The sequence below is a fragment of the Haemorhous mexicanus genome, chromosome 4 (genome assembly GCF_027477595.1).
Source record: "Haemorhous mexicanus isolate bHaeMex1 chromosome 4, bHaeMex1.pri, whole genome shotgun sequence".
Taxonomy (NCBI): domain Eukaryota; kingdom Metazoa; phylum Chordata; class Aves; order Passeriformes; family Fringillidae; genus Haemorhous; species Haemorhous mexicanus.
This window is the reverse complement of record NC_082344.1, coordinates 74,554,798-74,615,745: the sequence shown is the minus strand read 5'-3', so window position 1 is coordinate 74,615,745 and position 60,948 is coordinate 74,554,798. Positions and strand designations below refer to the sequence as shown.

At 47.5% G+C, this 60,948-nt stretch overlaps 1 protein-coding gene across 1 annotated transcript; it reads right to left on the bottom strand.

Annotated features, from left to right (window-relative positions):
• Positions 1–341: 341 nt before the first annotated feature.
• ADRA1D (adrenoceptor alpha 1D) lies at positions 342–44,619 on the bottom strand. Its single transcript, XM_059845433.1, has 2 exons — positions 43,453–44,619; positions 342–4,652 (listed from the first exon to the last, which is right to left on the bottom strand). Exons 1-2 carry the CDS (start codon positions 44,417–44,419, stop codon positions 4,084–4,086), a joined length of 1,536 nt encoding a protein of 511 aa, XP_059701416.1. The 5' UTR covers positions 44,420–44,619; the 3' UTR covers positions 342–4,083.
• Positions 44,620–60,948: the final 16,329 nt, after the last annotated feature.

Genomic DNA, 60,948 nt, shown 5'->3' with positions numbered 1-60,948 from the left:
AGGGATCCAGGGGCAGCCACAGCTTCTCTGGGCACCCTGTGCCAGGGCCTCACCAGAATGGCTGTGAAGAATTTTTTCCTAATATCTCACCTAAACCTGCTCTCTAGATGTGGCTGGTGCATTCCCTTCCTGCCTGTGTGTCAAGAAACTGAGAGTGTTCTCTCCTGACTTGCTTTTATCATTAATTCTTTCAAGTGGGAAAGATTATCCCTGTGAAATTGCAAAAAAATGTCTTAGAGAAATAAGCAAGAGTGGATAATTTTCTGGCTTTTCTTCCTCCCTCCTCCATCCCCTATAACCCTTGTTTTAAAAATCAGACACAGCAACAATTTACAGCAACGTTTTAGACAGGTTTGTGCATGTATTTGGTACAAACAAACAAAAATATGTGCATTCTGTTTCATAGAGCTTACATCAATCTGGCAGAACCTGAAACACAAAACAGAAATACTCTGGCTAATAAATACATCTGGGGATGAAAAATAAAAATCTATACATAAAAAATTCCAACGTTCTGCTAAAGAAAATGTACACTTATATACACACTGTAAACAATAGTAAAGCAACCCAGCTGCAGCCCAGCTCAGGCTGGCAGGGACCTTCCTTCCCTCACGGACTTGGGAGAGTCCAGTGACACAAAATCTCATTTTCTAGCCCCAGCTCTTGGTTCCTTGGAGCAGCAAGGTCTGAGAATGCAACTGTGACACGGAGCCAGTGCAATGAGGTGGGATCTGATGGATAACTCAGGTGCAGGTGCTTTGGGAGATGGCCTGCCTGGAAAACTTGCTGGAACAGGGCCATTCCCTCAGCTGGTCACACCCTTGTGGATCCAGGGAAATCTGTGGGTTTGGACTGAATTTACCTCCTGAAAGTCTGAGCCCGTTTTCCAAGCTTGGGAGATCTTGGAAATTAGGGGATTCAAGGAGAAATGCTCAATTCCAGACACTCAGTTTGTATTTCATACAAGTTTTTCCTTCCTCCCTGCCAGCAAAGACAGCCCTGTCTCCTCTAAATGAAGCTCTGCATGAGCAGCCTCAGAGTCCAGTCCTGGCACTGCTTCTGGTGCAAGATGCCAAATGAAAGCAGGGGGAAAACCAAGAATTTTGCCTGAATGCAGCACAGCAGAGCTCAAGGCTTTCCTACAGCTCCTTCCAGGGCATCTCTTGGGGCCAGATCAAACACAGTGAGTAACTGAGCCAGAATTTGGGCATTCATGTGTGTGTGTGTCATGTGTGTGCTTAAACTGACTTGATTTTCTCCCTTGTAGGTCTGTAAAGACTTGGGATGGACAGGCAGCAAACCTCCAGACTAATCCTTTTATCCTTCTCAAAAACCTTTCAACGAGCTGGAGGCTGTAAATATAAATATTTCAATACTGGGGAAAAAAAAGAAAGATTATATTGAAAAGAGCAGGGAGAAGTGTAAGCAGTAATACCAGCTCATTTATGGGAGTGCACTGCTTGCCAGCATTTGCTAAATGTTCATTTATGGAGGGAGGTTTGCCCATTTGTAGGAGAATGCCTGGTATTTTGGGAATTACACATTTATATAAACACAGTGAAGTGTCTATGTCTGTCTGTCTGTCTGTCTGGTCATGGGTGTCCTCTCCCTAGTCCTTTCTCTGCCACATCCCAGTGCTTCCCATCAGGATCCCAAAAACTCCCAGGAAACCAGTGGCAGCTGCAGTCCTCACACCACAAAGTGACTTTTTGTGCCATCCCATCATCACTGTAAGGTCTCACTTCCCTTCAAAGCCAAATAAATGGGGGAAAAAAAATTATTTCCCCACCGAAGTTCCCGTGGGGTGTTGGGAAGTCCCCTGCTTTGGTAGAGCAGAGCTGGAAACCTCAGGCTGGTTTTGCAGAGCTGGGGAACATGCAGGTGGTTGTGAGTCTGAGTTCAGTCTAAGTGCTGGGATTTGCTGCTGGGAGGAAAATATCTGGACAAAATCTGCTGGTATTTTTGCAATGATTGGTCCAGTTTGTCCTGCATCAAGTAAAGGGTGTTGAGACAGGGCCAACTCCAGATATCTTGTCCCAATATGCACTGCACAAAAGAGTAAAAAATTAAAAATTTCCAACTTCCCTCCTGCTCTGTTTTCCTTTAAAGCAAATCAGAACATCAGAAAGAAAGGTGACATTCTCCTTGCTGTGCCTGGCAGCCTTTAATCTTCCTTTGGCAGCAACCCTTAGTGGGATGAGCCAGATGTGCTGCAGGCACTTCCATGAAAGGCTTCCATGAAAGGGTTTGAGGGGCAGTGCTGATGTGGAGCAGTTTCCACCCAGAACATGTTCAGTGCCATGTTTCCACCCCTCAGGACTTCCCACTCCTGTTCTTTAGTTCCCTGCCTTGGGGCACTTCACCTCAGATCCCTCCTCTGCCTCCATCACCTACGTGTCTCCTGCTCATGGCTGAACCTGATGGTCGCTCCTTGGGGCTCATTATCTGGAACTGGATTAAACCACTCTGAATTTTGGAACCAGTGCCTGCAATCCACGGCCAAGTAGAGTTTGGGTGACCATTTCCTGAGCTGCCTGGTCAAGGTGGGCTTGCCATGGCTTCAGCTCCTGGAGTCTGCTGGGGGAGGCTGTGGTGCCCTCTTGAGGGGTGTTCACACTCTGGGACTGTGAGCAGGGACAAACCCACTTTAATTGTCATTACTTTTGCCACAACCAAGGCAATTGTTGGCAGCCACCAGAAGTTTGGTGCATGAAGCATGTGGGAAGTCCCTTGGGAGAAGGATCATGAGTATGACCCTGACTGGGGAGATCCCTCTACTTGAGGGAGCTCCAAGTGCACCTCAGCTCCAGCTTGGACTCTACAGGCAGTAGAAATGCAAATTTCCAACTCAGCCATCCCACCTTTCCTGAGCCACAGCACAGGCTGGCTGAGGACCCTCATTACAGAATCATAGAATCATTATGGTTGGAAAAAACCTCTTGGATCATGGGATCCAACCATCCACCCAGCACCACCCATTCACCATTAAACCACCTCCTCCAGGGCCACATTCGCAGTCTTTTGAACACTTCCAGGGATGGTGACTGCACCACTGCCTTCGGAAGCCTGGACCAGTGCCTGACCACCCTTTGAGTGAAGAAATTCTTCCTAATATCCAGCCTAAATCTTCCCTGGCACAACTTGAGGCCGTTTCCTGTTGTCCTGAGTGAAACCCCTGGGATGCATTTTTATCCTGCCTTTTTTGAGAAAAACAGCGAGAGCAAAGAAGGGGACAGGAAGGTCTGGGGGTGGCTGACACCAAAAGGAGCTGGTTTCTCTGTGTGTCACAGATGGATGTTCACCAAAGCGAGGTGGGTTGCAAGTGTTTCACTGGAAAGTGAAATGCAAAATGCTTCACAGGATGGAATTAGAAGAGAGAGACCTGCACACCCCCTGGCAACAGTGCACACATCTGGAATACTCCTCTGGCCTAAAACCAGGTGATGTGGAAGGGCCAAAACTGTGGCCACTGCAGAGATGATGACTGAGAGCTGGGATCCCTCCACCTTGTTTGGGAATACCCCAGTCTGCTCTCCCTCCAAAGCCAAGGCCTCCTCCGGATGTCCTGTCCAGGACTTCTGAGCTCTCAGCCCACCCACATAAAGGATCAGCTGCCAGCTCCTCCTTGTCCGTGTCCTTCCTGACTGCTGCCTCTGGATGGAGACATGACCACATGTACTAAGGCAAGGTTGGCAACTTTTGGGATTCAACCTTTCCATTAGATTTCGCTGTGGTGTTTTTAAGGCAAAGGAGACATCCTGGTTTCCCTTATCTGCACAGTTCTTCAAAAGCCAAAGACAACCATCCACCAGAGGAGACAGCTCTTGCCCTAAGGTCATATCCACACCTTCTCCTCCTGCTGTGGCTTGTTAGAATGGGATATGCCACTGGCTCTAATCTGAGGAACCCATAACCCCACAGAAGGGGCTGAGCTCCACGTGGGGGACGCTTGGACAACCTTTGGGCAACTGCATTTAATACCTGATCGCTGCTTCCAGCCTGCCTGACAGACCCACAGGTGGTATCCCTCCATGTTTCTTCTGGATACCTCTAAAGAAACCATCAACAGCTGCCCCAGAGGCTTCAAATATCTGTTTCTCTCAGCCCACAGCAGTCTGTTAAGTCATGGGTTTGGTAGTCGATGGTTTCTGTGAAATCATGAGGGATCCCAATCGAGACAGACTCCACCTCTGTCTTGTAGGTAGCTGTGGCCCCCCCTTTGCTGGAGCCCCCCCGGATTTTGTTAGAAAGGCTGTTCATCTTCTCCTTCAGCTGGGTGGACGCCGGCTTCTGGAAAGGCGTCAGCATCTTCCAGCCCTTGAAGCTGAGCGTTCGCCTCTTACCGCCTCTCTCCTGGAAGGAGGAGTTAAATATGAAGGAGCTGTTCAGGGTGTTAATCCTGGGCCGTAGGTCTGTCTCTGAGTCCTGCACCGAGCTGTTGATGGAGGCTCCTCTCCAGTGGTGGTCGTAGACCCTCCAGAGGGGCCGGCGCCGCCGGCGGCACTGGCACTTGAGCAGCCGGATGAACGCGCGCTTGAACTCCTTGCTGGAGCACGGGTAGATGATGGGGTTCACGCAGCTGTTGAAGTATCCCAGCCAGAAGATGATCTTGAAGACGATTTCCGAGGGCTTCAGGGATGGGAAGAAGGAACCTTGGGAGAGATTGAAAGGGACATGGTTAGAGGAAGTGGAAGGATGTGGCGGAGTAAGGCGATAACGTGTCGTGGGCTGACAAGGAGGTGAGTTTTCTTGGGAAGTTATAGCCAAGATTTGCTGGAACCAGTTCTCTCAGCTTCCTGGAGGATGGTTTTCCTCCAGCAAACAGCCCAGGGAGCTTTTATGTAGTGTCAGTCACAAAGCTGGTGGTCAATCCAGCCTGGAAGAGGGGAGATGTGTAGAAAAGGCTGATGGTGTGGTGGTGGTGAGACCCTGGAATGTGTTTCCCAGAGAAATTGTGTCTCCAAGGCTAGGTTGGACAGTTCCAACCTAGCCTTGGAACTGTCCAAGGCTAGGTTGGGTGGGGTTTGGAGCTACCTGGCCTAGTGGGATGTGACTTTCAGGTAATTTACTGCCTCCAGACTTATAGACTTCAGCATAAAAGTACGGCCACAGCCCTGTCACCTGCACTGAGAGAAGAGCAACACCCCTTCACCTCCTCCTCTCGTGTATTTTGGCCCATCAGTGTCACACACCCTCTGTTCAGATTCTGTGGTGATGCTCAGATAATATCCACTGCCCCAAAGCTTGTCCTGGATACTTAAAAACACGTTTGTCCACCCAGTCCCTCCTTAGGTTTTTGCAGCATTTCCCAGTGGTTTTCTCAGTGAAAAAGCTGGAGACATTTTTTTTTTTGAGCCAGAAGATGTCAGTGTTGCTCCCACATGGCCTCAGAACAGCATTCCCCACTTGGATCTGAAATAACTTTCTGACTCAGCCTTAATTTCTTTTAATTTTAGCTCCAGATGACAAATCATGCCACCATGTGACTGAGCGTTAATTTGTATTTTAGTAAATAACATTAACTCCAGATATCATTATTATTTTCCCCCACGCTCCTAAGCCTGGTGTCAAAACAGTAAATCAGGTGCCAGGAGCCAGAAATTCATGACTGACACTACATAAAAGCTCCCCAGGCTGTTTCCTGGAGGAAAACCATCCTCCAGGAAGCTGAGAGAACTGGTTCCAGCAAAGCTTTTGTACACCCATCTCTAAAAAGTGGAGAAATTTCAGCCAGACTCAACATCAGGTACGTGGGCAGCTCCACCACGGCAATGTGGGAGAACACAGACACATCCCAGCATTTTATGGTGGCTGGGCAGGCAAAGCAGATTAAATACCTGCTGAAGGCACACCCAAGGCAGGCAGGAGCTCAGGCTGGCTGTCGGTGCATGCTGAAGGGGACATGGAATAAGGACAGTGAGCAGGACTGACATCTCTGTGCTGGAAAGACTCAGGGCCTTCCTGGAAATGAAGGCAGTTGCAGCTGAATGAGCAGCTGCTGGTGGTGGCTTTGAATGGAGCAATGATCATGGAATGATCATTGGGCTGGATGGGATCTGAAAGATTTTCTTGTCCCAAAGCCCCTGCCATGGGCAGGAACACCTTCCACCAGCCCAGGGTGCTCCAAGCTCCATCCAACCTGGCCTTGGACACTTCCAGGGATCCAGGGGCAGCCACAGCTTCTCTGGGCACCCTGTGCCAGGGCTCCTCACCCTCACAGGGAACAATTCCTTCCCAATATCCCATCCAACCCTGTCCTCTGTCAGTCTGAAGCCATTACCCCTTGTCCTGTCACTCCATGGCCCCATGAATAGTCTGTCAACTCCCTTAACACAGGGCTCAGTTCTGCAGAGGCAGTGACCCCACCTTGGTTGTTTCAGATAAAAAGAATTTATTCTTTTGGGGACAGTGCTGAGATTTTCAGGTTGCCTCTGGGCTGCTGGGATCACCAGTTTTGATTTTAACCCCACCAGAAACACCTCCCTGAGTGACAGCCAGGGGCTTTGAACCACCCCAGGGGTGCAGGGGCCATACCCCTTTGCCTTCCACACAGCATCTCCAGTCTTCATCCCACCAGGGCTTTGACCATCCCCCCTTTTTCACTGTGCCCCCAGCCCACCCCCTGGACCTACAGGAACCATGGATGTGCCAGGAAATGAGACCTAGGAAAATGAAGGGCTTCACTGAACATACAACCCTGCTTACTCCCTTGTCAGGGAGAGGTTTCCTGCCTCAGTTTCCCCACTGAGAAAGGGTTAATTACCAGGAACTCCCCACAGTGTTGCTGTGAACCCTGTTTGCAGCGTGCTCTGGGTTCTCAGAGGAGCTGCAGCACTGTGGAGCATTTTTTTTTTAGCTTCAAGAGAGAGGAAAAGAAAACAAAAAACTATGGTAACAAAGCAAATAAAAGAAGGGTCTCTTTTTAAATTCAGCTGGTAATTACTGCTTGAGCCAGGCTACTTAAGAGATTGGTGCTTGCCTAAACAGCCTGATGGTTGCTAAAATAATAATTTCTATCTGGTGTTTAGCAGTAAAGGGCACAATGCAGTTTCTGTACTGTGTGCTTTGTCTTTTGCATCCAGATAGAAAACACAAATTGAAAAGGAAAAGAAGCTATGAATTCTCTGAATTTCAACTCTGGCTGGTTTTCACCCAGCAAGAACCTTGTGTACATATGAAGACAAGGGGCCCATTAGCATCCTCATTACTATGCAAATTAGCGTGCCCCTTGGAAGGGACGAGTCCTGAGTGCAGCCACAGTTTCCTCATTTCCTCACCCTGGGATGAACAGAACTGGGCAGGGAATCCCCAGAACAGCTTCTCTGCACATGCTGGAGCATCAGAATCTTCTGATGGGCACTGGGAGGCTGCACATATGAGCACTTGAGGAGTTTTTTTAGGGAATGAGTAAAAAAATCTAAGAAATCAGCTCTTGCTTTCATGCCCTTGAATATGCAACAACACTTTGAGGGGTTTTGGGCTGGGCTCTGTGACGTTTTCTATATAAATAAGTGAAAGTCAGTACTGAGGGATGGACACTTGAAGAGCTCAGGAAACACAGAGTGATGTGTCCAAGGTTCAGAAATGTGAGTAAAAGATGAGTAATAGCAACACAGAGTAATACACCAGCACTTCAGTCTGTTATCTTGGTGTAAGAGCAATTTTTGGTGATCTAGCCCCAAAAGCATCAAGGTCACTACAGGGCAACATCAAAGAACAGGAAACTTGATTTCTGTAGGATCTGTATCACAATCCAACAGGAAACTTGGTCTTGTTTAAAGAGGAGCTTTTGCTGAGCACTCAAAATCAGCCCTCTGGGCTCCTCTCCTGGGCATCCAGCTCAGCACCTCGTGGGGTGAGGGAGGGAGGAGGAGATGGTGACACCCACCTTAGGGACATCCATCAGGATTTATAATAATAATGCTGGGGTCCTAACAGTCCATTTGGGGATTTTATTCCTTCCATCATTTTATTAAAAGATTATCCTACATCTTGCAAGGTCTGAATCTGACAGAGCTGGGTCAGGGCAAGGGCTGTATGTCCTGTTGTAACCCTAAACAATTCCTGTTGAACCCTAATAATCCTCAGGACCATTCAGAAATTAAGAAGGCTGCAGGTGAGCTCAGGAAAAGCCTGCTTGCACCTTGCAAAATGACTGAAGTTACAGACTAAACATGATCTGAAGATTGAGCTTCAGTTTTTTGGTGATGCAGAAGTTGAGCCAATAAAGTATGTGCTCATATCTTTTTTAAAAGCTATTATTACTTGTTAATGTCACCATGCTCATATTTGGGGAAAACCAGGCAGGTAAAAATCCCTGGAGCCATGGGCATACTTCCCAAAACTGTGATTCTCTGTGGTGGGTGGCAGTGGATGCAATCTGCCCTCCTTGAATGCAAACACATATCCCATTTTTTTTAGGTTGTTTGAGCTAACACAATCTCATGATCTCTCCTCGCCTGCCCTTCTCCACCCTGCCCTCCCCATGACTCACTGGAAGGTGATATCACTTGGATTGTTCAGAGCTGCTGGTCCAAGTGTTCAGCACTCAAAAAAATAAAGCAAAACAAGAAAAAAAAAAAAAGAAAAAAAAGCCAAATGCACCAATGCAAATGGAGCCAGTCCAATCTAAATTCTGGCCCTGGCTCCCAGTGTACAGCCAGAATTCATGAGCAGGCTTAGTTGGCAAGGGCATCTTTGTTGTGAAAGGTGCCTGCTTTGCAGCATGTCCTGAACAGTCCATGGAGCAGGAATGATGCAGACATGGGAGCAGGTGAGAAGAACAAAGGGACAAAGTCATGTCCCAGTGCTGCCCCAGCTTGGAAATGCAAGGACCAGCAGGACTGCTCAGCACTGATAAAGGTGATGCTGTTGCTTGGTGTGGGCTTTGTATCAGGAATGGGCTTGCAAAAAAAAACAACTTTTGGAGTGCTGGGCTTTACAGGTGTCTTCATGGGAGAGGGAAGGTGAAACCTTCCACAGGAGGTGGCAGGTGAACAGCTAAGAAAAGGACATGGTTCATCTCACTGCAGGTTGCTCAGCTGTGGACGTCCCTGCAAGCAGGAGGTAAAAATGGATTGGCCAAAATAATGGAAAAATAAAAATAAAAAATTAAATTAAATTACCAATGTGTGAACCACTCTGTTTCTGAGCTAGGAAGCTCCAGAAATTCATCTGTAGGATTAAGACTGGTGGGGACAGGTGTGTCATCACCTGAGCTTCTCCTGGACGTGCCTCAAAGGTTCAGGAGGGGATGGAGACCTGCCTTGGGAGGTATCAGAGCAGCTGGTCAGAAGAATTGCAGCTGGATAGAGAAAAAGCCCTGGCATAGGAGGTACCACAGCTGCTCACTGTGGGTCCTCCTGGCCAAAGGAAGTCAGAGAATCAGGGAAGGGTTGGGAGGGATCATAAAGCCCATTTCATTCCACACCTTCCACTAGCCCAGGGTGCTCCAAGCCCTGTCCAGCCTGGCCTTGGACACTTCCAGGGATCCTGGGGCAGCCACAGCTTCTCTGGGCACCCTGTGCCAGGGCCTCACCAACCTCATATTCAAAATCCTTTCCCTTGTATCCAACCTAAATTGACCTTCCCTCTCTTCCGTCTTTTTTTTCCCTGACTCTTGCGAAGTAAATTAATTAAATCTGCTCCAAAGGAATAATGAACTGCCCCTTTCTGCTCAATACCCAGCTTGCATCTCTCCTTGCCAGCTCCTTCCTGGGCCCCCATGATGGACAACCTCCCTGGTGCAGCTGCCAAGCTGTGGGAGAAGGGGCTGATTTCAGCAAGGACTTCTCCCAGTGGTGGGACTCAGATTCTGACTGGTCCTTCCTGACCTTCTCCTCTGCTCTCTATTAGCCACCTCCACTGGGTATTTGTGGGCATGTCAGGGTCCCTAGAGGGTTAACACCTCCTTGGTGTGTCTTGGAGTGATCAGGGAGGTCACTGCCCTGCTAGGATGGATCCAAGAGCTGCTTGGCCTGGGGAGGAGGACAGCATGTTCACAGCCACTCAAGCATTTTCCCTGGAGGACGATGGCATTGGGATATCGGGTGGAATTCCTCAGGCCTGTCAGCCCTCCAGCCAACCCCATAAACAATGTCACAGATAAGCAGCAGCTTCCCCATGAAAGCCCCAATGAGCTGCCTGCTTGTCTCTCTGCTGCCTGTGAGTCCAACTTCTGCATCCTGGTCTGGCCCAAGGAGAAGCAGGGAGGAGCCACCACTCCCCTGACCACTGCTGATCTTCTAGGCAGTGTTTTGTCCCAGGTCATATTTGGAGAAGTGCTCCAGGAGAGCCCCTGGCCGTGCCAAACCTGGTGTGTGGGTCCTGGTGGGGAGGGAGAGAAGCTTTAGGTGTGATGGAGATCAACGAAACTTTTGTCTGGCAGATTGCAAAGGGAGGAGAAACCAGTCAAGGGCTCTGAAAAACACCAACACTCTCAAGCAGGATCTCAAATTTGAGGTCTGAGTGTGGTTTGTGTGTCAGCAAGAAGAGGATAAGGAGTCAGAGCCTTGCTCTGGTCATTCACTGTCAAATTCATGGCCCCCAAACCTGTCTTCCAACATTTAGCAGTATGGTCCCAGTGACATCCCCAAAACATTTCTCTAAGGTGCTGCACATCAGGAGGACTTGGACCAAAGTTGCCCTTTATTCCCCTCAAATATTGGAGATGATCTCAGAGTAATCCTGGGAATTTGGACCACTGGTGGGAGTAATTGATGTGAGGATGTTTATGAGGCATCGAATTTCCTGAAAATTGTGGCTCTTGTGTGAATCACCTGCCTGAGTTCAGGCATGTGAGCAGGTCCTGGGGCTCCTCTTACAGTCACTGGCTTAGAGGGCAAATTTTGTGATGAGAGTGGAGGGATCCATCCCATCCTGAGTGTAAGCCACCGGGCAGATGGATCACAGCAGGTTTCAGATGATTGGACTCAGACTCCTGGCTCATCACAGGCATCCAAACTTACTCCTGGTGGGTTTCACCCTCAATGTCATGACCATCTGCTGGTCTGGTGCTCTCTGAGAAGTTGCCAAAGCTTCCCATGCACCAGTTTCTCCCCTGTGTGGGACAGGACTTTGATCACAGGGAGAAATTCACCAGTGGAAGATGAAGTGAAAAGCCACACAGGTTCCTCTACACTGTTCCCTGACAGAAATTTCACAATTAATTTCAAGAATTGTGAATAGTGCTAATTTCCTTAGCGTGGTCCAGCCAGACCCCTCCAGATGAATTTGGTCCAGGGAACAATTTACTCCAGAGCCCATCTCAAAAAACTAAAAGGAATTGACTTTGCAGCCCCCCAGCATTGCCCCAGCAGACTCTGCTCCCTTAACCACCTCCAGATGCCCTGGTGCCACATCACAGGGCAGGGAATGCAAAGCTTCTGCTCCTGGATCCTGCAGATCCAGGCTGGTGGGCTGCCACACAGCCCCCCTGCTCTGCCAGAGATCCTGGACTTCACAAGGCAGGAATTTGGCTGCAGGACCATGGGAGCACTGCATGGGGCACAAGACAGGCTTTGGGCAAGATCCTGGGAAGAATTTACTCTGCTCTGCTCTACAGATCTTGCTCCAGGGGCTTGAGATCATAAACTGGCTTTTTTCCTTTATTTTTTCCTTTATTTTTTCATTTTTTTTTTTTTTTTTGGACAGTATAGCTGCTCTTAGTTTGATTCCTGAGCAAGTTGTAGCTAAACTTTGTAATTTGCTGAATATTATTAGGAATGTGATTTTTTGAAATGAGGTGAGGGGGACTTAGAGTTTAAAAATATAGTAATATATATGAAACAAAATAGAAGTTTTAGAGCAGAAACCAGTTATTCTTCATTACCTTCTTCTTCCTCCTTCTTCATAAATTTAAGTAATATTTTGTAATTAGACAAAAAAGTCCACATTGCAGACTTTAGGTAATTAGTTATTAAGTTAGAAGTAAAAATAATTTATGTGTAATTTCTTAATTAAATAGTTTAACCTTAAAAGACCTTATAACAAAAACTAGTTAACCGTTTTGTACCTTGTTATTAAAAGACTACAGAACTCACTGCTGTGAAACTATAACATAGATAAGAAATAATGAACACCTAAGTCTAAACACAAACTATCATCTCGAGTACCTTCAATCCCAACCTCAACAAAAGTAATAAAAAGAAAGCAAAAACCAACAAGGGTGTACAAGGAAGGTTCAATCACACAATCAAGGAATGGTTTGGGTTGGAAAGGACTGGAAAGATCATTTAAGTTCCACCTCTCACTATCCCAGGTGGCTCTAAGCCCCAATGTCCAGCCTGGCCACTTCCAGGGATCCAGGGGCAGCCACAGCTTCTCTGGGCACCCTGTGCCAGGGCCTGCCCACCCTCACAGGGAAGAATTTCTTTTAATATCCAATTTAAACCTGCTCTCTTTCAATGGAATCCATCTCCCTTTTCCTGTCACTCCATGATTTTGCAAATAGCCTCTCCCTCTTTCTTGTATCCTTTCTCTTTCTCGTATCCAAATCCTCTTATATACCATCTTTCTTGGGAGGGCACTGACCCTTCACCTGGGGACTCACAGCTGAAATCATCATCTGCAACTCCCCAGAATCTCATTTCATCCATTGCATTCTCCTTCCAAAGACCTGGATATCCCATGCACAGAACCTTCTTGCCCTGCAAGGAATACACCACATTCCATCTTTCACGAGGGTTCTCTGAAGAAGAAAGTCATGTTTTAAACAAAGGAATAACTCAGGAATTGTGGCCTGGTTCTGCAGAGGGGTTGATACCAAGGTCTGTAAGGAGAAAGTGTACCTGCAGCATAGAGTGGATGCCACCAAAAGAAGCCCTGAGTGGTGCATCTTGTCTGACTGGATTTCTCCAAGGGATTCCATATGGTTTTGCACATGGAAAGTGGAAAGTCTCCTGGAGGAACTGATGCACTTTGGTCTGGAAAAATGGTCAGTGCAGTGGGTGGGGAACTGGCTGAGAGGGCACACCCAGGGAGAGGTGGTAAAAGCTTCTTCCCAAAGAGGCAACCTGTCAGCAGTGGGATTGATATCGCTCCCAGAGCTGTTTAACATCTCCTAAGTGAGCTGGATGATGGGATCAGCTGTAGCCTGGTGAATTTTCCTGATGATACTGATGCCTTGTGAAGGCTGACCTAGAATGGAGACTAGACTGAGTTAAAGAATAAAGCAAGGATTTATTAGGAAGCCTCAATGCATGCACCTTGGGCAGCACAGGAGCCCAGCCAGGGCAACACCCAAGATGAACCAAAATGAGCACAAAATGAACCCAAGATGAACCAAAATGGTCACAAAATGCATGACAGCTCACGGGGTCTCTCACTGTGATCAGTTCTGCTCCATTTGCACCTTGCAGTTCATTGTCCCATCCCAGCTTTAGCCCAGGCAGTCCCACCCTGCTTGTTTTTCTCTCTCCAGCCCACGGGGTTTGTGCTCTTGGGCTGAGATTTGGCTCATTTGTCCTCGGTCCCCAGCTAGAGCAGGAATTGTTTTGTTTCCCTCTCTGTGCAGAGACCTCACCATCCCCTCATATAAAGCCCAGACCCACACACTAAAGCAGCACGGAATCTGAAAAACATAAAGGCCAAAACCTGAGGCATCAATGCCAGAGAGAATGAGGAAGTGGACACTTCAGGAGCGGGGGCCACCCTGCAGGAAGACCTGCATCAACATGAGCATCACCAGCAGAGATGGAGAAGGAATTGTCCCACTCTACTCAGCGTGTTCAGTTTTGGTCCCCACCAGGTAAAAAAGATGTGGGCAGGCTGGAGAGGGTCCAGAGGGTGCCCAGGATGATGATCCAAGCACTGGGAAGCTGCCATGTGAGGAAAAGCTGAGAGAACTGAGCTTGCTAAGTTCTTGAGAAAAGAAGGCTGAGGGGGAGGTTTTATCACTGTGTGGCTACACAGAAACTGTGGCTCCCTTTTTACAAGGAGTCACCTGGAAAAGATGAGGGGTCATGGGTACAAGTTATTCCTGGGGATATTTCTATTGCACACAATTTTTCACCATGACAACCATCAGCCATCAGAATAATTTACCCAGGGAAGTGGTGGATTCCACTTTTAAGATTCAGCTGGCCATGATGCTGGATCATCTTGTGCAGATTGTGCTTTTGCCAGGAGAAGTTGGACCAGATGTTCCTTCTAAGCTGAAATTTTGTGATTCCATGAGTTTTTCCTGCTTCTTGATTTTTAACAGGAGCTCTGTGGACTCCACCCAGGCAGGACTAAGCAGAAGGAAGGGAGAGAATTTCTGATACCAGTCCTGGGCTTGGATACTGCAAACCAAACTCTGTAAGAAATCTTTTAAATGGTTAAGGCAATGCTTTCATGGCAGAATCACAGAATGGTCTGGGTTGGAAGGGACCTTGAGGACCATCCAATTCCAACCCATACCCTCAAATCATTCTGCTCCATCCAACTCACTTCAACACTGCCCTGAAATTGCCTTTTTGGCTGTTTGTTTCATCCTCCAAGAAGAAGGCCTGGGCAGCAGATTCAGGACACAGATAGTGCTGAATAAAGCGTGGTCAACAGGAAGATGGACTTTGAAATTAATCACAAAATTTAAAGGAAGACGAAGATGTAGGCGTTTGACATCTGACTTTTAGTACAGACTCCCTTAAAGGTAATATTTTTGCAGTGTTCCTTATGCTTGGGAAAGATGCATGTGTGTCCAACTCCCTGCGCCTTGATTCACAAATAATAGCCTGACTCCAGCCCCAGAGGGGAGCTTAAAACAAATCTTAGAATCTTGAGACTCAGCAAAAGGACATAAATAAAATTAATGAAAAAAAAAAAAATAAAGACAAGACTGACCAGTCTAGCAAATCCAAAGGGAGATATCAGGAAGGTTCTTATTTACCAGATGTTAATGAGGGGAAAAAAAAAAAAAAAGAGTCTCCTGAGAGAAGGAAAAAGTCAGGGCAACCGAGCTGCGTGTCAAGAGCTCTTGTCCTGCTGTCTGAGCAGGAAGGAGACTGGGATCCATGTGCTGATGTTGGATTGAGCTGAGATCCGTGCTGGGATGGCTCACAGAGGAAACACGCTCCGGGCAGCCTTTAAAAAGAAAATTTCCATCTGGCTCGGGATCTGAACGAGCACAATGGCCTTGTGGGGTTGCTAAGCTCCCTCCAGGGCAGTGCAGAGCTTGCTCAGAGAGGAGCATTCCTGGGGCTCTCTGTGCTCCAAACTGGAGCATCCTGAGCTCGTGCTGTGCCCGAGCCTGGGAATCTCTTCCCTGAGCACACCGTGGGGAAGCACAGCCAGGATCACCAGCTTGGGGAAGGGAAACATTTACAGACAAGCTGACTTGCTGCCATCTCAGCAGGAATAAGCCAGAGGTAGAACGTCTCGTGGGCAAAAATCCAACAAAAGGCATTGATTTTACAGGAGCAGTGATAAGATGAGGGGAAATGTTCTTGAACTGAAAGAAGAGGGATTTAGATGAGTTACCAGGAAGAAATTCTTTGCTCAGAAAGTAGGGAGGCTCTGGAACTACTTGCTTAGAGAAGCTGTGGCTGTTCCTTCTCTGGAAGTGTCCAAGGCCAGGTTGGACAGGACTTGGAGCAACCTGGGGTCGTGGAAGGTGTCCCTGCCCATGGCCAGGACTAGAATGAGATCTTTAAGGTCCCTTCCAACCCAACCCATTCCATGATTCCATAACAAACTGTTAATCCTCAAATTTTCTTGCTGGCTGGCTCCGCTATACTCTAGTTTTCCATGAACCATTTACCAGGCCTTTGTGGACTGTCAAGATCTGGAGAGCACAGTTTGGGAATTACAGTTCCAGACTACTCCTTGCATTTATTGACAGTGGTACTTTGTGGTGAGAGCTCCAGTTCCTTCTGCTGTTCAACTCCTTTTAGCACCTTCCTTTAACTTCCCTTTGCAAGGAGCTGTTGTTCTTTGGTGGCTCCTGCAAACACAAGTCTGGCTTCCACTCACCTCCAAGATAAAATGTCCCTTTTCTATCAAGCTGCCTCCTCCACTCTGCTCAGAAACATTGGGAACGTGTAATTTTTTTTCCCAAATGAAAAGGTAAGCTTGGGAAATCCTCTGGAAAAGGAATGGAGGGGAATGATTCTCAAGCAAGCCATCCAAGTCTTGGAAAAACCACTGTGTTTGCTGGGCTGGGCCCAAGACCACTCTTTGTTTTTCCAACTCAGAAGTTCTTTTCTCTGCACTTGGTTTTCTAAGAATGTGAACTCACCCGCCCCGTCCTGTTTACAAGCTCGTAAATATGTAGATCAGATTTGGCTGCAGGGTAGGCCTTGGAAGGGCTGAATCCTGCTGGGAACACATGGCATTTTATGTACAGCAAGGCCAGATCTGTGCTGCACAGAGGAAAAAGCCAATTTTTCATTGGGACCAACCCAGCTCTGGGAAAAAAAATTGAACCCAGGGCAAAACGCGCAAATCACGACTTCAATTTGAAGCTCAGGGTGAGCAGAACTCACTGGGGTGGGTGAGTGTGGCCAGCACCCCAACTGAGGTGACACCACTGGTCTGGAAGGACCCTACAGTGAGCCACGGTGGTGGCTGATGGCTGGGAATGCTGGGGAGAACGTTGGGATGTCGGCGTTGGGAAAACGCGGTATCGAGAGGAAGTGTGGGAGCTTCCTCGGCACATTTCCACCATGCCAGCCCCCAGGGCTTTTCTGTTTGTACCAGAACTGGGCAGACAGGACGTCACTGGAGCCTGTGTCCCCTCCCAACACTGCCAGCTCTGATGGATGCTGGACAGCATCCTCCAGAGAGCCGCACCGTGGCGTCACGGAGGAAAGGGTGGGGGGAAAAGAAAGGATGGGGGAGGTGGGTATTTTCAGCTCTGACAAAAAACTGTGGCTGGTTTCGCAGGCTCAGGAGGGGTTATTCAAGATCAGCCAGCCAGCTTCTTATTTCTTTGCAGGCTTGGAGGGGAAAATCCTCCAACGCCTGCCCTGTTTCCGCACTCGGCTCCAAGGCACAGCCCTTTTGGCTTTACTTTGCATGGAAAAATCCAGGGTTTCTCATCGCTCACTTTCTCTTTCTTCATGTTTTTTCCTGTGATAAGAAGGGAAACTTAAAACCCCAAACCATATTTCCGTCTTTTGCCCCAACCTGGAAATATTCAGGGGAGATAGCAAAGAGTTGGTCTGTCTCTCCCCAGCCCTGAAAGACATTTTTCAGCTGATATGGAGCTCCAAACACATTGCACTTCAAAAAGAGACATTTTCCCCCCTCTCTCAGAAAACAATGGGTCAGTGGAACTGAGCTCCAAAAATATATCAGGAGTGGTGAGATAACAACATCCTCATCACTCCCAACAGTTCCTGAAGCCCTTAACTTGAAGGGATAAATTCTCCTGTGAAATGCTGCACTGATTGCCTGTGAAGGACCCCTCTGACTTGGTCCTTTCCCTCACCTCCACAGGGAAGGTCACATCTGTCTGATGTGACCACAGAATTGTGGAATGGTTTGGGTTTGAAGGGACCTTAAAGATCATCTCATTCCCACCCCTTGCTGTGGGCAGGGATGGCACCACTAGAGCAGGTTGCTCTTCTCTGGTTATTCAGCAGTGATGCACTTAAGCCACGTATTTTGACACAAGAGGCAAAAATTGGCTGCCTGGTTGTCTTTTCCATGGAGCTGAGCCTGGGACAAGCAGAGAGATGATGCTGGGAAGGACCAAGAAAGGTGGGAGCAGATGAACCATTACCTCACAGTGGTTTTGTACAAGCTTTAGAGCCGCAGGGAGTTTTAAGGAGGTATTTCAGGAGAGGGAATGCAAAAACCATGCTGCATTTGCCTGGTTTAAATGCCTGCACAGGGCAATGGGATCTCTGCTGTGGAGAGAAGAGTGTCTCAAAGTGTCTCATTATGATAATGAGGCTCTCTCTCCACTGACATGCTTCCTGCTCCATCTCAGCCCTGCCCCTATTTATTTTTTAATTTCTGAAGCTGGAGGGAAAGGATGAAGATTTGCATTCCCTTTTCGCGCCACTTTGAGTACTGCCCATGAGATTCTGTCCGCCTCTCTTCCACCTTTTCCTTGGATAAACAAGTCTCTTTGCTCCCATGCTCTTCACTCCCTGCTCAGAAATATCAGACATGGCACATGGGGTACTCTCCCTGCCTTGATATGGCCTTGATTCCTAATTAGCTCTTGGATATTCAAATTTTACATGTTTACTTCTCATTCCAGGGAAGTGACTCTAGGTAAGCTTTCAAACTCTCCTTGAGAAAGTGCTGCTTTTGTGGACAGCCCTTATCAAGAAAGGAATCATCCCAGGAAATTATTATCCTCTTTTTTTTCCATCATCACCAACTAGTTCCTGACTTGCCACCTCCCTCTTTTGGTCACTTTGATGTGTTCTTACTTCAAGGGAACAAAAAACCCCATGCCATATATGACTGGCTGTGCTTGTGCACTTCCACCAGCAGTGCTGTCTAAAATCTGGGGGGACACTGGGGAGGTCCCTGTTGGTCCCCAGGGTGTCTTGGTCACAAGATCTTAGAGCAGAGCTGTTCAGTCCTCTCTCTGTGTGATGAATTTAAGGCTGGGTTAGGAGACTCTGCTCTTGCTGTGAGGCAGGACTGAGCTTGCCTTCAATGCAGATCCTCTACAAATTTCCTTCAGATATCCAAAAAGTGCAAATTCCCTGGCAACTGAAGCCATCTGGCCCAGACAACACCACTGACCTGCTTCTTTGGTATCATCAACCTGTTCATAATTAAATATTCTGTACTACTCTGTGAAGCTGAGCCATGTGATGATCCCTAAAATAAAGGTTGTGGCACAGATTTTAGAGGTTGTTACACACTGAACTCTGACAAAACTCACGGGCATTAAGCATAAAAATATCTTCTGAACATGAGAGTTCCCAGAATTAACCCCAGTACTGAATCTATTAGCAATAATGTCAGTTCTGGGTCAGTGTTTGTGCTCACCCTGAGCAGTAGCACGTGTGAAAATTTTGGTTAAATGATTGATTGGAGGAATGTTTTTTCCTTCCAGGAACAAGTGGATGACTTGCTCTTACAGTCACCTCCCTCACAGAATGGCTGTCAGTGCTGTTGGCAAAGAGACAGGTGTGATTCACCTAGGAGCAACATGTCACAGAGAATTTATAAAAATAACTCATGCTCAGATCATAAAATGCCAAGAACGGGAGCAGGTGAACCAGACCAAGAAAGACTGAAAAATGGAGGTTACTCACATGGAAAATCACATCCCTTTTCTGTGCCCACAGAGCAGAAAAGGAGCCAAGGGGACAGAAAATGCTCTGAGGAGATCTACAAGGCACTCAAAGGTCTGGAAAACTTGACTTAAACCATGAGATTAAAGGGTTTGATGTATTTGCATTACCCAGGAGAAACTGAAGTGATTTGCTCACACTTCATGGTGAAATACAGGAGAAGCTGTTCCTGACAGCAAACATATCTTTAATCTAGCCAAGAGTGGTAGAAAAATTTAATGGCTTGAAGTTACAGCTAGATAAATTTACTCTGGGAAGAAAGCAGCCATTTGTAATAGCAAGGATATAAAACAATTGGGAAAAACATAATTGGAGGCAGGGATTCTCCATTATTGGCAGTCCTGAGTTAATGCTGAGTGTCTCTTCAGGGAGAAAACTTGTCTTTGAGTTATGGGGGACTAGAAAAAATTATTGAATGAAGTGCTGAGGGTGATTCTGTCTGTGAATCACTGCAGACAGTCGGAGCAGTCCCTCCAAACCTTGGAACTCCATCCCAAAACGTGGTGGTTTTGAATATAAAAGAGTTGTAAAAATTATCCTGACACAGAGAACTTCAGAGATGATAAGGGCAAGGACTGTTTAAGAAACTGCTTGTCTGCTCCAGAAACTGCTTTAATTAGGAGTAGCAGGGACCTTTATTCCCTGCTGTAAGATCTTTCCCTGTGTTCCACACGTGTGCTGTGATGTCTGCATTTCCATGCATTCCATTGCACTTGGAGGCACTGACAGTGAGTCAAGCATCTGTGTCATGGGGTTTAATTTGAGCATAATGAAGGTTTTGCTTGTTGGGGGATCATGTCAGCATTTAATTAATTACCATGAACTACACTGTTGATATTTGAGAGCAGCGCTCTCATGTCCAGACTTAATATCCTTGGGTGCACCAATAATTACCCAGAGCAAACAAAGCTGGGAAGAAACAAGCACTGCAGAGGCCTTCCTGGGCCCTTCCTCACAAAGAAAGCTGCTGCCACTTGCTGACACAGGTGTCAAGGTCTGCAAGGACCTTGTGAATGCCATGAGCAGGGCCCTGAGCCAGCTGTGAGCAGTCATTCAGGTCCCAGCAACATTAAAGCTCCATTTTTTTTTTTTGTTCTGCTGAGAAAATCAATCTGTGACATTCAGAGTACTGGATGTTTGGAAGAAATTCCTCTCTTTGTTGGTGGTGAGGCCCCAGCACAGGGTGCCCAGAGAAGCTGTGGCTGCCCCTGGATCCCTGGAAGTGTCCAAGGCCAGGTTGGACAGGGCTTGGAGCACCCTGGGCTAGTGGAAGGTGTCCCTGCCCATGGAAGGGGGTGGCACTGGATGATGTTTGAGGTCCTTTCCAGCCCAAACCATTCTGTGGTGATTCTGTGAGATGCTGAAACTGCCCTGCAGCTCTGGGGGCAGCTGTGGGGAGCAGCCTGGGCTGTCCCTGTGGTGCTGGGTATCTGACTGCTGATACAGCCTTGTGTCTGTGGGACACACAGCCCACCTGGGAGTGGTTCTAAGCACCCCCCAAGGAGCTGGAAAAGCCGATGTATTAATGGACAACATCATAAAAAAGAGCTTTTCTATTAACATGCCTTTCCTCTGATGTGTGAGCTTTCCCCTCTCAATCCAGTAGAATATGGATAATCAAGGTCAAGAGAAGTAAAAACCCTCAAACACCCAAAAAGTTTATTATAAACATCTCCCTTCCCCTTCTCACACCTAATGCTTTCTCTGGGGACACTTTTTGAAGATCCCCATCAAAATATTCTCTGTTCCCTGTCAGGGCAAGGAAGCAGCACCTGCCACTGACTCTTTCCTGTGCTTTCCTCCCTGTGGTGGCACCTCACTCTCAGGGACAGGTGCCACAGGGCAGGAGCTCATCCCTGGCCATGCCCCAAAGAGGAAAATCAAGCCCTTGCAGCCTTGCCTGCAAGCAGTTGGCAAACCTTTTTCCATCCCAGTGCTGCCTCTCCTGCAGGTGGGATGGGGATCACCTTGTTTCTCCATTCCCTCCTCAGGATTCCTCTCCTTGAGTTGTTCCCCCCTGTGACTCAGTTGGGGTGAATGTCCCCTGAACCTACAAAGTTTAAGAGAAATCCTTGAGGGATGGTTCTTTCCAAACCTGGCTGCTCACCTCAGTCAGACTGCAGAGCTGGAGCTCCTCCACATTCCCAACTAAAATTAATATTCAGAAAATAATAAAATACAAATGTATCTCTGATGAACTGGCCAGGATGCCAATTATGAGCTATAGAAGAGATGGGCCACAAGCCTGAGAGTGAAGGTAGAAAAGCAGTCCCTGGGAAGCAGGTCAGCACAAGGCTAGGAGAGAAAGGGATGGCTCTTTTTCAGGGAATATCTTCACAAGCACTGCAGGCCAAAAAACACACACATTGCTCAGTGCCAGCTCTCCAGCTGGAGCTGCAGTGCCAGACTCATCCTGGATGGCTGGAAAGGGGGTACACAAGGCCCTGAGAAAACACACAGATTGCTGGAACCCTGGGTGCTGAGAATTTCAGATTTCTGTGCTGCCAGGCTCTGACCCCCAGGAGAACACTGCAGTGACCTGAGGGCATGGAGAAGGCTTCCAAAATGGAACGATGGAACTGGGATTGTGGGTGTGGAGTTTGAATAGAAATGTGTAATATCACAGGGTGGAAAACTCAGAGTTTAAGGGTTTAGCATCTAGTAATACATATAAGGCAAGATGGAGGTTTTAGGGTGGAGGCTGGTCCTTCCTCTTCACCTTCTTCTCCACGGGTTTGGGTGGTTTTGTGTAATTGGATAAAAAAGTTCACGTTGCGGGCACAGGTTGTTGGTTATTGGGTTAAAAGTAAAAATAATTCAGGTGTCATTTCTTAACTGAACAATTTGTCCTTAAAAGGCCTTGTGGAAAGAGAGAGAGAGAGAGGGCTCCATTTTTAGTTTGTTGGAGTGAAGTGCTGCAGAACTCAGGGTTTGTGACACTGTGACATAGATAAGAACTAATCAACAACAGGCTGCTGAGCTGAGGGGCCAGCTGCAGCTCTGAGGGGCTTTGCAAAGCCTGGCCTGGCCTTGTGTCCCTGCTGTCCCCAAGCCACCACTGCTGAGGATGCCCTCAATAAACGCAGTTTATTCCCAGTGTACCTGGATGTTGGGCCAAGCCTGATGGCACACAGAGTGACCTTCTGCCATCTGCCTCCAGAGGAGAGCACACAAGTCCCCTGATCCCAGCTCTTCCACTTGCACAAGCCAATGGATGCCAATCCCAATTATTTATCAGGCCACACAGCATCAGGGGGATGCTGTGGTCTGAATTCCAGAGTGCATGAACCCAGGCAGCCAGGACCAGGGCAGGAATTACTGTTTGCAGCCACACAACTCTTCTGCTGCATAAAAAACCCATTGCTTTTCCCACTGAACCAAGCTCTTAAAACCTGGATGAGCCTCTGTGTGTGTTGGGGTGAAGAAAAATTGTCTGGGCTCCTGTTCCTGTATATGGGCCCCAAATCAGAGAGTATTTGAGGCTTGGCACCTCTGCCTTTAACTTGGATATCTGGAGGTGATGCTTTCCCTTGCACCCCTGAGTGTTTTTGGATCCTCCTGTCACACTTGGAAGGCCCAAATCCCTTCACTCCACAGGTGAATTTTCCATGAACATGGGGCTTATTTAGTTCCAAACTGCACACAGCCATGTGGCTGCCCCATGATGAATTTCTGGGGATGAGTTTTTCCAGGTGGATTTCTTTTTTTTCTGCTGTCCTCCCAGCTCAAAGGCTCATAGATGAGCTGTGCTTGCTCATGTCTGATAACATCTTTAATATCTCTTAAAAGTACCTACAAAATATCAATAGCCTGCCTAATACTGTTAAGTCCATGTCTGAGAGGAAAAGGAGGAGCTCCTTGTCAGGCATGAAATTGAGCCTGGAGACATCCTGGATCCAAATAAAATCTCTTCTGGAAAGCAAAGCTGCAAGCTGCTGAACAGATGTGGCCTCATCCATGCACAGGGAAAAACATGGACAAATGAAAGACTGACATGTCATTCCTGACCTGGTAAAGAAATGGGAATGTCAGCTCAGAGTCCTTCCTTGGTGACAGCACATCCATTTAAAACAGGCTCCAGGGATCCCAGATGCATTCTCAGACAGCTGGAAGGGTGAGGATGTTGGAAAGATGGAAGGTGTGTGTTGTGTGTATGGGAGTCTGGGATAAAAAAAAAAGTCACTTTTGAGATTGGGGCAATGGGGCTGTTGGGAAAGAGGAGGCAGCAGAGGCTGAAGTATTAATCAGGAATTGGATTTTGGGTGAATTTGTGTCACACACTCTATATTTGAACTGCTGTAAGATGGAAAAGCTTTTCCCTCAGTGATAACTGACTTGTGGTGATGCAGATTCTGCCTGGATTACACCAAGCAGCAAAAGCAGATTTGCACACTGCAATCAGTTTCATAACATCAGGACAGCCAGAAATTCCCATGTGACAGAAATGCTCCACCACATGCTCCTCTTATAGATCTATTTCCTCTAACCTGAGGTCAAGGGAGGGACCAGATCATCTTTTAAGACAGTTTCCATCCCCAGGCATCTACAATTCCACAAAGCCAGTGGCCCAAATCCCTGTGATTTTAATGTGACGAGATGGAGCTGTTAAGACTTGGTTCTTTTGCAGAATGTGTCAACCCATGCTCAGGAACAGAGCTACCTGGAAATCCAGATGTGTGGTTTGGGGGGAATTTCAGTGTTTGATATTTGTCTTCTTTCAAAGAAACAAACAAACAAACAAAACCAAACAAAAAAAAAACCCAAAAAAACCTTCAAAAAAGCAACCCAGCAACAATAAAAAAAATCAATTAAAATTTCTGAGGAACTATGAATTAAAAAAAATAAAAAAGAATTCATAGAACCTGCAGTGCACACTGTTGTCTAGAAGGGATTCCTGGGAACCTGACAACTACCAGCTGACATGGAAAAACTTGTAAATCCATGGAGAAAACCATGGCAGCAGTCAACCACCACTAGATAGATCTGCACAACCACCACTAGACAGCCTGCCCCCTCCTCTTTCCCAAGCTTCCATAGACACAGAGTGCTGAAAATCAGAAAATCACAGTCTCAAGCTGCACCAAGGGAAATACAGGTTGGATATTAGAAAACAGTTTTTTACAGAAAGGGTGATAAAGTTCTGGAATGTTCTGCCCAGGGAGGTGGTGGAGTCCCCATCCCTGGGTGTGTTTAACAAAGCCTGGATGTGGCACTGGGTGCCAGGGTTGAGTTGAGGTGTTGGGGCTGGGCTGGACTGGATGACCTTGGAGGTCTCTTCCAACCTGGTCATTCTGGGAATTCTTTGGATTCTGTAAAAATGCAAACTCCTTAGCTAAGTACATTCCCTGGGCTTTCCCTGGACTGAACCACACAGGAGCTCAGGCAATGGAAGCCCTGCAATCCCTGGAATTCATGAATCTGGCTATCTGGACTGTCCTGAAGCCCTCCAAATTAGCATACTTGCAGCAGGAAAGCCTTGAAGCACGAGAAAACCCTTTCTGGAGCCAGGATGCTCAGGGCTTCCAGGTTACTGGCGTTGAATCCAGGAGTCAATCCCGGGTTAGCCTGGAGCTGCCAAGGTTTCACTCTGATGGCTGCATGGTAAGAAAGCCATGGAAACTTGGCATGGAAGGGCTGCCCTGGAGCTACAAGGAGTGATTGAAGTGGAGGCTGTTAAACCTGGGACGTTTCCACTTGGTTTTCCAACTGGCGTTTCCCAAGGGAATCCTCCTTCTCTGGCCAGCATCCAGAGCAGCTACTTGGGAATCTCATAAATTCTGCATAAATGTTTCACTCACTTTGGGCCACTGCAGCCAGGAGAGTGGCAAGTGCAGGAGGCTGAGGCCATGGCCCAGATATTACAGCAGGAAGATCCAGTGTGACCGGTTTGCATTTATTGCTGACTCTGGGTTGACACTGGGGAGCTCTGGACCTTCTGGAGCAGCTCATCAATGAAGGAGAAAGGGAGAGGCTGCACAGATGGATCTGTTCTTCATTCCCACTTTAACCTCTGCTTAATTCCCACTTTAACCTCTCCTTAATGGTCTTCTTTTCTTTTTTCTAGCTCATTCTTCACATATTTAACGCATCACTTCCCAGCAATTTAAAGCAAGAGATGCAATCAATCACCTGAAGGCAGCTAAACCACCAATTTGGGAGCTGGAATAGCCATTTCCAGGGTTTGAAAATGCAAATAGAGGCAGGTTTGTGCTTTGCAGCAGCACGGATGCCACCAAACATTTCAGCCCTGCACTCCTGGCTGCTGGAAAAGCCAACACTTCCCTCCCCAGGATGGATGGGAATCAAGTTGGCCACTGATTTGGAAGAACAGAAATGCTGCAAGCAATGGCAAATTGAGTCTCTTATTCTTTTGGTCTCTGATGAGAATAGAGGACAAAACACTTTTGCTCAGACAATTTCACCTTCTGTTGGAAGAAGGTTTTTTCAGTTATTGGAGATGGTCAAATCATGCCTTGAAAAATGGGCACTCCCAGGGGTGGGGAAGCCACAGCTTCTCTGGGCCACCTGTGCCAGGACCTCACCACCCTCACTGTAAAAGATTTTGCCCTTAAATCCAATCTCAGCCTACTCTTTTTTAGTTTAGAACTGTTGGCCCTTGTCCTGTCATTACAGGCCCTGGTAAAGAGCCTCTCTCCATATTTCTTAAAAGCCCCCTATAGACACTGGATGTAGGAATGTGCCCTTTGTTCATGGAGTGACAGAACTACCCTTGGTCTCCTTAAAAAGGAAAAAAGCCCAGAAGTTTCTCTCCTCAATTTGGTGAAAAAGGCATTTTATAGGACCTGGGGGACTTCACCTCGAACTTTAGGATAGCCAATGGGACAGAAGCCAAAAAGTCCCACCTGAGCAATTCACTAGAAAAAGAAGAGAACAAAGGAACTAATGGCTTTTGTGAGGTGTTTTACCAGGAACAAGAACCTCTTGCACCTGGCTCCAATTTTCTCTGTAAAGAGTTTTGTTACTTTGCCTTTTATTAAAACTTTTTTGTTTCCAACAATGCCACAGAAGCCATCCTGCTGATTTTTTGCCTTCTAAGGTAGCTGAGCTATCTTGGGTGTGAAATAGATCTCCAAGAGCTTGTGAGACCTGGCTGGAGGAGACCATATGTCAACTGGAAGAGGCTCTGGCTCTCCCAGGATCCTTCTCTTCTCCAGATGAGCACCCCCAGCTCTCCCAGCCTGGCTCCAGCCCTGGAGCAGCTCTGTGGCCTCCTCTTGGCTCTCTCCAGCAGCTCCAGGTCTTTCTAGTACTGGCCCCAGGGCTGGAGCAGCTCTGCAGGAGGAGTCTCACCTGCAGAATCCCCCTGCCCTGCTGCCCACGCTGGGGATCAGCCCAGGATGCCCAGGATGCCATTGGATTCCCAGGCTGTGGACACATTGCTGGGTGGTGTCCAGCTGTTCCTCCCCCAGCACCCCAGGGGCTGCTCTCCCTTCATCCCCCAGCCTGCTCTGACATCCTGCCCTGCCCTTGCACTGGGCCACAAAAACAAGATGAAGGAGTTGGGTGACAGAAAATATTCCCCTGGGTGACAAATCAATCCAGAGGCCACTGAAGGACTCTCTGCCCTCAAGGAAGGAGGAGGGGTTGGACCAGCTGGGAGATTCTCCCTGGAGGAGACCCTGGGGTGGAGGTGGTCTCTGCCCTCCTCACACCCTGGAACATCCACGATCCTTTGCTGTCCTTTTGGACCTCCCTTGGTTCCCTCAGAGACCTCCTTGTGGAATCAAGAGGCCTGCTATCAATTAGGCCTGTGAGACAGCTGGTTATAATCTCCTCTTTGATGTCCTGGCACTCAGAAATCCCTGGATGTTCCCACTGAGGGAGGGGAAACAGCCCAAGTTATGGGCTGGCCCTGCAGCCTGGGAATCTCCCAGGTCATGAACCTGCCCTTGTTCCTGCTCTCCTGGGGCACTGCTGTCCCAGCCTGGCCAAATTGAAGAGGTTTGGGTGATGCCATCCATGCCCAGAGCAGCAGAGAGGGATTTGGAGGTAACACTGGCAGGGATTTGTCCCTGTGCCTGATCCTGACTCAGTGCCATAAATTTACTGGTGGCCTCTTTCATTCACATATTGGAGGAAGCAAAAACAAATTTTCACGTGGAGAAAAATCATCAAATTATTTTTGCCAAAGCAGATGAGAGAGAAAGAAAGAATTTGGAAAACAAAGGCAAAGTTTCAATATTGAAACTTTTCTAAGCAAAACTTCTCTTTTGGGGTAGGGAGGAACACACATGTCAAAGTACTTTATACTAAAATTCGCTTACATCTAAGTTTACAAACCAAACCAAACCTAATCAACACTCAAGAGGAAATAGAAAATTATGGGTAATTTTGAAAAAGAGAGTTTAATTTTCTTTTGGCCCAACTCTCCCCTCTCTAGATTCTAAATCTGTGGATAAAGGACCATTATGAGCCTTCTGTACCTCCCCTGGGTGCTGCCACATCCTCATTATCCAACTTTTCATTGAAAACATAGACATTTTAATGCTTGATATTCTTCTGTGCATCTGCTGTGGTAGCCCCACAAACTAATGGTACCCAGAGGTCAATGATTTGCACAGTTAAACTCGCAAAAACAAAGCAGTGAACTCTTTGGAGTGAGGAATCATCATTTTACAATAGGAAATCCAGCTCCTACCCTCATGTTCTTGGATAAAACTGCACTCCAAATAGATTTTATGAGTAGGAATAACAAATAACAAATAACGAATTGTTCCCAAATGATCACATTCTTGCATTCTTTGTTGTTTTGCTGTTTGTTTGGGTTGTTTTGTTGGGGTTTTTTTCCTGTTTGTAAATGGCAATAAACAGCTCAATTTGCTTTTCATTTGTAGGCTTTTTTTGAGTGGTTTCGTGGACATTCCCAAATTTAATGGAAACATCTGTCTAGTGGGATTGGTTTTACTCCATGCCAGTATTTGGGGGAATGGATGGCTTAGCACTGATGTCAGACTTGGTGGTTTCTGCTGAAACCTGCAGGGCCCAAACTCCAGTTTACCTGTCAAAACTTGCCACAGGGTTTCTGCTTCCTGCAGGGAATTAAATGGAGGAAAAGCAATAAGGACAACCAAGGAGAGGATGGAAACAAGGAAAAACCTGCTAGTGCTGAAACTTTTCTGAGTGACCAGCCTAGCACCAGCAGAACTGGGACAAAAAAGACATTCAGAGTGGGGTGGAGACCAACAGCCACTCAAGGAGGAAGGATTTAACCTTGAGAAGGAAGAAAACAATCTCTGGGTACAAAGATCTCTACAGGCACCAGGGTGACAACAGTGGTGACTCCAATGCACACACCTAAATTCAGTGTCTTGCTTTGCAGAGCCCTTAGAAGGGCCCACAGCATTGCCTGGGTGCCTGCCAGACCCTGAAGAGGGTTTCCTCAGCTACAGCTGGCTCAGTCCCTCTGTCTCTTCACAAGCAAAGTGATTTCTCGTGGACTCTGACACCTTTTCCAAAGGTGTGTGGTAGAGCTGCCTCCTTGACGAGGCAGTTTGGAATAAAATAAAGGTTCCTTAGTCCCCTATGAACCTGAAATGCAGTCACTCCTGGGCTGGAGAAGAGTGAGAGGAAGGTGAAGTGTCAAGAAATAAATGGGGAGACAGAAAAATGGACTTTCCCAGACCATTTTGCTGAGGTGCTTGAGCCAGTCCCCATGGTGACCATCAGGCAGTCCTGGAGAGGGAGGATGACTCACATCCTCACATCTGGCAGGGCAGCAGCATTTCTTCATCCCCATTTCAGCACTGCCAGATGGGGACCTCAGGGCTTCAAGGTGTGACTCCTCCAGTGACCTGGGGAGGTGTTTCCAGCTGAGTTTGGAAGAAGGATCCTAAGGAAAATCCCTTATGGAGCAAAACAGCAGTGAAAAAGATGAAATTAACTTATGCTCAGGCTTACGAAATTAACCCTGAGCATGAGCTTGGGCATGGCAGGGAGCAACCATTTAATTTTTGGACACTTTCCCTTGGGGATCTCTGTGGCATGACCCAGAATTGTCCAAACCCAGTGCCAGCAGAGCACCAAACTGCAAAGCCTGGGCAGAGGCAGCCACAGGGGACATCCACCACACAACCTAGATCCTTCTCTTCTCCATCTCTTCTCAGGTGGGAAGTGTGGTCTGTCAGGATCACTGCTAACAGGGACATCAGGGTTATTACCACACAGGGCTGCTTGCCCAGACACCCACTTTTTCTGCTGTATCTTCAAGAGTTTGAGTGTGAAGTACAAGGCTGGTCCCCCAAAGCACCCAGTGACCTAAAAGGGAGTAAATCCAGAGGGATCAGTGGGGGAATATGGAGATAATCATCATGTGGGATGGATTCAACCAAAAGGGCTTACAGGGGGAGAAAACCTCTAAGAAGTTGTTTGCCAGAAGGGTAAAATCCAAGAAAGGAATCTAATTACTTAAAGAAGATGACACGGACACAGAACAAATGAATTTGCAAGGAGACACGGATCTGTTCCTGCTGCAAAGAATAAAATTTCCAGGAATTGGATGCAGTAAGATCCAGAATGGCCTCTCCCAAGGCACAGCAGCAGAGGTTCAGGGACTGGCACACACATGATGCCCACATGGTTTTGAATGGGATCACAGCTGATCCACGGGGATTTGCAGACACAGACAATCCTTTCTCCCAATGTCACAACTGCCCATGGTATTAGAGCCACAGACAGGAGGAGAATCAGGAAAAGGAGAAGAAGGTGAAGAGTTACAAAGGAAGAAGGCACCTGAGGGTGTCCCAATGCACCTGGTGGGATGGCAGACGTGATCATATTTCTGCAGTGCTGCTCTCCAATGGCTGATCTGGATTTTGCTGTGAGTCACCCAGCTCGGCTTTGAGCAGTAAACGCTCGGTTTTGGAGCAAATTACTTTTGTTCCATACATTAGGCTGTTAATTTAATCACCTGTGGTTTCTCTGAGTGCTTGCTGAGGGGTGTGCAGAGAGAGTACACAGGGAAGGAACAGACCTTTTCCAGCTGAATATGTGGAATTCGTCCTGACAGGCTGATGGCCCCATTTAATGTAAACACTCTCCACTCAGCCCCCATCCCTCCCTGCCTTTGGAGCAGCCACAGACACTGGGAAAGTTCTGTTTTGAGTGTAAATACTTTCCCTTGCCCTGTCCTTGCAGCAGGAAAACGAAACCACCCACGTCCTCATTCCCCTGACCTCTGGGGGAAGTTCATGGATCCTTCCTGCAGGAGAGCAGCAGCCTTTGGGGTCGTTAATGAATCCCAGGAAGAGTCTGAGCATCACATGTGTCAGAAAATCATGGAATTGCAGAGTGGCTTGGGTTGGAGGGACCTCAATATCATCCAGCTTCAACCCCTGCCATGGACAGGGACACCTCCCAGGTTTCTCTGAGCCCCATCCAACCTGGCTTTGTGTGTTTGTGGTTCTCACATCTCAGCATTAGCAGGTGGGCAAAGACCTACAGCTGGGATAGGATGAACTTTGTGTGCACCACCACCCTGTCCAAGACCTTACTGTCACTACCTGTCCTAAATGGAAAGGCCAAACTGGCAGAGAAATCCATGTTTTCCATCTGCTGACAAAGTCAGTGAGATCCTGCTTTCCTGGAGCACAGGTCAAGTGATGGAGATTGTGAAAAATGCCTATTTTATGATTGGCTTTTCACAAATATTAAAATGAATATTATATGTGTTATGTTAGAAAGTTATGCTGTATTAATTTGCTTAAGTAGTGTGTTAAATATAGTTTTAGGTTAAAACATAATCTTATAATAGAAACTGTGTTATGTAAGATACTTTTTAAAGAGAGGAATGAGGTACTTGCACCGAGATAGCAGCCACAGGACACCTGAATCTTTCAGAGAAAAAGAATTTATTGCTCCATTATCAGAAGAAATGAACTTCTTCCTGCTTGCTCAGCCCTGAAGAGCCGTCAGGATGCAGAGGAAGAAGCTGACACCGCCCAGACAGAATCCTTTGTTTGAATGGAATTTATGCATCATGTATGAGGTGTGTGAATATGCAACAGGCTGTTGCTTTTAAGGGTTAATCCTCTGTTAATGTGTGTCCTTTTTCGGGCTTATTTTGCCCAGAAAGAGGTACCTGGACCATCTGTAACTCTTTGTTTTTATTGTCTTGTGTTGTCCTAATCCTAATTGTCATTACTCTAATTATATTACTATTTTAATAACAATTTTATTACTATTAAACTTTCAAACTTTTAAAAATGAGTGGTTGGTGTTTTCCACAAAGACTACAGAATAAACAGTCAGGTCAGACCAGTAAAATCACATAAATTACTTTTCTTTTCTCTCTCTGCCCATCAGCAATAATTAAGCCCTTCCTTCAGAGGCTTTTGTACATATTTCCTACTGTTGCTGCACTGAAGCAAAGATGTGTCCTTCAGTGCTTGGCAGCAATGTGGAGGAAGCCAGGCTGGCTCCTCTCAGGCCATCTGAGCAGACAGCAGTGACCCCTTTATTTTAATTTTCACGGCACAGCTCCAGAATCCACCTGTGGAAAGGTGCATCTGAGGGAAAGGCACTGACATGCCAAGGTACCAAGGTGCAGGGCTGATCCCAAACTCCAGGTTTTGGGATAGAGGATGAAATTTCAGTGTGGGGAGGTTACTGGATGTATTTCCCATGAGGGTGTCTGGTTTTCTTTTTGATTTTTTGGGAAAGCAATCCAGGGTGCAATGCAGTCATCTGAAAGCAGACACTGAGGTTGTCCATGTGTCTTGTGCCACTGGAGATAAATGCCCTGGATGTCCCTCCTGGACCTTGAACGTCCCTCCTGGACCCTGGATGTCCTTCTAGAAGAGCATGGAGTTTCTCTCCATCCTGCTTTGCAGCCAAAACCTCACGTGGTTTCCTCATGAACCTCAGGGATGGCACTGGGCATATTTCAGGGAAGAAAACTGCAACACAAGCTGGGTGAGCAATCAAGGCTCTGTAGGCACAGACAGTAATGGGAGCTGGCACATCAACTCTCCACAGAAATCTTCACTTGTGAGTCCTGTCCCAATTTCTGTGTCTGCCTGCACACCAGGAATGATTCCATTCCTTGTCTACCATAGATGAGGAGGGAGCACTGATTAAGGAGGTGCTCAGGGAAGGGGACTCAGGGAGGTGGTGGCAAGGGAGGTGCTCAGATGCAATGGGAATTGTTCCCTTCTCTTGGGTGGCTTTTCCAGGAGAGCAGAAGTTCTCTGCCAGTATCTGCACCACTCCTTTGCCGAAATGCTGGCAAAACTGCAATCTGCCTGCATGCAGATACTCCAGGGTGCTCTCCTGCCTCCCACATCCATCTGGATCCACCAGTGTGCACTGCTCCAGTCTAGAAATAACATTACTGTTTGAACAGCCCCTGACACAGAAGAGGCTGAAGCTCCTGACTGATGGGCTGGTGCATCATGAGGGATCTCAGATGCATCAGTCTGCAAAGAGCCCAGGAGTGCTGCACCTGTGTGCTGTCACTGCAAGTGAGGCACAGCATGATTTAATCCCAAATAATCCATTTTTTTGCAAGGCAGAAGAGAGGGAGAGATGCAATATTTGGAAAATCCTGCACTTTGATCCTTCTTTCTCTTTCTCATTACTGACAAGGGGGTGAGGCCCTGGCACAGGGTGCCCAGAGAAGCTGTGGCTGCCCCTGGATCCCTGGAAGTGTCCAAGGCCAGGTTGGACAGGGCTTGGAGCCACCTGGGCCAGTGGAAGGTGTTCCTGCCCATGGCAAGAGGTGGAATTGGATGATATTTGGGATCCAACCCAAACCATTCTGTGACTCTATGATAATCTCTGAGTGAGGAATACACAGGAAACAAAGCCTGAGATGTAAAGTCACTCTGCTTTGTTTCCCCAAATGCCCACAAGTCCGTGGCAGGCTGCCAGCTGGACTTCACTCTGCATCCTCACAGCTTTCCAGATAATTCCTATGGAAAGAACCCTGGGAACAGAAAGAGCCCATGACTGAAAACCTTTTCTGGTGCAGTTTGGAAAGTGTCTCTGAGAGATCTTGGCTTCAAAGGCTGAGAACCAGAAGCTGGAAGCTGCTCTGGACCCAAGTCCTCTGCTCTCCAACCAGGACCAGGGGCAGCTGATGGGGCCACCACTGCTGTGTTTCCTGTGTGCCCCATGCCCTTCCAAATTGCCTTTCTGAGAACACAGCTGGGGGAGAACACAGGTGTCAGGTCTCTTGCTGGGCACTCAGGGGAGAGGGCAGGAAATATCTCCATTTCCAGCTTCTTCTGCTCAAAACTGAGTCCCTGAACTTTGGGGTCAGTGCCCTCCATGATCCCTGCCATTACTCATGAGCTGTTTCTCAGTGGTTTGTGGAGCTGCTCTGAGGAAACTTGAGCTGGAAAACAGCCAGGGATGAGATGTGACACAAGCCCACTGTGCTGGTGACATCCTCCCCTCAGCAGTGCCTGGCTCCACATCATCCTCCTGCTGCAGGGGAGACTCCTGTCCCTTTCCTGGCCCTTCTGCCCCTCTTGCCTCACTGCCACAAAGATATCCCCATTCCTCACCATCTCTATGCTACAAGCCATCAATTTTAGGCTTAGGATATGATTGTCCCCAATTCCAAACAAGTTTCTTTTTTATCTTTTCCCCACCTCAATGCTTTCACCAAAGTTTGCCCCTGTCTCCTGGACTGAGCTCTGGCACAGCCCTTCCAACAGAGTCTGGGGCCAGATTCTTGTGCAGTGGGGGCTGTTCCCTGCTCAGTGTTTGCATAATTGATCATTTAACTGGAGATCTCTTGCAGGCCTGCCTTATGGCTGGTTTTTTTCCCCATCATGGACATTTTTTTGGAAGGTTTGCAGCTTTTTTTTGGGTTTCTCAGCACTTGCAGTCCTGCACTGCAATAGCTTTGCGGAGTAATACAGCCAGGAGTTCTTTAATTCAGTTTATCAGACAGGGAAGCCCCTGTGATTTGCTCCAGCCTCTGACTCATTGGGGGAATAACAGGTCCCATAAACCATGACAGATAAACAAACTGGTGGACACAAGAGGAGCAAGTTTGATTCCAGGTCCTGAAACCATGTGGCACCAACAATCCCATGTTCCTAGCTCCAAGCACGCTTCTTGGCAGATTTGTGTTGGAAAGAGCTGTCTGGGGCCAGTCCTGTTGATCTTCCTTAACTGAATGCCATCAATGTGCTCACTTGAACAACAGGAAAGGCGGCTTGGACTTGTCCAGTGTGGGGATTTCTCCCAGCAGGAATCCCTTGTAAATGTTTCTCTTTAATTTTTTTCCTTTTCCTTTTCCTTTTCCTTTTCCTTTTCCTTTTCCTTTTCCTTTTCTTTTCCTTTCCTCCTCTTTCTTTTTCTTTCTTTCTTTCTTTCTTTCTTTCTTTCTTTCTTTCTTTCTTTCTTTCTTTCTTTCTTTCTTTCTTTCTTTCTTTCTTTCTTTCTTTCTTTCTTTCTTCTTTCTTTCTTTCTTTCTTTCTTTCTTTCTCTTTCTTTCTTTCTTTCTTTCTTTCTTTCTTTCTTTCTTTCTTTCTTTCTTTCTCTCTCTCTCTCTTTCTTTCTCTCTTTCTCTCTTTCTTTTCTTTCTCTCTTTCTTTCCTTTCTTTCTTTCTCTCTCTCTCTTTCTCTCTTTCTTTTCTTTCTCTCTTTCTTTCTCTCTCTCTTCCTTCCTTCCTTCCTTCCTTCCTTCCTTCCTTCCTTCCTTCCTTCCTTCCTTCCTTCCTTCCTTCCTTCCTTCCTTCCTTCCTTCCTTCCTTCCTTCCTTCCTTCCTTCCTTCCTTCCTTCCTTCCTTCCTTCCTCTCTTTCTCTCTTTCTCTCTCTCTCTCTCTATTTCTCTCTCTCTCTCTTTCTCCCTTCCTTTCTCTCTTTCTTTCTGTGTTCTCTCTTTCTCTCTTTCTTTTTTCCCCCAGCTACTGGAGGGGTTAAAAATAAAAGATGCATTTCAGGGGCCCTAATGACTGAGCTGTGAATTGCCTCGGGTTGAAAGCTGCCCAGGAGGAGGAAATGCCCTCTCTTGATCAAGCTGGCAGTTGGTTTCCTGCCACCAGATCTGGTGGTTCTTGGGCTTGGCTCCAAAGGCATCAGCCGCGAGCCCTCCTGGAGAAAGGCTATTCATTAGGAGCAACTAAAAACCATCTCCTGTTCCAGCCACTCCAACCCTGGGCTGATCCCACCCATAAATTATGGTGCAGGGAGAAGTGCAGCCTTCTGTTTCCATGTGACAGCTTCACAGAGAACCAAACCAGCGAACACAGGGCAGGCAGAAGTAGAATCAGTGAATCACAGAGCCATTCAGGTTGGAAAAGCCCTCCAAGATCACAAAATCCAACCATTCCAAGTGCCACATCCACATGGATTTTAAATCCCTCCAGGGCTGGGGAGTCCACCACTGCCCAGGCAGCATTTGCTGGTGTTTGACAACCCTTTCCATGAAGGAATTCTTCCTAAACATCAGTGAAAAAATCCTAATCAGTGAACAAATCTGATTCACTGCAATCATAGAATCAATATACCAAGTTATCCTGTAAGGAATGATGGAAATAAATCTCCTGCTCTGTACCTGCAAGGATAGAGACTCCGAGAACCAAACCATGTGTTTTGCCCATCACCTTTCACAGGTGTGTCCATCTCATGTTGTCTCACAGCTGGCAGAACAAACTCAGCTTGTTACAAAGAATGGAAAAGTTCACCTGATAGATAATGTTTGACACCAGAAACTGGGACTTTATCCCAGAAGGGTCCCATAATATTAAAAGTCCTACCTAAAATACAGCACAGTAATCCCAGCAGGTAAAACTCCTGTTGATCCATCAGGAGATAATTCAGGTTGCTTTCCCAAGGAAATACACTGGTTTTGCCAAATATAATAAAGCCATCAAACCCAGCTTAATATAGATGAATTTACTGTTATGTGGTTTATTCTGGTATTGGTTCCAAAACTCCTGTTGAGAGATTTTGTAACATTTTGCTCACTGAATCCCAGCAGTTTCAATTTTTTCAGGGTCTATTTTTTCCTTGTTTGTGGTACACTCCTTATAGCAACTGCCTCGAGATGCGTCAGGACTCTGCTATATAAAAATGGATATTTGGCTTTAAATAGTTTTATTTGGTGGTGGAGGGGGTAGACTGGAAGTAGAATAATCCCTTACACAAGTCGTGGAAGGTCTGAGTCCTGCTTCCAATCACTGCATTGCTTTGGCCAGGCAGAAGCAGAGCAGATGTTCAAATCTGGGTGTCCAAATCATCAGCTGAGGTGCAGAATAAGGCATCTGTTATAACAGCAAAATCTGCACTGAGCCCCTCTGTCCACCCCTGGCTTCCCACACAGGTAGGAAACATTGGGCTCCAAGGAATAGTTTTTGGCTGATTATTTCCAAACAGGCATGGAGTGTTTCCCTGTTTTTCTGCACCCTGGTGTCTTCTGCACTCGGGCACGTGGAGGGACTCAACACTGCCTAATGCTTTGTCTGCATGATTTACTCATAGGCTTGTTATCCATGTGCCTACTTGGAATTGTCTCCTGTGCCCCTCCTGCAGGATGAAAATGTGTTTTCCCTGGAGGGAAACCCAGCTCCCAGGTTGTTTTTCCACAGATTTTCTCCAGACAGACACAATTCCTGCAGGTGAATCCACTGTTCCCCCAGAGGGAAATGTGGCTGCACATCTCCACAGGTCCCTGAGCCTTTCCCACTGCAGACATCCCTGCTGTCATGCCCCAGGAATGACACTCTGGCAGGCTGCTACACAGCCCTGATGCTCTTGCGTGGGAAAAAGAGAAGCAGAAATCACATCTGAGGGCTGCTGAAGCAAAAGCAAAATTTGTCAGGGAAAACAATGGATTTCCCCTCACCTGAATGCTTTAAGAATAGTCATGAAATAGTTCAGGAATGGTTTGGGGCCAAGTGTTCTCTTCTTGAGAAAGGGAGATGGGCTGGAAGATCCATCCATCCATCCATCCATCCATCCATCCATCCATCCATCCATCCATTCATCCATCCATCCATCCATCCGTCCATCCATCCATCATCCATCCATCCATCCATCCATCCACCCATCCATCATCCATCCATCCATCCATCCATCCACCCATCCATCCATCATCCATCCATCCATCCATCCACCCATCCATCCATCCATCATCCATCCATCCATCCATCCATCCATCCATCCATCCATCCACCCATTCATCCATCATCTATCCATCCATCATCCATCCATCCATCCATCCATCCATCCATCCACCCATTCATCCATCATCTATCCATCCATCCATCCATCCATCCATCCATCCATCCATCCATCCATCCATCCATCCATCCATCCCCTATAATTAAAGGATTTATGATAATTTGGCATGAGCCCATTTGATGGGAACATCCTGTGGTGCCTCTTTCCTGGAAGGTGTTCAATAAATCCAGCCAGAGCTCGGTGCCAGCAGCTTTTGACACCAGCAGTGTCTTTGCTGGTGTTTTTAATCAATGTGTGGTTCCTGTGAACCAGGACCAACGGGGGACATGTGGCAGATGGCATGGTTCATCCCAATTGCTCTTGTTCCACTTTGATCTGATGCTCTGGGCCATAGATAATTATTCCAAAGCAATTTGCATTCCTTCCTCTACATCAGTTATGCCACTTCCACCATAACTCAGTAAATTTCAGGAGATAAAGGAACTGCCCTGACAATCAAAGTAATTAAATGTATTTTTATCCTTCTGCTTTCAAATCACCTTTTTTTTTAATCAGGTCCTCCTCTGCACAACAGCACTACAGAAGTTTGGGTTTTTCCTGGGATTGTGTCTTGTGGCAGATTTTTAGTATTTTCTGGTGTCTAACCAGGTGCTGAGCTCGCTCTGAACCTTCCTTCTGTGAGGGAGAGTACAGGAGTTTTCTGTCCTTCACCCATCTGTCCATTTTTATAGGAATTTGGGATATTGGAGCACTTTTAGCACTTTTTGAAATGCAACTGGGGTTGATGATGGGCTCCATCCAGAGCAGTGTGACCAGGTCAGGAGAGGGGATGGGACTTGGAGCCACCTGCTTTGGTGGAAGGTGTCCCTGCCCATGGCAGGGGTGGAATGAGATGAACTTTCGGGTCCCTCCCAACCCAAACCATTCTTTGATTCTATCACAAAAGAGTTCATCATGTGGTGAGTTCATCACAGGCACAGAGTGATAACATAAACCCTCTTTCTATTAGAAAACCACGCTAAATGCTCTTTTATCAGAGTAGAATTAGACGCTCAATTCCTACCAGAACATGATCTCACATGAAACGTGCTTTCACAGTGTTTCCCCATCATTTATTTCACAAGTGGCACTTCCTGAAGTTGAGCACTGCTGCAGCTCTGCAAAATGTTTTGTGAAAGGTCTCCTGCCCTCTGTCAAACAGCAACTCAAAATATATTTATATTTTGGCTTGAAGGAGACCTTTCAGAGCCTGGCTGGTGCAGCAGCTGCCTTTCCTTCAGGGTGCAGGTGGAAAAGCCAGTTCACTGCTCTTCTGCATCATACCTGGAAAGGAGCAGCAGCTTCCACTGCAAACCCAGCAAGCCACCCACCCAAGGCAAAGATCAGACTGTCAGTCTGCAGGGTTTCATCCATGCTCAGGGATCTCTCCAGGCATTCTTTGGGTGATCTGCTGCTTGTGGATGCTCATGATAAAGGAAGCCTCGGGTTGTGGCCTTCATCCTTGTGTGGCACTATGGTATTTCCTCATTTCTCACTACCTGTCTTTCTTTTTCACACCAGCCTTGATTTCTGGCCAAATCTAAAGAATAACAAACATGGGAGCCCACTATGGGAGACCAAACTAGACCATGCTTAAAAACCTCAGGCACTGAGGTACATAAATCACCATCCTGGGTACCAGCAAGGCCATCCTTGATCCCAAGGGATGGCTGTTTCCTCCTAGATCCTTCTGAGGAGCTGATGGAGAAGGTCTTGGCCTCCACTCCTGGGATGGTCCTGTCTGAGAGCTCGTATTGACTTCAGGTGCTCCCCAGCTAAAGAGTGATGGGAATCAGGCCTCCATCCCTCCTCCTACTCTTACTTCCATCCTCCTGGATCAGAAAGCAGGTGACTATCTACCTGTAGGAAGTTCTGGTTCCCTGACCACCTGGTATGGGTGTCCTACTACAAGGACAAACTCAGCACCTAAATTTAACAGGATTTTCCATCAGCAGAAGAGCCAGTGAAGCCTCTATAGAGCCACGGAATTGTTAAAGTTGAAAAATCCTTCAGAGATCATTGAGTAAAAAATCCAGACTAGGATATATCCCACTTTTCTGCAAAAACCTGCAGTGCAGACACCATCAGCTCATTAGTTGTGCCTGGATGTTTTTGTAGTCATAGAATCACCACAGAATGGTTTGGGTTGGAAGCAACACCACCCCTGCCACGGGCAGGGACAAATCCCACTATCCCAGGTTGCTCAAGCCTGGCCTTGGGCACTTCCAGGGATCCAGGGGCAGCCACAGCTTCTCTGGGCACCCTGTGCCAGGGCCTCACCATCCTCACAGGGAGGAAATTCTTCCCAATCTCCCATCTAACCCTGCCCTCTGTCAGTTTAAAACCACTGCCCCTTGTCCTATCACTCTCTGCCCATATAAGAAGTCGTTCTGCCTCCTTTTATGAGCCTCCTTTAGGCACTGAGATCTCCCTGGAGCCTTCTCCTCTCCAGGTGAGCACCCCCAGCTCTCCCATCCTGGCTCCAGAGCAGAGCCCCAGCCCTTGGAGCATCTCCACAACCAAAGGGAGATGAACTCTATTCTACAAACCAGCCTTAAACTCCTGGCCCTACATCTCTGAGAAGTCTCCAGCAAAATTCTCTCGGCAGGTGTTTGCTCAGGGAGCAGGAACCCTGCCACAAACCCCAGAAGCAGCTCCCAGCACCCCAGGAGAGCTCCACTGCTCTCCACACTCGGCAAAGACAGGACCCAAACACAAACTACAAACTAGGATTTCACCTTGGCTTGAACAACCCGCTGCTAAAGATCCTCATTAGCCACAGAAGCTGCTAATTGTGTTTAAACTGCCGGTGATAGCACCCCGTGCTCAGGGCCTGTGATCACACATCCAAGAGGGACTTAAATTACTCAGCTGAGAAACAGAGTGTGGGGTATCGGGAGTTTGGGCTGATTTAAAGAGAAATCATTGTAGATTATGTGAGCATGGAGGAATGGCTGACAACATTTGGCACACACATTATTTGAAAATTTGGTTATTTCAGCTTTTCAACACCCATGTGACAAATATTGCTCCTGTGTAACAAACGTGGGAGCTGCTCTGCAGAGTGGCAAGGATGTGTGCAGGCTCAGAGACACTGAGGACCGAAGTTTCCGAGTGCTGAAGGACTTTAAAGTGGAGCTGAGAGTCTTTTGTCACTTGAAAAATTTAATTTTACTACAAATTTTAATCAGACATCAGTGAACAGTGTGACTCAATGATGACTTCCTGCAAATTCATGTCACAGAGAGAAAAAAAGAAGTCAAAACATTTGGATAGTTTCAGAAGAAAATAGATCATGTGTTCATTTCACTTGGATGCGATTTGAAGGCTCAATTTGAAATGTCTCTGACTTTTAATAAATTCCCATTTACTCTGAAGTTGAAACAATACATTGCTCTTCAATTGAAAGTTATTTTGTTTTTCATGGGAGTTTTACTTTCATTTAAAGTGTGTATCAATATAATTTTCTGTTGGTCCTGAATTCTTTCACCTAATTTTGTCTTATGAAATAAATAAAACCCATTCTATTTTACCACTTACAACCTTCTTTTTTAGCAGAGTTGGCTGCAGCATGTTTCAGCTTGTGGATTTGTAGTGAAATTTCCTGATTTCTGCAAGTTTCAGACCTGTCTCCTGAGCTGCAAAATCCAAGATAGAAGTTTCTGTTCCCTTCTTGACAGCACTGAAGGATTCTCAGATTTGAATAGGAAATTGCCATTAATAAAGGGGAGGGAGGGGAAATTGGAGGCAGCATATTTTGTAGTCATAAAATAAATGAACTTTTGCCGTGTTTATATTATACATATAATATGGCAGGAAGTAAAGATCAAAAGCTGTGTTTATAAAGGACTTGGCCAGTTGTGTGCTCGGAGGAAGCAAATGGGTTCGTGGGAGGCACCCAAAGAATGAAGTTTGGATTTTTGGCTGGTGGAAATCAGTGTGCCTCCTTTGACTTGTCTGATTTACATCAGCAGGGAAGCTGGCACAAGGGTCTCAAGGCAGAACAGATATGGTAAAACAAAATAAAATTAATTTTTAAAATTAATTTTTAATTAATTAATTAATTACTACTGAAAAGTATTTGCCTGAGGTTCCTTCTCTGTTTCAAAGTACTGGGCGTAACTCAGAGGAACAGGATCCTGATTTCTAGTTTCATTAGCTGGAAGGCTGTCAGGTGGTTGGATCTAAACAATCTTTAGAGTCCCTTCCATCCCAAATCATTGAGTGATTTCATGATTTTAAGGTGTAAAGGTGCAGATGAGGTTTGGAGCTGGTTCCTGCCCTGGTTGGCCAAGGAAGGGAATATCAGAATGGGGCTGCTCAGTGGGCTCAGCCTTCAAGGACTGGCATCTCCCTGAGCCCCACAGTTCCCAAGCTGTTTATTTGCAGGTTACACACCTCCCCTCCATTCCCCCCAGTACACATGATCACTGAAAGGGAAACTGAGGCATGGCCAAATGGGATAATTCATCCCAGGTCTTGCAGGGAGAGGAGTTCAGTGCAGCCTTACTGCTCCCTGCCTGAGTTATACCATCAACTGCAATGCTCCCACAGGGTGAAAATTCCTCACAGCAATGATTTGACCTTGTGGAGAGCTGAGCCAAACCCCCCCAAACACCACCCTCACCCACAGGAGACACTAGAGAGGCACCAGACAGCAGCACGGTGACAGCAGACACACACAGCCCTGATTCACCACTCCAGGGACACCTCAGCTCTCCAGGCACCATCAATCCCAGGGGATTATCCCACTGGAGAGTGTCCCACAGCCCTAGGCTCCAGCTGTGCCTGGGGACACAGCCCAGGGAAACAGCCCCAGAGCTGGAGGGAGCTCAAAACCTCAGCAGGTCAAAATCTGTCCCGCAGCCACGATGCTGTTCCCACTGACTTGAGAGGCAGCCCCGAGCCAGAGGATTTGAAAAACCCTGAGAAAAAGTGCAGCCCCAGCTGGGATGAATGCTCCTCTGGCTGCAGGGTTGGTGGGACTCAAGTCCCCCATGGGCTGTGGGACACGTGGGTCCCAGCAGGCAGATGGAATGACAGACCTCCCTGCTTTGCTGAGCTCTGTGCAAAGGCTGCTGCTGATACTCAGGAATTATTTTAATCTCGTTTTTCCCAGCTCCAGGTTTAGCTGCAGCATTCCAGAGGGTTAATCGGGTCCCCTAAGCTGGGTGCCTGCTGTCAGGGTGAGGAGAACTGGCTTCCCTGCACATCCTGGGTCCCTGGTGCTGGAAGGGGACATTCACACACATCCCTGGTGGGCTCTGTGCCTGCTCAGCCTGCCCTGCACGCAGGGGGGAGCATCCTTTTCACAACCAGCTTGCCAAAACTTTAGAGCACAACACGAGAGACGGCCCTAAATGAGCACACGGGCACTACAGCAGGGCCACAGCTCCTGGGGGTGGTGGATCAGTCCTGGAAAACCACAAGGGATCCTCACCCACCACCCTCATGGATCATACCCGGTCCTGCTCCAGGTCCCTGCACAACAGCACCACCCCGGGAAGTCAGGATTTGTGCTTCAGGCTCTGACACACTCCTTGGAGGGAAAAAACCTCACTCATCTCTAACAGAGGTGGGAGCCCTGGACCCACAGGGGCATATCCAGGTGCAGTTCCCAAAATGGGAGAATGAGAAGATAGCAAAGCTGTTGTTGGAGACCACTGTGCCATAGAAACAGCCTGTTTGAAACAGAGCTGCTTCCTCCTTAGCCTAAAGTTTGTTAGTTAAAATGCTGAATGCAGAATGAATTAATTAAAACAATTATTATTTATAGCTGCTATTTTATTCATTTGCTACCTACTCTGATTGATTATATGACTTTGCTTAATAAATATTGAATAAGTGTTAATTAATTGAATTAATTCACCACTGGTTTATTCACTCACCTATCCCTTATCAGTCACCTATCCCTTATTTCTATGCATGAGTTGTGTCCTGAAAAGTTTGTCCCAAGGAGCAGGTCCCCAGGGGCTCAGCCCCAGGCAGCTGAGCTGGGATGGGGTCACTTACCAAAGGGCAGGATGAAGAAGAAGGGGAACCAGCAGAGGATGAAAACACCCACGACGATGGCAAGAGTCTTGGCTGCTTTTTTCTCCCGGGAGAACTTGAGGAGCCTGACGGAGAGGGAGCTCCTGAAGTTGTGCCCCTTGCTCCGGGTGCTGGAGAGAGGCTCCTCCAGCACGCTGCGGCAGTGGATGCGCAGCACCACCTCCATGGACTTGTTCCTCTCCTTCTTGACCCCTGCCTCCAGGCTCCGGGTGGTCCGCCTGGCCACCACGTAAATCCTGAAGTACATCACCAGGATGACCATGAGGGGCAGGTAGAAGGAGAAGAGGGAGGAGAAGAGGGCATAGCCCGGCTCCTCCGTGATGCTGCAGATGCTCTCGTCCGGCGGCGGCGGCTCCTTCCAGCCCAGCAGCGGCCCGATGGAGATGACCATGGAGGAGAGCCAGACCACCACGAGGATGACCCCCGCCTTCCTCTCGGTCATGATGGTGGGGTACTTGAGGGAGTACTTGACGCCGATGTACCTGTCCACGGAGATGATGCACAGGCTCATGATGGAGGCAGAGCAGCAGAGCACGTCCACCGCTGCCCAGATGTTGCAGAAGATGCGCCCGAACACCCAGAAGCCCAACACCTCCAGGGTGGCCGAGAAGGGCAGCACGGTGGTGCTGAGCAGCAGGTCGGCGATGGCCAGGTTGACGATGAAGTAGTTGGTGACAGTCTGCAGGTGCCGGTTGCAAGCCACCGAGAGGATGACCAGGATGTTCCCCACGATGGCCGAGAGGATGAAGACGGCCAGGAACACCCCGACGCCCACCGCCTGCACATCCAAGGCGAAAGTCAGCGTGGTGCCGTTGCCCTCGGGGGTCTCCTCCCCTTGCAGCCCCCAGGACCGGTTGGCAGCGCTCTGGCTGCCTTGTCCCGTCCGGTTCCCACTCAAGCTGCCATTGCTCAGCTCGGGGAAAGTCATTGTAGAGAAAGTCCGGGCTCCATTGAGGGCGAGGAGAAAGCGGTGCCGAGGCGCAGCTCCCCCAGCATGATCCCCGACTGGCAGCCCCCGCCAAGACGCGCTCCGCACCTCGCTCCCCCGGCCGGGGTGGAGGATGGAGGGGGAGACAAGGACGGAGGGATGGAGCGAGAGAGAGCGAGAGAGCGAGGGAGGGCAGGACGCGCTGCCCGTCGCCCCCCGCCCGCTTCAAGCCGTCCGCCCGCGCTGCCCCCCGTCCCCGCTGTCCCCGCCGCTCAGCCCCGGGGGGGCAGCGCGGTCAGAGCCCCCCCGCCGCCCTGGCATGCTCCGGGGGCTGCGCTGGGCACGGCCGGCAGCGCCCGGCGGCTCCGCGGCTCCGAGCTCGGACCGGGAGCGGCGGGAGGAGCCGGACGGGCCGGGGGCGGGCGGGAGCCCCGCGCGTCAGGTGCCGCCGGGGGAGGAGGAGGAGGCGGCAGAGCTGCTTTCCAGGACGAGGCGAGCCGCGGGGCAGAGTGAAACCGGCAGCAGAGCAGGAGGAGAGAGGAGAGATGACGGAGGGGGTCCAGGCGAGATGATGATGGAGGGGGACCAGGCGAAATAATGATGGAGGGGGTCCAGGCGAGATGATGGACGGGGGGTCCAGGCGAGATGATGATGGAGGGGATTCAGGCACTCTCTGGGAGAAGGCAGCTCCCGGAAGGGTCTCGCAGCACTGGGGTGCAGCCTCAGGAGGAGCACTCAGAACTGGGGTGTAGCCCCAGGAGCAGAACTCAGAATTGGGGTGGAGCCCCCAGGAGGAGTCATTCAGAGCTGAGGCGCATCCCCAGGAGGATCACTGAGAACTGGGATTAAACCCCCAGGAAGATCACTCAGAATTGGGGTGCAGTCCCAGGAGGATCACTGAGAACTGGGATTAAACCCCCAGGAAGATCACTCAGAATTGGGGTGCAGTCCCAGGCGGATCACTCAGAACTGGGATTTAACCCCCAGGAAGATCACTCAGAATTGGGGTGCAGTCCCAGGAGGAGCACTCAGCACTGGGGTTTAACCCCCAGCAGGATCGCTCAGTACCGGGGCGCAGTCCCGGGGGGCAGCGGTCCCACCCGTCACCGCCGGAGGGCAGCAGAGCGCAGGGTTTGCCCGGAGGGTCCCGGGGCTGCGGGGACAGCGCGGGGACAGCAAAAGGACAGCAAAGGGACAACAAGGGGACAGAGTGGTGACAGCAAGGGGACAGCAAGGGAGCAGAGCTGGGACATCTCCATCCCACTGGAGAGCACTCTGCAGCATCCCAGCAAGAGGATGCCCTGCCAGTCTGACGTGCCCCTCTCCCAGCGTCTCACCACAAGGACCTCCTATATGGCCGGCACGTCCCTGCCAGCCTCAACATCCCGCCAGGAGGATGCCGTGCACAGCTGTCCTGTTTTCCCCAGCCCCAGCACCCCACAGAAGGATGCCCTGCAGGTCTGACCATTCGCCCCCAGCCCCAGCACCCCACCAGAAGGGTGCTCTGCCAGGTTTCCTTTGTGGTCCTGCATCCAGCATCCCTCCCATGCCAAACCCTGTTTTCCCAATCCTGACCCCTCAGCCCCTCAGGCATCCTGCTCAGGGTGCAGGCATCCCCTCATGAGCTCATTCCCAAAGCAGAGGGGACAGCCAGGGTCTTGCATTTGAGGACAGCTCCCTGCCAGGACTGAAACTTGCAGCACAGCTTGGACGCAGCAGCTCGTGACTATAACATATAACATATAGGAACATATTTCTGGCTAATTTAAACAGCACTGGGTTTTTTTCCCACTGATAAAAGCAGATCCTGTTTACACTGGTTTCCTCCCAGTGACCTGCCTCCATACATTGTGATGGGGATTGACCCTACTGGTGAACAGGGGCTCTCCCTCAGCTTCTTTCTACTGTACACAGGAAATATTTCCTTGGACTGTGTTTATCCATGATTTTTCAACTTTTTTTTCCTTGAAAAAATAGTTGGTTTAAAGGGCAGGTCAAGTGGACAGTTGGGATAATTTAACTGGTGCTGTCAGAGCATGGGAGATTGGGAGATTCACTGGGTATCAGTGGACAAAAAATATTACAGCTTCTTTATTCCTTTATTTCCCTTGATAATCATTACAGGAAATGACACAGTTTTGATTTTCCTCATTTCTTTCATGCACTTTTTTTCTTCCTTATGATTTCACCCAACTTCCTTGAGCTGGGATTTTGGCCCTGCTGAGAACGAGAAAACTTGAAAATACAAGAAAATAGGAACAAATACTGCAGAAGGAAAATGCTCATAAGGGTGGTTTTGCTTAAAATAACCAACCCAACAAACACTTAAAAGCTTTTTTAATGTGAATTTTTTTTTTTTAAAAGCCCAAACACTCAACACTCGAGGTCAGATTCATTTTCCTTATGTTTTCATGAAAACATGTCAGCCACCAAAATGAAGGATTGTTTCTTACTGGGATGCTAAACTCAGCATGGGAAGATCTCATCCATGGAATTTCGTAGCCCTATCTTTGCAGCAACACAGATTGCTGTGGAGATATATTTATCTCATCTAATCTATCCAGTGACACCCAGAGATAAAGAAAACATGTGCCTCTCTCCAAAGTGAGGGCTTGAGTGAAGCTTCTCATGTACAGCAGGATTTTAAGCACGTAGGAAGAAAAGATGAGATGAAGATTTTGAATCTGCCCTGGTCCTGCCTGTTGGGACCCTGGGTGCTGAGAATTTCAGACTTTCTGTGCTGCCAGGCTCTGACCCCCAGGAGAGCACTGCATTGACCTGAGGGCATGGAGAAGGCTTCCAAAATGGAATGATAGAACTGGGATTGTGGGTGTGGAGTTTGAATAGAAGTGGGTGATATCACAGGGTGGAAGACTCAGAGTTTTGGTTGTAGAATATAGTAATATATATAAGGCAAGATAGAGATTTTAGGGCAGAGACTGGTCCTTTTTCTTTACCTTCTTCTTCACCTTCTTCTTCACTTTCTTCTTCACCTTCTTCTCCATGGGTTTGGGTTGGTTTTGTATAATTGGATAAAAAAGTCCACATTGTGGGCACTGGTGGTTGGTTTTTGGGTTAAAAGTAAAAATAATTTAGGTGTCATTTCTTAATTGGACAGTTTATCCCTAAAAGGCCTTGTAGAGAGAGATAGAGATGGGGCTCCATTTTTAGTTTGTTGGAGTGAAGTGCTGTAGAAATCAGGGTTTGTGAGACTGTGACAGAGATAAGAACTGATAAACTTTTGAGTCTGAACAGGAAACACCATCTCACACATTTAATCCTGACCCTGACAAAAAAGAAGCAAAAGAATCCTCACCTGCCCTCCCTGGGGGAGCTCTCCTCCTCTCCTGAAGTCTCCAAACACAACTTGTCCCTGTTGCTGAGAGGTTGGAGCTGGCATGGACTGCAGGGCTTGAATGGGGTGCAAGGATGGGATGGGAGAGAGGAAGGGGCAATTTTTGGTGGGAGTGAGAGCCTGGGGGCTGCCACTTCTGCCCCAACCACACAGAAAACTCTCGAGGTTGCTCGGATGCCTTTGCCCTCCCCACCAGGACAGGGAGAGATCACATCCTGTGCTGTCACTGTCAGCTAAGGCACATCAGAGCTCACTGCCACACTGTCACCTCCTTGCTGTTCATCTCTTTCTCTCCAAATCAGGGCCATTGTGGTTAATTTAAACTAATGAGGAACAATTTAGTGTTGATGCACTTAAACACAAATAAAAGTGTTGGGGTAGGTCTGCATGGAGGGATAGAAGTAAACACATACAGAGATGTGTGAACACCTGGGATCTTCCCTCTCGGTCCTTTTCATCCCTTTCCTCCCTCTTTTTTTACTCTATTGGGGCAGAGGTTATCCTGGGATTGAGGTAGTGCCATTTGGTGATGTGAACAGGGTTCTTTAGATAGATAAAAGGACACACACACACACCTGCTGAACAGTGTTTGTCATGCTGTAATTACATGTTATGCCCAAATCTTGGAAAGGAAAAGCAATTTTTTGGTTCAAAGCACCAGAGCTTAAAGGATTTTGATCAACATTTGCAAACACTCTGGGGTCTGTACCAAGGAGAGTGGTACTGTGGGTGGAAGGTGTCCCTGCCCATGGCAGGGGCTTGGAAATAAATCATCTTTAAGGTTCTTTTCAGCCCAAACCATGATTCTGTGACTCTACCCTTGCTCTGCAAAGGAAGATTATCCATGGTGCATCTGCCTGCAGATCTCCTGGATCCAGAGCTAGGAGAAATGGATCCAGCTCACAGCCAATGCACATTCATAATATTTAAGGCAAATTAATAATATTTAATGTTTGTAAAGATGGGTTTGAATTACCTTGGGCAGGGCATCCAAAAATCCTCTGGAAAGCCAGGATCAATCTTCACTGCTGGTCCCTCTGAGGTCCTGTCCAGCTCTGCTGGCTCCTGGGCTGCTCACAGGTCTTCAAACATCATAAAAATGAGCTTAAAGTGATTGCAAGGGAGGGTTCAAACCTGTTCTGCTGCACCTTTTGTTTCCAAACATGGGGGTTCTGGAGAAACTGGGGATCTGGGCAATAACTGGGAGATGTAATGAGCAAAACCTGGGTTGGGCAATTGATGCAGAGCATTAGAAATGTGGGAATTTTGATTTTAATTGTGAATGAGGGGTGGGGTGTGCAGAAATGTCCACCTTTGTTGGTGCTGTGAGGTTATTCTCTCAACCTAAATGATTCTAAGAAGTTATTTTGACTTTGTTGAGGTAAGTGAAGTTTTTATGATGAATGCATGTTTTGTTAATATTTTTGTATTCTTGCAATTTTATTTAAGTCTAAGAGAAACCAGGCTATGCTGTGAATGTTTATGGCTTAATAAATGAGGCGGGAAGGAGAAGAAAATAGCTTTTATTAATTGAATGATAAAGGTGGGGGAGAAGAAACTCTGAGCATCCTCTAAACCTGCTCAGATATGGATTACAATTCCCTTTCCCTTTGCCTTCCTGCTCCCACAACTCATCCCAGCCATTATCACATCTTACTACATTTACTATTTTTTCCCAGTTTTCTCCCCTTCAAGTGACTGAGGCTGCTCTGGGTATGGTTTGGCTTTTAAACGTTTGTTCCCCTACTCAAGTGCTGGGATCCCAGAGCCCACGATGGAGATCTGGGGTCCAAGCCCCTTTCCTGAAGATGGATTTGTCTTTTCCAAAATCTCCCCTCATGGTGGCTTTCTCCTCCTTAAGTGGATTCCCTGTCCTCCTGGTTGGAAGGTTTCTGGTCTAGTCTAAACTTTCTTTGCTCCTTGCCAGCTGATGCATAGAGGAATTTATTACCTCCCTCTTACAGGTTTTTAATTTAATTTTGGAGCAACTGAATAGAGGAAAAAAAAAAAAGGAAAAATAATCAGAGAATGGTTTGGGTTGGAAGGGACATCAGAGACCATTTCTTTCCACCCCCCTGCCATGGGCAGGGACACCTTCCACTAATCTAGGTGGCTCCAAGCTCTGTCCAGACTGGCCTTGGGCACTTCCAGGAATCCAGGGGCAGCCACAGCTTCTCTGGGCACCCTGTGCCAGGGCCTCCCCTCCCTCACAGGGAAGAATTTCTTCCCAATACCCCATCCATCCCTGCCCTCTGGCAGTGGGAAGCCATTCCCTGTGTCCTGTCCCTCCATCTCCTGTCCAAAGTCCCTCTCCAGCTCCCTTGGAGCCCCTTGAGGTACTTGTAGGGGCTCTGAGCCTCTCCAGGCTGAACAATCCCAAATCTTTCAGGCTGTTTCCATAGCAGGGGTGCTCCAGCCCTTGGAGAATCTCTGTGGGCTCCTTTGGACCCCCTGTAGCACATCCACATCTTTCCTGTGCAGAGCTGGACGCAGCAATGCAGGTGGGGTCTCACTGCCCTCCCCAGGGGAAAAGAATTACCAAACTCATGAACTCCTTTCTGCCCATGCTCTTAGTGCAGGGAAGGTGCTGTGGCAGGTCCCTGCTGTGATTTACAGGGAACTCTCTGAGAACCAGAAATTATTTTGTCTTCCTGGACACAAGAGCTGACACGGCAAGTGGAGGAAGGAGGCTGAGGCAAATTGTAGCCCCTCCAAACTCCAAAAAAAAAGGGGATGAAGTGAGGTGGCAAAGCACCTTTCAGGGCATAAAGTGAGGTGGTAAAGCATCTTCCTGTATCAGGAACAGGCCAGCAGGAGCAGGAAGGTCATTCTTCCCCTATTCTCAGCACTGGTGTGGTCACACCTTGAGTGCTGCGTCCAGTTCTGGCCCCTCAGTTTCGGAAGGACATTGAGACACTTGAGTGTGTCCAGAGGAGGCAACGAGGCTGGAGAGGGGCTGGGAACACAAACCCTGTGAGGAACCACTGAGGGAGCTGGGGGTGCTCAGCCTGGAGAAAAGGAGACTCAGAGGTGACCTTATCACTCTGCACAGCTCCTGAAAGGTGCCTGTGCTCAGCTGGGGCTGGGCTCTGTCTCCAGCAGCACTGACACAACCAGAGCACACAGCCTCAAGCTGCACAAAGGGAAATATGGGTTGGATATCAGGGAAAAGGTTTTCATGGAAGCAGTGATAAAGTTCTGGAATGCTCTGCCCAGGGAGGTGGTGGAGTCCCTATCCCTGGGTGTGTTTAAAAAAAGACTGGGTGTTGTGGCATTCATATTTTCTGAAAAATCCCTTCACCCAGGATTGTTCTCCTGGGAAGCTGAGAAGCCTCAGAGAAAAGGAAAACAATTTTTATCTCATTTGCCTCTCCTGTGTTGTGCTCATGTGGAATGTGTTTGGAGATTGTTCACCCACAGGTGATTGTTCCATTGCATTCTGCTGGGAGTTGTTTTCACTCTCTGGCCTATCAGGGCCAAGCTGTGTCAGGACTCTGGAGAGAGTCAGGAGTTTTCATTATTATCTTTTTAGCCTTCTGTCTGTATCCTTTCTGTGTTCTTTAGTATAGTACAGTTTATTATTCTTTAATATAATATAGTATCATAAAACAATAAATTAGCCTCCTGAGAACATGGAGTCAGATTCATCATTCCTGCCTTCATCTGGGGGGAACCAAAATACCAGAGGTGTGGCACTGGGTGCCAGGGTTTAGTTGAGGTGTTGGGGAATGGGTTGGACTTGGTGATCTTGAAGGTCTCTTCCAACCTGCTCATTCTGTGATTCCAGACCATTAGCCATCAGTGCCTAGGAACACACAGGGAATGTGGGCATTCAGGAGGTGCAGGCCTCCACGCCATGTCTCAGCTCCAGTCTGATCCAGTGGGCAGAAGCCAAGGAGAGGGGCTGGAGCTGCTGTGTGGAAGGGAAAGAGCTCCGAGTGCCATGCTGCTCTCTGGGAGGTGATGGCAGGTAGGATGAGTGGATAGAACAAGCAGATAAGTGCGGTTTATAGAGCTGGTGGGACATGTTTGTTATTTCAGTGTGAATGCTGATGTGTTCAAAATGAAGCATTCCTCAGGGATGTTCTTTTTTTTTGCCTTTTGCTCTGTTAAAAGCCATATAATAAAACACTCCAATACCAGGCAGAGCATTTTAGATCCACATTGCAAAACACTTTTATTTTTTCAGGGAAAAATGAGCAAAACATAAGGCAAATTACTTCAGATTTACTGGGAGAATTAGCAATTAGCAGAAAAATGGCTAATGACGGTGTAAAAAAAGCAGTCTCTGATGTATAGAATGAAATAAATAACAGCATAAGAGATAAATCACAGCAGAACCAAATATATAAATAAAAATGCTACAAAAGGTCAAAATTGCAACAAAGAATTGCTCTGTTATCGCACAAAAAATATTTCTGTTGGCAGTTTTATTTCTTTGCGAAATTTCACTTCACCGAAATGTCAGCGTTTATTTGCCATTACTGTATATTTTCCTACCAGTTAGAAATCCAGGCCATCAACTGCTTCAAATGGCAGGTATGGAATGAGCCCTGAACCAAAGCCCCTCTGATTTGTCACAGTCTGCCTCTCATGGTTGATTCTTTGGCTCATAAATAAAAGCCTGAGAAACATTTTTTGGAAAAGAACACCAAACTAGGACTTCATCAAATCAGAGAATATCCTGAGCTGGAAGGGAGCCACAAGGATCATCCAGTTCAACCCCTGTTCCAGCACAGACACCCCAACAATCCCACCCTCTCTCTGGGAGCGTTGTCCAGACTTTCCTGGAGCTCTGGCAGATCTGGGGCTGTGCTCATTCCCTGGGGAGCTTGGGCAGTGCCCAGAACTCTCTGGGAAAGGAATCTTTTCCTAAAATCCAAACTAAACCTTCCCTGGGACGGCTCCAGCCCTTCCCTTGGATCCTGGCACTAACGTAGTGTCTTGGTTTGAAAAGCCAGGTGTCTGCTAAGGAAGGCAGGAGACTCCCTTGAAATGGAAAATGTAAACCCCCTCCCCTTGAATTATTATAATTTTTGAAATTAAGGGGCTCTCAGGCAAAGATATGGGAATAGGAATGTCAGTTCTTTACTCGGAAAATTAAAAATACAAATGCAATAGTACAAAAAAAGAAACCAACCCACCTGCAGAGTCAGAGCAGGCTCTGGCTCCCTGTGGGTCAGGGAGGTGGCACAGTCCCATCCCAGGGTGGCTCAAGGTGGTGGCACAGTCCCATCCCAGGGGGGCTCAGGGTGGTGGCACAGTCCCATCCCAGGGGGGCTCAGGGTGGTGGCACAGTCCCATCCCAGGGGGGCTCAGCCCTCCTGCAGTGCCAGCTGTGGTTCTGCTGGAGCAGGGATCCTGCACAAGAGGGGAGTTTTCCTCTGGAGCTCCAGGGCTGCTGGAGATGGGCCTGCTCTCCCTCTGGGAATGCAGGGCAGGAGAAAGCTGCTCCTCTGGGAATGCAGTGGGCAAAGGCTGCTGGGCTATTCCAAACCTCAGATTCTATCCAGGTAGGAATGCTTGGCTCCTCCCCTGGGTGGAGCATCTCCCCATGGGATGATGGAATTTTATCAGCCCTGCAGGGACACTCACTGGCCATGGACAGAAGATAATTAATAATTAACGACCCATGAACAGCAGAGATCTCCTGGAGGGAGGATTGGTTGTGGAAGAGATAATGAAAACTGCCCAAAGAACAGCAGATAACTGCCCCACCTCTGACAGATGGGGATAGAACACCCCCAAACCACACCTTAGAACCCAAGACATACAGAGAGGAGAGAGCAGAGCTGCCCCTGTGGAGGAGCTACAGACTCTGATGAGTCTCCCCTCAGTCTCCTGTTTTCCAGGCTGAGCCAAGCAAGGGACCTCAGCCACTCCTCATATGGCCCCTCCAGACCCTTCACCATCTTCACAGCCTATTGGTTTCTTGAGGTCAGGATTGAAGGTATTTGAGAGGGTAGTTTATGTTTGGACTTAGGTGTTTATTATTTTTTATTAGTGAAAGAGCTTCACAACTATGATTTTGGCAGCTTTTCATCAGCAAGGTACAAAATGGCTAACTATCTCTTGTTACAAGGTCTTTTAAGACTATCTAATTAAGAAAGGACACTTAGATTATTTTCTCTTTTAACCCAATAACTGATCCTTAGAAGCCTGCAATGCAGACTTTTCTGCCCAATTACAAAACATCACCCAAACCCATGAAGAAGAAGGAAGAAGAAGGTGAAGAAGAAGGTAAAAAATATCAACCTGCCTCTGCCCTGAAACGTCTATCTTGCTTCATATTTATTTTTATATTCTAGACCTCCTAACTCTAAGTTTTCTACCTTGTGATAATACACACTTCTAACCAACTACACACCTGTAATCCCAGTGCTATTAATCAATTTTGGAAGTCTTCTCCACAGCCTCAGGTTAAATGCAGTTTATTCTTGTGAGTCTGTGCCTTTCAGCACAGAAAGTTTAAAATTTTCAGTGTCTAGGATTCCAACATCAGCCCTCTTTTGGACATTCTCTAATAGCTTTATGTCCTTCTCCCAAAGAAGTTGTCATGACATGGTTCCATCCTGTCAGTCATAAGATAACCAAAAAACTTGAAAAATCATTGATTGTCCCAACAGCTATTCTCCCGGGTTCCCTAGCTGCTCAGAGTGACCCCGAGATGAGTTAGAAAGTCTCTTTTCCCAGCCTGGTGGTTGAAGAAGGAGTCAGAACTCTTCAGTTCTCATTCTCAAAGTTGTTTATTGTTTCTTATCTATAAAATTCTTTCTCTGGCCTGGCAAAGTCCACTCAGCAGGACAGACAGAGGCACTCTGCCTGCCCCCATGGCGGTGTTTTCTTTTTATACTAAAAACTACCAGTACAATTTTTACAATTACTTTCCAATACCTATCACCTAAGTTAGACAGTGAGCTTCTACTCTAAACCAATCCAGAAGTGCCAACATCACCCAGAAGATGGAGGCCAAGAAGAAGAAGGACAAAGGCTGGACATGCCCAGATCCCTCCATCTTGCCCTCTGAACCCCCATTCTAAAAACCCCAAAAATCTATTTTCCACCCTGTGATAAATTCACTGTCATTCTATTCAAACTTTTGTGGCTTGTAATAATTGTTCATATAAGGCTGGTAATTGTTTTTTCCAAGGGCTAAATCAAAGGCACAGGGGTCTTGGGCTCTGTGCCAAGGTCTCTGAGCCCCCTGGGCAGGGTCTCGAGCCCTCCAGGGCAGCCAGAGGGATTTCCTGGGTTCTGACACTGATCTTTTGGTGGACAGGGAGTTGGGTAGAGAAATGGAGATGCTGGGAGGAGAGGAGGATTTACAAAGAGGATCCTGAGTGTTTGGCTTGAGGACTTGCCTTCAGCCATCAGGAGCAGGGGACACTTGCAGGACATCAGAGTGATGCTGGGGGGCCAAGGGGTTGCTCTATGGGCAGAGGTGTGGCAAAAAGGTGACCACGAGTTTTAGCCTAGACCAGGAGGGTGCTTTAGAAAAAAGGTAATGATCTTGATTCTGATAAAACCCAACAGACTTAAGCTTTTTTGCAATGTTCTTTTTATGAAGGTAAATAAATATGTACTATAAGTTCAAGTTACATCGTAATTTTTCCCAGGAGCTTGTCTGCTTTCTTAAGGGAGCACAGGGAGCTTGCAGGCTTCCACACTTCAAGTTAACACAAGTAAGTAATAGTAAATATTAAAACATGGCACAAAAATGAGTGGCACGGGCTCAGACTAAAATTAGTCTGCAAACTAAAAGGTGGTGCTCCTCAATTTTGCCTTCAGTTGGAATTAACCAGAGTTACTTTAGGAGCTCGTGGCAGACTAAAAAGATCTGGGTTCAGTGTGTGTGAGGCTCTGGGTTGTTTTTAACCAGCCACCTAAAGCACTAAAGGATGAGGAATAAATTTCAGACTCACTTATTTCTGTGGCATTAAGGAAGTTCACCCCTGTCTGGGCTCCTCACCTCATGTCCACCTCGGGTTAGGAGTCAATAAAATTTCTGCTTGAAGCTGATGACCTGAGGGCAAGGACACGTGGTGGGGGTACAGCCATGCCATGAGGGTGGCTCCCTGTGAAAACACCTGCAGGCCAAAAATTTCTCTTGCACTGATGTTTTCAGTCACCAGCTTTGTGTGCCTCCTGCTTCCCGCTGGTGGTTTCTCTGTTTTCTTTTCAAAGCAACGTTTGGACTGAGCTCAGCCATCCCTCTGCATCAGAATCTTCAGGGCCTCTTTGGCTCTATGACATGGGCAGCGAGGGGTTGAGAGAGTTACATCTCTTCTGTGATGCCTGGCATTTTTCTCCTGATCAAATGAATCCATTGCAAAGTGGAATCCTATGGCAGCACTGACAGCAGCAGGAGAACATCTTATCCCTGTTTCAGCACCTTGTTGATCAACTCAGCCTCCCCTGGTGTTCCCATGGAAGTCAGAAATGCATTTTTTTCTACTTGAACCCTCATGTTTTGCAAATCTCCATATTAACCCAACAAGAAATGTCCCCTTGAGTGATGTTAATGTTGCTTAGTCTGGGAGTATTATTTCCAACAAAGAGATTGCACCTGAGTAAATATCCAGGTTTGAGATGTATTTGAATAATGTCTCTAGCTGCTGGTCTGAATATTGAATCTGCTGCAACCCACAGAGCTAAAAGAATAATGAATTTAGCAACAGCCACAGCCATGGCCATGTGAAGGCATTAGCCAGATGTTTGTTTTTAGCAGGGCACATGTGGGATTGCCTTGTTCTCTTTCCCCTGGCTCTCAAGTAACTGCAGGGCTGCATTTCAGCTTTAGAAGCCAGAAGGGCACAACAGATTTGTCCTGGCCAGTAAAAGCAAAACCAAATTACTGAGCTCTCTGGTCTGGAGGTGAATGGGTCAGAGAGTCACAGAATCACAGAATTCCCAGAATGACCAGGTTGGAAGAGACCCTCAAGATCATGGAGTCCAACCCAGCCCCAACACCTCAACTCAACCCTGGCACCCAGTGCCACATCCAGGCTTTGTTAAACACATCCAGAGATGGTGACTCCACCACCTCCCTGGGCAGAACATTCCAGAACTTTATCACCCTTTCTGTGGAAAACTTTTTCCTGATATCCAACCCATATTTCCCTTGGTGCAGCTTGAGGCTGTGAGCTCTGGTTCTGTCAGTGCTGCTGGAGACAGAGCCCAGCCCCAGCTGAGCACAGGCACCTTTCAGGAGCTGCAGAGAGTGATGAGGGCATCCCTGAGTCTCCTTTTTTCCAGGCTGAGCACCCCCAGCTCCCTCAGCCATTCCTCACGGGGCTTGTGTTCCCAGCCCCTTACGAGACATTTTGCTGAAGGAATGACCTTATTGCAATGGCTCTGGCATTTGCATGGCAGCATCAGTTTCTTATTAGCTGTTCCCAAGTGACCCTGGGCTGCTCTGTCCTTGCAGCCCATGAACTTGGCTTTCCAGGGCAGGGCTCTCTGCTGGCCAGAGAAGAACGGGCAGTGGAGAGAGAAAAACGTGCCTGTGGCTCCAGAGCTTGGAAGAGCAGCTGCTTTGGGAGCCAGGGGCTGTATGCAGATGTATTTTCCAGGTGGATGCCCATCCAAGGATGTAGCAAGGCTTGCAAAGCTTAAATTAGATGCCTTGAGTCAGACTTGCCAGTGCGGGGATGGCTGTTCAGGTGGGGAAGGTTACGGAGCTGCAGCTTCCAAATTTCTTCACTGGTGGTTTTGCATTTTGGTACAAGTCCTGTTCCTGCAAATGGAGTTTGGGAATCGTCCGTGTGGTTCCCAAATCCCATGGAAGCGCAGCAGCCTTACCAGTGGCTGCTGAGAAGGGAAGATGGTCACCTCCTCCTCTTTTTTGCAGCTCCAAGGGGCCTTGGGCAGCACTGTTGGGTGAACTTTTAAACCCAAAGCAGAAACTTTTCAAGCAACCACACAGTGATTGTAGCATGCACCTTATTTTCTGACGTACCAGCTAGATCCAAACCCCAAAAGTGGGATCAGATCTCGCACTGGTGAGGAAGTAACCTCATTGACTGAGCGTGCCTTTCAAATTATACATTCCACATGGAAGGAAGGGGTTGTAATGTAATTCAGAAATATTTGGCATGTTTTCCCACAGTTACAGACAAAGAAACAAAGGTGTTAACCAAGCTCCTTCAGGGAAAGGAGCCAAATTTTCTGTCTCAACATTTAGATTTCCTGGGCTGCCATGGTCCCTGTTGAGCCAGGCTCAGTTGCCCCTCAAGGCTGCAGGTTGTGAAGTCTGAGAGAGCTGAACTTTGGTCTGAGGATATTTTGACAACACCAATGTGCAAAGAGCCACCATTTACAGAGACCATTTTTGCCTGGGGGTATCCCATGTACCTCCCTCTTTTTTCTTTTCAAGCATTTCCTTGGAAGTCATAGAGGTTTGGGCTGGAAGGGACCTTAAAAATCATTTCAGGACATTTGGTAGGTCATGATTTCTTCAGATAGGGTTTCTCAAGAGAGATGTAGATCAGGAGTGTACTCCCAGAATGATCTATTGAAATTAATCCTGATCTTGGTGATCAGGGTTCTTGAGATCTAATGAGTCAATCAGACAAAAGATGTGACTCCCAAAGACTCATGGAAACTGCTTTGGAGAAGACAATGAATTATCTGCTGAATCAGGTCAAAGAATTCAGTCATCATTAAAAATATCATCATTATTTTTGGAAGGGACTAGAATAAAAATATACAGAGAGGAAAATAATTAAAATACATTTCTGGAAAAGTGTGTGTTATCAGCAGCTTGACAGCCAGTGGGAGAAAATGGTACAGATTAGAGGCAGAAATCTGGGAAGTGAGGCAGAGGGAAATTAGAAAGAATACACTGAAAAACAGTAGGAACTCGACACATTTTTTCCCAGCTTCTGGATTGGAGCAGCAGCTGATTTCCACAATGCAAGAGTGAACAGGGAAGTGCAATAATCTGACACAGATGTCCCAGCAGTGAGTGAATCCTTGGTTTTGACAGCAGTTCTCTGGAATTCAGGAAATTACTGTGGTTAGATGCTAATGCTTTCTCCTGCTTTGCTTTGCTTCCAGGATGAGGGAAAACAAAACATGAAAAATGAACACAGATGTTATGGAAAGCTGAGAGGCTGGTCATGGAGTTTGTTTTTCCCTCCTGATGTTTGAAGCGGTCTTTGCTGGAGAAAGTGTGAGGAGCAAATGTTTGCCTTAAGTTTTATTTGTTTATGGAGAACATAACAGCCAATTCCTGGAGCCAACAGAGACCAGAATTCAGGTCCTCACCATCCAGGAATGCTCCCTCATTCCAGATAACTCCATGTATTGGGGTTACATTAGCAGGGTGCTGAGGGGTCAGGAGAGAGGGTGAATAATTCAAAATTAGCATGAATCATTAGTTTGTTGAATCCTAGGAGAATAATTTTTTTAGTACAGCTCTTACACCCAGTTGTGTGTTTTCAACCCAACAATATTTGAAAATCTCTTTGTAGAACAGTGGCCAACCTCTGATCACTTCTTATTTCATGAAACAGTTGGGTGCAGCATGGTACCAGTGAGAAATTCTGGATTTTCCTGCACAGTGGACACATTTTGACAGTGATGGCTGTGGCACAGCTGCCAAATTATGATTATCTAAGGCTGGATATTCTTTTGGCTGCAGATTAGCTGTTAAAGCAAAATTCAGACAAAATTGCCAAGAAATGCATTAAAGGAGAGCAGAAGGGCTGGTGAGGGTACCAAAGACAGAGATAAATAACAGGAGAAGTTGTGGATGATCCATCCTTGGAAGTGTTCTAGGCCAGGCTGGACTTTGGAGCAGCCTGGTCTAGTGGAAGGTTTCCCTGCCCATGACAGGGATGCAGACTGAGATGGTCTTTAAGAATCCTTCCAAACCAAACTTTTTTATGATTTTATGATTCTGTGATATCAACTCTGCCTCCAGCTGTGAGAGGAGAATTCACCTGGATAGTCTGGTGAGAATTTGGGTGGTAAATACTCAGCAGAGGATACAGGTGTGTGACCACATGCTTGCTCTGCTCTTAGATTCTTTCCTAGGCTGTTGCCACTGCCAGAGGAAATTCCCCAGGCTTTTTTGTCATCCCAGCAAGGCCACTCTTCATGTTCATACTGGGGAGAGGAGGAGTGAGGCTGTTGCATGTGATGATTCACTAATCTCATCCCCCCAGAATTTCCTGTGAAAATGGAATAATGAAATTGTTGTACAAAAACCAGAGATACAACAACCTGCTACAAGCCAAGCTGCAGGACTCAGATAACATGTAGAGCAGACTTCTGGTCTCCTGAGCTTCCACCAGGATTCAGAGAATCCTAAGAGTTGGAAAAAGGTCTCCAACCTTTGAGCAAACACCACCTTGCCAACCAGACCAGAGCAAGGGGTGCCACTGCTCATTTCTCAAACACTTCCATGGATGTTGAAAGCACCCACAACTTCCCTGGGCAATCTGTCCTACTCTTTCTGGAAGAAATTCTTCCTGAATTTATCTTTTTTTTTATGGTATTGATGCAATGAATTCTAAAAACATATGGAACTGACAAAGAAGGGACCTGATGGCAAAAATTAGTGTAAAAAACCTTAAAACTCTTCATGTTCATAGTTCAGGTAAGTGTTTTTGAACAGTGCCATGGGCATTGGGTAATTCTTTAAAAGCAATGAGCTGTATTCATGAAGGAGAACCTAATTTGGATTTTTTTTTCAGCAGCTTGAAGAGCTGAAGCTGAATGTGGTGAGAACGGTGTGATACATCCAGCTGGAACAATGTCTTCAGGTGTGTCAGTTCAGGGACTGAAGGAATTATCTCCTGTCACACAAGACACCTAAAGATGCCACAGACTCTTGGCTCTATAACAGGTAATTCCATAAATACCTTGGGTTTCTGTGAACCAGCCCAGAGCTCAATAGGGTAAAACAACAAGCACCACGAAAGTTAGCAGTGGAAAAGCAAACACAGACCATGGTGGCACTCCATAAATCAGGAAATTCTGAGCTGAAAGCAATGGTGGACTGAGGGAATGGGCTGGAGGATGTGTCATGTTTTCATGCCATGTTCTGGCTCTCCCTGACTCTGTACAAGGCAGACAATTTTAAAGTCAGGCCCAGGAACGTCACCAGTGGAGAGCCCTTCTCAACAAAATGCCCATATTTGATGCCTCCGTGCCATGTGGTGGCATG

Bases quoted from the DNA above. Each gene is read 5' to 3' on its own strand.
- ADRA1D (XM_059845433.1), bottom strand. From the start codon at position 44,419: ATGACTTTCCCCGAGCTGAGCAATGGCAGCTTGAGTGGGAACCGGACG. The intron at 4,653-43,452 runs GTAAGTGACCCC...ATCTCTCCCAAG, and splicing joins CTTCTTCATCCTGCCCTTTG to GTTCCTTCTTCCCATCCCTG.